Source organism: Xenopus tropicalis, chromosome 6, assembly GCF_000004195.4.
Source record: "Xenopus tropicalis strain Nigerian chromosome 6, UCB_Xtro_10.0, whole genome shotgun sequence".
In the NCBI taxonomy this organism is placed as follows: Eukaryota; Metazoa; Chordata; class Amphibia; order Anura; family Pipidae; genus Xenopus; species Xenopus tropicalis.
Window position 1 is genome coordinate 64,962,133 of NC_030682.2, and position 59,632 is coordinate 65,021,764.

The following is a 59,632-nucleotide window of genomic DNA, read 5'->3' on the forward strand; positions in this document are numbered from 1 at the left end:
CTGGCATAGTCAGTCTCTATAGGTGCCTAGTTCCCACTTGGTCCAGATAGACCACAACCCTTTTTGTCAGTTCAGTCCAAACCCCAAGAACTCCTAAGTCCCCCCCCAGGTAGCGCTACCTGCCCCAGAGTACCTTCTTCTGTGGAAAGATGGCTACTCCCACGTAGCAGGCAAACAAACAATACCTGTTCTCACCAGGGGACACACACAGAGATTCCACAGAGGACTTTGTACTCCCTGGCAGCCCAGCAGACTCTTATCCTTTCAATCTGAATGCACAACACTTTGTACTGGCTGCTCACTCTGGATCTCTCCTTTAACACTGGCAAACAACAGCAGGTGCTCCCTTTATCAACTGCTGGGCCTGCCCCTAGATTTTTTGCTCTAAGCCCTTAAGCACACCTCCTCCCAGAGGTGCACTGCTGCATCCAGCCAATCGGGTCCCTCCCCAGTCTGCAGCTAGGCTGGATGATATCACAGACTGAGAAACAGTGGACAGGGTTCTCTGATCCCCTACACCTTCTATAGCCTTATTTGCATATGCACATATGGATTTGGTTTGGTATTCAGCCAAATCTTTCACAAAGAATTTGGGGTTTGGCTGAATCCTAAAAAAGTGGATTCAGTGCATCCATAATATTTTGTGATCCAAACAATTTGAGCAAAAATAGTGGATTCAGTGTATCCCTTATATTTTGTAATCCAAACAATTTAAGCACTTTTGCAATTTTTCTTTATTCATTTATTTCATGAAAACGAAAAAGTGCACCCCCTGTCCATCTGGTGAGTCAAGGGATAAGTTACTGATAGTTCCTTCACCAGCTCAGCATCAGTCAACATTTGTATGTAATCTTTATTTTTTAATGTTTCTATTGGCTAAACTTTGCCAGGGATGGGCTGCAGCTGATTGTGCACCTGTTTTGGGGAGAGAATGGCTAGAGGAGACAGAGCAGCGAGATTTGATTTGGACATAGTAAGGAAAAATGGAGGTGTAGATTTTGATGTGGGTATCACTAAAAACATGGAGGACCAGAAGTTATATTTACAAACTGGTATCTGTATTAACCCTTTAAAGGACAATGAAAGGTTAATATAAATTAAAAGTAAGGCATTCTTTTTAAGTACTTACTGCATATCTAAATTCCCAGATCCCTGCTTGCTTCTCTGAGATATGGTGCTGGCAGCCTACAGCAGTGTGAAGACTACAGTGACATCACTGAAATCTCTCTCCCCTTCCTGTAGGCTGCCAGCGACAGCCTTCTTATTCTCTGAGCATGTGTGTAACTTGATCCTGTCTCCTGTTCTGAGCTACACATGCCCACCAGCCAATCAGAAGCGGATCTGGCAGAGGGGAGGGGGGGAGGGAATGAAACACGTGCAGTATGAAACAAGGAGGGAAAGGAAGGGAGAATACCTTTTTAGAGATGGCTGCCTGTTCTAGAAAATGTGAAGTAAGTGTGACTGAGTAAATATTTGATTAGGTGAGCCAAAAGTGTGGTGTTTTTACTAAACAATAGGAGGACTATTGGGCAGTAAGCTTTTTAAATATTGACTTGCATTGTCCTTTAAGTGCAACGTAGAATCTACATTCTGTGGATAAAAGTACCTAAGTGCCACAGAGCACTTCCAGGTCTACACTTTTGTTTGGGAGTCTCTGTATGCCACATAGTTTGGTAAATGTATGCATATATAATTGGGCATCTAACTGTTAGTAGACCCCTGGTGTTCATATTTAGGATGTTTTATGTGAATAAGTTACAAAAAGTGGGGCATATAATTGGGTAACTTGCAAGCTTTGACACAATTTTCAGAAATTACTTAAAAAGATTTACATTTAGCTTAGCTTTGTTGTTTGATGCTTTGTCATACAGACATATTTACCCATTTTTGATTCAACAAAATGCATATTATTTACTAGCCACTTTTACCATACATACAGTAAATCAGGCACTATATGTTTTGGTAGTAGAAATACAGTATGTGCAATGATATATGCATGCATAAACTTCCTTTTTTGGGTGTCTAAACGCCAGATACTTTTGTAATCTTATGCACAATGGGCATCAAACTGTTCAATGGACCCTTGGCATTCATATTTAGGATATTTTTACTTCGTACCTAATTGCTATGTGGGAGATGCTAACTTGCAAAGTGAAAGTTTGAAGTGATTTTTTCAGAATTTCCCCGCAATTTTATAGAAACCGTTCAGAAAAGCCTTGATGATTGGTAATTAGGAGTGGAAAGACATAGTTGCTCATTTTAGATTTAGCAGAATTTAGAACTTTTCAAAAAAATGTATGGTTTTCTGGGGTAAACCTACTGTTCCAGGATTTTGAGCTTTGGAATGTAAAGTATGCTATAGTCTGCTGTAGTGGTTTATAAATTCGGCGATTTACTGCTTTGAGTTTTTTTATTTCTAGAAGTCAGAAATCATCATAAAACTATACATATCTTACCAAATCAATTTATTTTTTGTGTATAAAAAAAAAACATTTTTTTAATAATACCCTTCATCATAAGTACAGTTGCAATATTTCTTTTTTTGATATCTAGAGCTCTAAATCTTGTTCCAGAAGTGGAAATACACAAATACACAAAAAGGCAGATTTAGAAAGCTCAGGCTTTCCTGAAATAAAACAATGTATAGGTTTTCCAAAGCCTTATTGGTCATGTTTTTCACAGAAAGGATTAGGCTAATAAATTGTAAGGGTATGCAATAGGCCCCTCCAAGTTAGTAAGAAGGAAGAGGCTCTGCCCCTGCTGGAAAAAAAAGGCTGTTAATTTGGGGTAAGTCTAAATAATTGATAATTTCATGTATGCAGATATTGACTAAAGCAACTGCCAAGACAGTAAATGGGAAACTTGTTGAATGACAAATTTATGTCTCAGGTTGTTAAAAGCCAATCACAATTCTTTTTATACTGGATCTAGCAATCTCTATCAACACAGAACATAGAGAAAATGTCCAAATACCAAAACTCTTGGGTAAAAAGGTCCATAATATTCTAATTTAAGGTCTGTTGCAAAAAAGCAAACAAAATTGGTGAACAGGAGCTTGGACAGTGCAAATGCAGTGGATGTGATTAACTTGGATGTTGCCAAAGATTTTGATTCAGTGCAGCATAAACCACTGCTGCCTGAACAGAGGTCTGTTGGTATTGGTGTCCAAGTCTTACTTCAAAAAGCAATTCAGTTTGACATGACCTATCCTTCAAAAAAAAACCATGGTTACCACTACTTATGCTATTTTCCAGAAACCCAATTGGTTCTTGAAACAGTCTGCTCTATTGCATATACTGAAAAAAGAACCAATTAAACACATTTAATTTTCCTTATTTACAGGAGTGTGTTAATATGATTAATTTGAATGTGTTTATATGATTTTCCTTGTGCTTTAATTGTAATCTCGCATAGGCAGAGCCCACTTGAATTGGTTGTTCTTGTATGTTTAATGTATACACCCCATTTATTGTAAAAAGCTGCAAAATGTTGTTTTTTTCTAACTACATAATAGCAATAGCGTAATCCAAACATCAAACATGCAGCAACATCTCAGCGCATTGCATGCTAAAAACAGCACTAGCAGAAAGTAACTTTTTCAAGTTTAATCCTTGCTTAGCCTTTAAGTTAATTTCAATGTGGTAAGAATTGTCTTTGCCCATTCAAAATATATTTTAAAAACACTTTTGTGGAGTACTAAATTAACTTGTGGAGTTCATAACTTTGTAAAAGAAATGTGTTATTTATTGTGCAGGCTTCTACTTAACAGCATTCATTAAATATTACACATAAGTAGACAGCATAGTTTATTGAAAGGTTGACAAAATGAATGAACAAGAAGTCTTACAACCTGTTAATGGAGATATGAAGTCAGAAAGAAAGCACTTGTGTTAGTTCTAAACTATGTATCTTCTCAGTACATTGGTTCTGATCCTCTTGAGTGACAATACTGCTCCTGTCTATCGTGCGAAGCAGCAGCCAATGGTTAATGAGCAGAGTAGCAAAACAAAGCACACTTTTCTCTTGACTTTTGATTCCTTTCACATTATGCAGACTAACTTATAATGCAGTTTTTTTTTTTATATCCTTATTCTCTGCAGAATAATTCAGATAAAACATTTGGTCCAAATCCTGATGGTAGTATTTCAGAGCGGAGAGGATAGAATCTAAGACCGTGTGTATTTGCCCCAAATATGCAGCATAAAGACAGATGCAATAAAAAGTAGACTCATCACCAGCACTGGAACTGGCCCGCTGAAAATAGAGAAGAAAATATATTACTTTAAGCATCTCTTCTGGGACAGACAGTGGATAGAAAAACAAATGATTTTTTAACCTTTTCATGAAATAAACTACTGCAAAAGTAACACTCACTGGTATACAACAAGTTAACTGGTGGCAACACTACCTTAAAATTGAATCTGTGTAGGAGATAAATACCTGCCGTCTTGTATATAATTATGAAGAGACCTAGTCCAGTAGGACAAAGTTTTGACCAAAACTGGATATAGACTAACCCCCCCCCCCCCCGCCAAAAAAGTAAAATGTCATCCGTTTGTTAGAAAATAACAAGTCTATAATAAATATAGACTACCTCCCCGCCATAAAAGCAAGAAGAGTCATCCGTTTGTTAGAAAATAAAAAGAGAAAAAGAGACAATGGGGGGGGGGTAGTCTATATCCAGTTTTGGTCAAAAGATTACACAAGTTCACCGTTGCTCTATGAAGCACAAAAAACTATTTGTTCCTATTTTTTAGAATTATTTAGTATTTATCAGTGGGTGAAAGTTCACGCTTTAATAAATACACTTAAAATTCCCATAAAACTGAATAAAAACTGGGTGAATTTTTCTGTGGTGCCCTTATTCCACTAGCTGTCTGGGAATATTTGAGAAGAAAGTGGCAGATGAGAATTGATGTTAATAAACCTAAGGTATTAATTTTTAGTTTTATAATGCAAACATTCATCATTTATTCAGAGAAGAGCACAGAGGACAATAACATTTGCATTCATAATGAACTTGTACATTTACAAAGCAGATAAAAATATTTTTGAATACAAAATGTTTTACACTTTAAAACTTACACTTTAAGACCCGGTGAATCCTCAGTGTAAAATCGCCACATGCCTCCTGTGCCTGCTGATGTGGTACGACCTGCACTTCTTGTGCTGCTGCTTGCATTTTTTCTTATTTAAAATAAACAAAGGCACAAATGAATAAGTAAAAAAAAAAAAATATTTATTCAAGGCAAATATATCTGAATTAGAATATGTTCATTTTCTCCTTACTCAATGCCTTAGCAAAGCACGACTGCATTTACAATTTTCACTGAGCTACTTGCTCAATCTAAACTGTATCTCTCAAAGTAGATTTTTCAATAAACCTTTTTTTTTCACCCATAATCTGGCTATCGTACTTTCTGAGGCATGAGCTGTGGTTTATGCTCTTTATGGAGTGGGGAGGAGGGGATAAACTTTTAACTTTGCTTTTTATATGTGCCAGTGGGTCTTTCCCAGGCAGAGGGGGTGGGGGAAGTTAAACAAAAACAACTTTTCCTTAAGAGAAAATAAACATTTGTCATAACAGAATAACATTTCAGTACAAAACTGCACACATCTAATCCAACTGAACAATACTTAACACAAACACATATTTTCACCCTCAGCTATTATGTAACTTTTGCGGACATCCCTTCTAGAGGAAGGAGAAAAGCTCATTTAAACTTTTTGCAAGTTATATTAGAAAAGTAAAAGACAGGGATGGAACTTTTACAATGCTTTTCATTTTGAATAACCCTGCGTGGAAAACCGGCAACTACATGCCAAAAATTCCCCTTCTATATATTTCAATTTAAAATTATTTCAGCTGATAAATTAGATCAATGATATAACAGAAAGCAAGCAAATATTTTTTTCTCAATAGTCCTATAGATACCTTTGTCTGACGGTAGAACCTGCAGTTCTGGGTGCAACAGCTTTACTTGGTGATCGCGAAGATGCACCGACATTGGTAGCGCTTGCTGCTGGTCCAGGCTAAAAACAAAAACAACGTACTGATAAAGAACATGGTTAAACACAGAACCCTGCTACACAGACACCCATATATATATCATTTAGAATCATACTTTTCTGTTATTAAGGATAGTTAACTAACGCACATTAAATAGAAAGTGGATTGTACATCTGCCTCTTACCAAAAGAGGATAAATACGATATAATGTAGCAGAGTTGTTACTGCAGTTTCATATTAGGTATAAGCCATTTCAAAGCGGCAGTTTTGTCAAGAGTTATTACAAGAGAGAAGAGAATGACAAATGCAACGTTCATATTATTAATACTTCATTAATATTAAGTGTTCTTTTTAATACATGTTGAGAAATAGGATTTTATGATCTATACATATTATTTAATTAGCAATCCTCCCTGCCCATATATTTGATAAAATATTTTCTCCCCTCGCATATCAGAATTGGTGCACACGCCTTTAACATTTTATATGACCATGTAATAGCGGACCACATATGAAGAAGATCACAGATACTCAATAATGAATTAAGCAGCACTGCCACATACATTTATATAAAAAGCATTATAGGAAATATAACACGGCAAAACCCCCCATCCTTTACGCAGAGCATAAATTGCTCCTTTAAATCAACCTGAAGTCGTTTACTTACCATTGTGATCTATGTGCACCTTTACAGCAACTCTGTACTACAACTGGTCTTACTAAACGCCAGGCTGAAAGAGCTCAGGGTTTAGAAGCCAAGATCGACGTAGCATTAGGCGCTGGCCAATCATGTAGCACGTTTCAGAACATAGTCATCATTTCCGCTTGAGAGCCTTTCCCCTTGATAGTGTAGGACACGTCATCAAGGTGTCTCAAAAACTGCCTGATTAAAATTTCTGGCAAATGTTTGACTTTCTATATAAATGTTTTTAGTGCTTAAGGTCTACGTGTGTAATCCAAAATGTAAACACGAGCTGATAAAATATTAGTCTAGCCTGTCCCGGGATATAAGACTTACATACAGACAAGCGCTGAGAACAGCTAAAAGTGGCCATTTTGCTGACGTGTCCTTCGCTCACCGGCCCGGAAGTATGTGTGATTGTGAACGCGGATGTTAAAAAAAAGAAAAAAAAATATCGTACAGGTTACATTACATTGTGTGACATATATGTTTATTTTATCTATTGGCCTGTGTGAGTTTGTACGTATCGAGAGCTGTGTAATAATTGCGCCTTCCCCACTGCCTTTAGATTCCCTAACCATGATTCAACTAATAGGAGTGTCTGTTATTGCTTGACTTGATGCTGAACAAACTGCGTTTGGCTGTGCGCAGTGTACGCTGAGAGATTATGGGCCCTTCGGTTCTGTTTGTTCACCCAGACCTCGGCATTGGGGGCGCTGAAAGGCTGGTGGTGGATGCGGCTTTGGCATTGAAGTCCCGTGGCTGTCATGTTCAGGTGTGGACAAGTCATTACGACCCTGATCACTGCTTCTCGGAGACTCGTGATTCCGGTATTCCTATAAGATGTTGTGGAGACTGGCTTCCCCGGAGCTTGCTGGGCAGATGCCATGCACTTTGCGCCTACATACGCATGATCTTCCTCACTCTCTACATAGTATTTCTTAGTGGGGAGCAATTCGATGTAGTATTTTGTGATCAGGTGAGTAGTTTACATGGCCGAAAGGCCACAATGTACCTGAAACAATAAACCTAAAGTTTGTTTTCATACAGGTATATATAGTGAATAATTTACCCCCTGTTGTAAAATATAAGGATATTTTAAGTTATTAAAGGAAAATAATATAGATCTCTATAAAAATATATTGCATAAACCTCTTATGTAAAACACCTAAATAAACAATTTTTATAAAAATATACCTTTTTAGTATTATGTAGTATTGGGTACTCCTAAATAGAAAATTGCCACTTTAAGAATTAAGTTCTGCCTCCTGGGATCATAGGATTCACAGTGCACACATACAAGCTAAGGCACACATACATGCTATGGCACATCAGCCAATTAATGGGTAAAGTTCTGTCTTTTGCTTCCACACTTTTTCCTGTTAAAAAAAAAAGCTGCATTATTTTTGGTCATGTGATCTCTGAGGGAGCACACAGCCCATCACTAAATTGTGGATCATGGGAAAGTATGTAAAAGGGCAATATTTACTGATATATATATTCCACTTTGGTGGGATTCTTTAATAGGTCACTTCAAATTAATATAAAATATCTGTTGGTTAAGTATTTATTCTGGGGGTATAGTTTTCCTTTAAGGAGTTCCATGACCATATAAAATCACATGTCCATAGGCTGAGTGCTGTTTTACAACAGGGGTACATTATTATAATACACAAGATTCAGTTATATGACAGTAATTACTTAACTAAGTACTGATTAATTAAGTAATAATAAGAGTTAAAACTTCCTAAATATGAATGCATGGTGACTTTTGAACAGTGTGATATCCAATGTCCATATATTTACCTAATTAAATGCATCTAGGGACCCTCGTAAATAAACTTTGGAAGTAACTCATTGCTGGTGCAAAACCTGCCTCCCCAAAATGAAAATTAGTGCACATGTATTTTATTGCCTGGCAATTCAGTTCCTGTAAACAAAGTACCCTACCTGCATATTACATATTATGTGTATGTATTAATCAATCTAAAAAATGTGTAAATATGCCTCTAAATGCACACCATGAAAAGTACAGTACAATTTCCCTGAGATCTGTTACTAAGAGCATTTATCAGGAAAATTAAAAATAAATTGACACAGAACAGAAGCAGCTAGCTATGTTGGTAGCTGAAGCCACCCACTTTCAGACAGCTTCTATGAGATGAGTGCATGCCTCTTCACTGCTTTTCCACTTCCAGCTTAATTTTATGTATGACATGCTGTGTTTCCAAGCAAGACAAGTGTTGCTTCGTATGGCAACACGGTCTTGTTTGAGTAGTGCTTGTGGAGAATTAAAGCAAAGGGGCAAGGATTCTTACCCGAACCTGCTCTAATTTGGTTAATATTGACTTACAGGGCTGTTTGGAGCCCCGGCATTTTGAATCTCTTTGGGCAGGGGACAAAATACTTGAATTCATTGTTTTAGCAACAAAAAGGCTAAACAAGTAAGCTTTGTGCTCCAATACAAATTTTGAGGCCAGCTCATAACTAACTGTGGTGCACACAAAGAATTTCTTGTACTAAAAAACTAAATTAGGTAGGAAAGAATCACTAATAAAAAAATCACATTCTTCTAAAAAGAAAATCTATTTACTCACTAGTGCTCTTCTTTCCTATGGATAAAAGTACTGTAATGTATGTTATTTTCTGCCTATAAAGTAATTAAAGGAGAAGGAAAGGCTAAGTCATTGGGGGTGCCAAAATGTTAGGCACCCCTAAGTGACTTAAATCGCTTACCTTTTACCCCAGGCTGGTGCCCCTGTTAGGAGTGAACAGCACCAGCCCGGGGTACCTGTAGCGCTTCCTTCTTCCGCGTTGGCACGCTGCGCATTAGAGTGAAAAGCCGAACTTTAACAAGAAAGTTGGCATGTGCCAGCCCAGGGAATTTGCCACGGAAGAAGAAAGCGCTCGCTACAGGTACTCTGGGCTGGTGTGGTTTTCTCCTAACAGGGGCACCAGCCCGGGGTACAAGGAAAGCGATTAAAGTCACTTGGGGGTGCCCGAGTGACTTAGCCTTTCCTTCTCCTTTAAGGATACAGGAGCCATGAGTGTGACTGTGCTTCATGGGGAGGTTGCGGTGGCTGCTGAGTAGACAAGGATTACTAATGACGTTAGATGCATATTGTTAAGGTGCCCATACACTATAAGATCCGCTCGCTTGGCGATGTCGCCAAGTGAGCGGATCTTCACCCGATATCCCCACCTACGGGTGGGCGATATCGGGTAGCAAGTACTTAAAAAAAAAAAAATAATCAGATCGTTTGGCCCTGGGGCCAAACGATCGGATTACATTTGTGGTTATGGGGCAGTCGGTTCGGGAACCGCATCAACGAGCCGATGCGGTCCCCGATCTGACCAGATTTTCTAACCTGGCTGATCGAGATCTGGCCAATTTCAGGCCAGATATCGGTCGGCCAGGCAGCTCTGTTTGGCCCATACACGGGCCGATTAGCTGCCGAATCGGTCCAAGGGACCGATATCGGCAGCTATAGTCGGCGCGTGTATGGGGGACCTTTAGGCCTCTTACACAAGCCTGTACTTTTTAATGTTGTACATCACTATAATGCAGGTGGACCGAATTTCATTCAGCACTTCCCTGTGGCAGAGAGAGTATTGAAAAAGTATAGGCTGTGTATTTCACGTGTTTTTTTGCACTGGAATGTATGAAAGATCCACAGTAAGGGACTGCATAAAGATACGCCTGAGTGTAGGAGGCTTTGGAGTCATAGATAGACAGAAGTGTGGTTTTGGGCAGTAAAGTGGGAAAAGGTACTGTATAAACGGGCAGGATAACCCCTTTTCAATGTTAGTTCACTGAACCATGGCAATATTTAAAATGAAAAAGTCATATTCTACTTTCCAGTTTGTACAAACACAGTTAAAACAAATTAGCTGTCCACTGAGAGCCCCTTAGTGTAAATAACCCCCCCCCAACTGCAGCCTGTAACATAAGGAGCAGCACATTATACCGTAGGCTTCTCCATGGACTGGTGCTTTGTTTTAATTGTGCTTGTATGCGCAGAAAGGAGAATGTACTTTCAGTAATAGAATTTATTACCCTTACCCTGTTTAATACAATAAATAAAAACATCCATACATAATTCTCTGTTAAAAAATTAGGCAATTGGATTAATAGGATCATATTGATGGGATGCAGGCCATTGGGATGAGGATTGCATCAACATGCTAATGTGTTCCTTATCCTTACTGGATTTTGAAACCTGCCAGATAACGGTGGGGCAGGCCTGTCTGAGGGCCCCATACAGGTGTCAGTAAGCTGCTAACTAACCAACAAATGTCATTTAAAGACTAATAATACATGGTATTAATGATAATAATGTTTAACTAAATGGGTAATGTTTTGTTTTATCCTAGGTGTCGGCTTGCATTCCTTTTTTTAAACTGGCCAGAGATTCAAAGAAAGTACTTTTTTATTGCCATTTTCCCGACCAGCTTCTGACTCAGAGGCTATCATTGGTAAAAAGGATGTACAGAGCCCCAATTGATTGGCTGGAAGAAAAAACTACTGGTATGGCAGACTGCATTCTTGTCAACAGCTATTTCACTTCTGCAATTTTCAAAGAAACATTTGCTTCATTAGCTCACATAGAGCCAACTGTTCTCTATCCATCACTAAATGTGAGCAACTTTGAATCAACAGTGTTTGAAGATGTAAGTGACCTTTTTCCTGCAAAAAGACAAAATATATTTCTCTCAATCAATCGATTTGAAAGAAAGAAAAATCTTCATCTTGCTTTGGAATCGATGTGTAAGCTTCGCAAGAGGCTTAGCTTGTTGGAATGGGAACGTGTTCATCTCATATTGGCTGGAGGGTATGATGAGAGAGTATTGGAAAATGTTGAACATTATGTTGAACTCAAAGAAAGTGCTGTCAAATATGACATTAGTAACCATGTTACATTTTTAAGATCCTTTTCAGATGAACAAAAACGTAATCTACTCCATAATGCCATATGTGTTCTTTATACACCAAGCAATGAACATTTTGGAATAGTTCCTATAGAGGCTATGTACATGCGCTGCCCAGTCATAGCTGTTAATTCGGGTGGTCCTTTGGAATCTGTTGAAAATAACGTAACAGGATTTTTGTGCAGTCCTAACCCGGAGCAATTTGCTGATGCAATGGAAAAGTTTGTTAAAAATCCTGATCTTAAAAATAGAATGGGTGAATCTGGACATATAAGAGTTAAGAGCAAGTTCTCCACTGAAGCATTTTCAGACCAAATTTATGCTCACGTTTGCAAATTAATTCATTAAAATGTCATGTAATACCTAGACAAATCTGAGTAACAATTTCATAAATGTATCCGTATTCCTATCAGCCTTATATGTCAAACTACTTCCTGTTCTAGCATTTCAAACAGTCTCATCTTGTTAGTTGAGGAAAATAAACTTCACTTGTACTGTATAAATTATTTAAATAATGGCATTTTGTGGATATATTTTGTATAACCCCAAAATCTTTTGTATTCAGTATCTTGGTGACATCTGGAAAATGCTAAATGGAAAGTGAAAGTAATGGTAGTTAAAATCTAAGCTGTCAATCATATATTGCCTTATGTGTGTCTATGCCTCAGGCATAGACATAGAGCAGGTAATCTATGATTGTCAGATCAGAATTTTAAATACATTTAATACAGGTATGGATGACTTAATTTGTTTAATTTGAGGAGACTGCCTCATACAGATACAAATAAACAAAAGGAATTCTGGGAGTGAATTCCAAACAAACAGGGTTTTCTAAACAACTTAGGTAGCACTACACTGATGAGCCTCAAGAAAGGCGAAACCGGCGGTCTGTAGTTGGGAATCTGATCAGCTATTATCCTGGCTGCTGCTTTAAAACCCAGTGGGTGAGCTTTAGCCTATAGGATAACCCCATGGGATTTTTTTTTTTAGAAGTATGTTTGGAATTCACTCCCAGAATTCGCTTTGTTTATGTTTAATTTGCAAAGGCCTTTTATTTTATAGCTTTTTTTTTATGTGTTGGTGACAGGTCCCCTTTAAAATATGATATGGCGAGGTAGACCACTGTAAGTTACTAGTTGGATGGCAAAGAAAGGCTTGCCATTTGCTGCTCCCTTTTATTTTCAGTGTTTTGACTGAAAAACATGGGTCTAGTTGAGTGGATGCTGAGAGGTCCTGGTTGTATTTGCACTGATAATGTGAAACATAAATTGGGATTAGGGCAAATATACTCCCTCCAGATTAAGCATAGGTGCACTAAAATATAATGATCATGTGAATTATCATGTTCCTTAGCTTTAACAATTTTGTACAAATTCATCTTTATTATCCTATATTTTTTCTAATGACTTATTGAAAAAGAGTTTACTTTTATATCAAGTTCTAGTATGAAGACACCTGTTCTAATAAACTTTTCAGTTGGTCTTTGAATTTTGGCATTCCAATTTAGTCTGCTAGTCTTAATGCAATCCATTTTTCATCTACTGATCTTCCAGTCTGACTTCCAAATTGCTACATGTAGCTAGTGTAACTTTGCTCTAGCAACAAGGTAGCAGTTGAAAATCTAAGGTAAAGAAAAAACAAAAACATAACGCCACATTCATTATAATGCTTTAATATTATAAACCATAAGACTTAAAAACATTTTATTTTAAAGGGATACTGTAATGATTTTTATGGTGACTTTTTATTATGTTGGGTTGAAAAACCCAACATACTGTTCTTTAACTTCAACTTATTCTTCCGCTTTTTCTTCTTCTTCTTAGCGCCCCCCATTTTCTAAACACTATTCCTCCTACAGTTTTAGGGGTACAACACCCAAACTTGCAGCTCAGCAGTAAAGTGTGACTGAAGTTTATCAGAGCACAGGTCACATGGATGTGGCACAATGTTTTCCCATGACAGTATTCCTTAAAATAAATATAATTAAAAGTATATATTTTATTTAATTTTTTAAGTATAGCTGGTGAAAGTCTGTTTCTTAATGACATCTAATAAGAAAAAGCAATGTGATTTTATTTATTTTTATTTCCAATAAATGAAAAAAAAATTAGTGTAATATGACAATATAGGTTTCTATTTTTAATCTAGTGGGGTGCTCTAAATACACACTGACCAAGATGGTTGGCCAATTTGATGAGTTTGAAATAAAAATTCTATACAACCCTCACATATTCTATATGTATGTATATGACCTATTTTTCAGAAGTCAGTCAACCAGATCCCAGGTTGAATGTTACATTGTTAAATATACATATTTGGTAAAAACAGAAAAAAATGCATATCCATAAGTTGGAAACTTTCTTTGAAGAAAATGGCACTTCTCTTTTATGCAAAGGAATGTGAAAAAGAAAAACAGTTGATACAGTCTCCATTAGCCACATATGGTAAAAAAATATATATAAACCCAACTTCACAACAAAAAATTCAGATTATACATATTTAATAGTTAACTGTATTATATAATTTACAAAACAGTGATAATCTTACAGTTTCATAAAAAAAAAAAAGAATATTTTAATGTTCCCTGTGGGCAAACTAGCTGCACTGATAAAATTGTAATTGACTCCATGTCTTATCAAGAGGTAGAGATAGTTACCCCTCTGTAAAGTTTTACTTAGTTTACTTTAGTATTCAACAGTTTCTATTTGTTCCAGTGTGGAAAAAAAATCCAAATCCTTACTCCAGCATGTGATTTGCATCAGGCATTTTGGCAGGTGATAGCACTCGGTCCTTCTGCTTCTGGTTGGACTGCTCAAAGCAGTTGAACACATTCTGACAAACTGGCACCATTTTCAGGTATTCATTAGTTAAAAGCAGTTAGGGATGTTTTGATAAATTGAGAAAATATCAATCTCCGATTCTCCAGTTTGATATTTCATAGGTCAGCCCAAAGTATTATAGCAGTCCTGTAACCTTGTGTCAATCTCTTAATTCCACTGGTAAATCTGTGACCCCTGTTTGTTAATATACTGTAAGATCCCTGCAAATAAAGGGCTGTCTCGGGTTGATGGTAACAGTGGACCCAGCTGAAACATGTCATATGTTCTCAAACTATTATACAACAGTCCTATGTAATCTGAATGCACATTTATATCATCTTTAGTGAACATTAGAGTCTAAACAAGTGATCTTAAAAGCTATTATGTTAGCCTATGCCTTTACCTGTATTATTTCTTAAAATAAAGCAAAATATTATGCTGCAAAATATATAAGTAAATATTAGTAAATAAACATGAAAATAAAACAAATTAAACAAAACAGTTAAAGGCCAGCACAGCGCCTTTTTAATGCCACCCACTTGGGCCATCTTCCTGAAATGAAACAAATTAATGCTATGTGGCTATCAGTATGATGCCAGATCTCAAAATATTCAGCATATGGTTTGATCAATTTGTTAATAAGCAGATTGTGTAGATGAGAGCATTCTATACACTAATAGTGCAGTTTTCATCTTTGGTGCACACTAAAGCAGCCAGTGAGTTTAGTGACCCAGTCAGTGTAAGTTAAAGGTTATCCTAAACTCCACCCTGAGGGCAAATTTACTAAAACTAACATTTCTCATTTTTCTTTTTAAAAACTTAAACACATTTCCACAAATGTCTGACATATACTAAAAAGTATGAACTGAAAAAGTCGCAAAATCAGAATTTTCGCTACAACAAAACCTCTACTATTTCGACAAAAAACAGCGTAAAAAAAAAATCGGAAACCTCTAACGCTCCGTTGACTTCTACATAATCTCGACAAGTTTTAGCTAGCGAATTATTGCCTCCTTAGTCTAGTGTAATGAAACAAGGTAATCCCCACAGGTAATAAAAGCCACTCATTTTGTCCATTAGCAGTAACACATAGCAACCAATAGGGTGTTTTCTTTTAAACAGGTGACCAGTAAATTCTACCATATGGGTTACTGCTCTTAGGTGTATTTTTTTAACACTGGAGACAAACATTACTGGTGATGATGCCAATAGCAACCAATTAGATCTTTGCTCTTGTTTTCTAACTTGTAGGTGACCATTAGAATCTAATTGCCAATTAGTTTCTATGGACAACATCATTGGTGATGTTTGTTTTCAATGTTAATAAATACACCCCATGTGTGTATTTAACTAATTAACTCCTTAAATGTTTTTTTTGTTGTGATATGGGAACAAAGTAGGCTTGTCATATAGTTTAGGCCCAGGTTCAAATGATGCATTTATTAATATAGTCCCTTGGGTTTGAAAGTAGGCTTGCTAGTTCCTGTCTGGGTCACAATAGTATGCATCCTGCAATTTGTAAATGTGTAAAATGTAGATTCTGTACTAGCAGCTTCTTTAGAAAACACCGTATAATACAAGGTCCAGAACAAATGTATCAAGTTCAAAGAAAGCTTTTACCCACCATAAGCAAGACCTTCTTCTTATATTAAATGGGGGAAAATATAAAGCCATCTGCAAAGTAATTACCAAGAAGATACATTATGGTCATACAGGAAGAGGGAGAGATTATCCGACGGTTCTGATAAGTTCCCAAATACAGGTTGACTTATGGGTGTACATCACTGGTGATGTTGGTCTCCAATGTTACTAAATATGCCCCTTAGTCTGTTTTGTTAATGATGCTTGATAAATACAAAGTTTGTGTGGAGTGGGCATAGGAGCTTGTACAGGTATGGTCTGCAGAATCTCACATTGGACACTAGTGCCAGGAACAAAGGTGGCCACTAAAACAAGGCTCACAGGATTATACCTTCACCAGCTGAAGTCTGTAGCTCTTCAGGAAACTACACTTAATCAGAATTCATCCTGTTAAAACTTAAATTAGTCTATGTGACAATTATATTTTGTACAAATCCTTTATATAATAAGTCAATGGTTCCTAATCCCAATCCCAAACCTGAACCCTAAACCTCAAAAGTATGCTATTTAAATAAACATAACCAGCTGGGTGAGTTACCATTATCCAAAATACTGCGGTGTCCCAGGTGGTTATATATGTGAAAGAAAAAAAACAGCTAAAATCAAGAGGTGGTGGGTTACTGTTTTAAATTCCTGTTAAGTGATGTATGTTGGACAAACACATAAAATCAAAGTAAGATTAAATGAACATAAAAGTGCTATAAAAATCACATGAAAAATACAGAAAAAAAGTAATTTTTTTGTGTATTGCATACTTCTATTGAGTAAGTTTAGGAAACAATGGGTTCAGAAAATGAACAAAGATCGTTAAACAAATGTCTCTTTACCTGATTTGGCCATAAGCCAAATTCGAATGGTCCAATTGGTTGGTCCCTAGACCATAATGAGGGCCTTCAGAGCCCTTAAGGGAAAAGACCAACTCACTGTGCTGATGTCTAATGAAGACTCCATACATAGCCAGGTAAGCTACTGAGTTGGCAGCTTTTATCAGTTGTGTATGGCCAGCTTAATTCAATTATTAACAGGGTGAACATTCATGGACACTGAATTAAGTTTTTAAAATGTGTAATTAATACACACCTCTATAAAGGACTAGTTAAGGGGGAAGTTTGAGGATTGCTTGGTAATCTGATGAAGGGGGTTGCAGAAATGTTGTTCTAGCAAATGTGCATCATTACAGCAATTGTACTAAGGGCAGGAGCACAGTATGGATCATCCACTTTCCTCTGCATGCATTTTGTACAGAGGGGAAGGAAAGCAGATCCACAGTCATCCGCTCTTTCCTGCAGCCACATTGACTGCCGTGGCATCCTGATTTTAGTGGAGCTACATTGAGCAGACACCAGTGCAAAAATGCGAAGGTTCCCATTTTAGAGTCAACATTCCCTCAGCGTAGCTCCACACAGGCTGACACCTTTTCTGTCAATGGGGCTGGAAGAAAGAACTGATGTCAATGGATCTGCTTTCCTTCCCCTCTGTACAAAACTCAGGCAGAGGAAAGTGGATGATCCACTCAGTGTGCCCCTGTCCATAGGCTTTTTTTTTTTTCTGCTTGCATAACTGGCAGATTGGCCCACTTTTATTCATTACCATGCCATTCACATCAATAATAATACATTACATAAATGTGCAATCTAAAAACTCAACTGTACATAAATATATTTGTATTCTAAAATTACACTATCCAAGCATGTCACTTTGGCAGTTCAACAGAAGACTCTTTTCTTATTCTTAGTTATGACAGATTATGATTCTCTAAGTATTTTAAATGACAATTATGACAAAACAAATGTCCTTCTAGAGGATAACATCGGTGGTCATCTTCATTATTCAATTCCAAAGCACAACTCTGTCAAAATATTAAAAAAAATATATATATATATTAAATATATATAATGTGTATGTTTGTCACACAACCTACTGAATTTAACTAAAAGGAAACTCTCGCAAATTAAACAAGTATAAGAACACATACTAATGGAAGACATGTATAGGGAAAGACTTGGCTCAAATGTATGCACCTCTGTTTTTAAATTATTGCCAGTTGTGTTTCATACTCTTTGCTGTTTTTCATACATTTTATGATGTGTACCACAGGTGACAGTTGTAGATTGAGTGAGTGCTTATGTGTATTAATTTGCTGGTTAAAGGCATTGACAACAACTTCCTGCCATTTGTTGAGTAATGAAGCAGTGGCGTTACTTTACTCATCCACGGATGAATCATATCTTGCTAATACAGGCAGGAAGGAGGGTGCAGTTTCTCATCATGTCCCTTTTTTCTCCACCCACACCCCCACATGTATGCAAAGTTAAGGTGGCTATGTACAGGCAGATTTAAAGGAGAAGGAAAGGTAAAAACTAAGTAAGCTTTATCAGAAAGGTCTATGTAAATACAGCCATTAGCACTCACAGAAAAGCTGCACTGAGTTCTCTATCAAAAGAAACAGGATTTCTTGTCTCTTTTTGTGAACATGTTCGGTATCAGACTTCCTCCTTCAGGTTTGGGACACGAGTCTGCTCAGTTCTCTCCTCTCCCCATCCCCTCTCCTGCTCCCCCCCCCATAAGAATGCATAAAAACTCACTCCCCCCCTCCCTTAGGAATGTGTGATCTGAGCTTCCTACGGCTATAACTGCAGCAGGAAGCTACCGAGACCAAGCTAAAATGGCAACTTCTATTGGAGGGAACTTCTACGGCTCTTTACTCAGGTATAGTAAGGCTTTATAATGAAAAAAAATAGTGTTCTAGGTGGCACTAATGTGGCGAATCTATTGGCAGTAAAATGCCAAAACAACTTTCCAAGCTACCAATTCAGCCCCTTCAGACTGATTCAGCAGCTTATCAGCCAGTGTATGGGGCGCTCTGATGGAATTTCTAAACTTGCCCAGTTGATATTTGACTGAAAGTTGATATCTGGCCGTCGGGATGAGGACCACATGTGGTCCTTGCCCCAACAGCCTGCATTCCTGCTGTAGTGGCTCAGCTTAATATTGCCCTCCTCAAGGTGGTGTATTGAAGAAAGAGACCATGTATGACCAGCATTATACCACTGGAATGGTTGGTTAGACATCAGATTACAATGGTACAAAGGTTATAAGTACCTCACAACGGTAACAGTCTATGTGGTAATCTTTATCCATGGACACTACACGGATAGTTTCATCTGTGCCCTTATGAATACAGATAGTAAAAAAAAAATGTATTAAATTGAAATTATCATTGTCATTTGACACAGACTCTCTAGAAAGTTAATATTAAGAAGTCCAATAGAAAATACAACAATAAGAATACAACTTTTGCTTCTGTGCCACAAACTATTACTAAAATAAGTTATACATTATTACACACATACCTAGAATTATGTAAAAATTATGTTTAAAAAAAAAAATAGCTTTTTGGAGCCCCTACCATTTTACAAAGCAACTTACAGGATGTCAGGACAAGTTTATTGATATATGGCTTCTGTGGGTACTGAACCCAGACACTAATAGCTCACATGTGCTATAATGACAGAAACACTCAGACTGTGAACTGAAGTGAGCTGTATTTGTTTAATCTTCCCCTTTCTTTCTTCTTGAAAGAATTACCTTTCGGGAAATGTGATAAGCAGATAACAGCAGATAAAAATGCAAAACTCATTACCTCCGATGGCAGAATTGGAAGGCTGCATGCTGCACATTTTGGAGCTAAAATCCTGTATAGATGCAGAAAACATAGGTCAAGTCTAATACAATTCCAAATCAGAAAAGTCAGTTGACCCAGATGACACATTAAACTTCAGGATGCTTATTTTATAGATACAGCATATGGATGAAATAGTGAATTATACAGTGAAAGAGGGGTGAAATACAGGGAAATAGTTTATTTGGAGAAAAGAGATATCAAATGGAAATGCTTTTGTAGATATTTTGGCCCTTCAAAATGTCTTCAGACAAATCCTCTGTAAGCACATATAAATGAAAGAAAATTGAATTGGTGACCAACAATATGTTTAGGTGTGTTAAAGGAGAATAACAAAAAGTGCATACACCATAGGGCCCCTGCAGAGGATCCCCATCAGAATATGCACCATCAGGAATCTAGCCACACTCCCCAGTACCTGAACACAAAACCTGTACAGTGCACAGTTCAAGCCAGTACCACATTTGTTTCTAGAGTGCACATTACTATTCTGTGATTAACACCAGGGAACCATGGACTGGAACAGAAACAGCCAGACTTGAAGGCCACCAATAATGCAACTTTTGTCAGGTACAGGATCTGTTATCCAGAAAGCTCCACATTACAGGAAGTCCCATAGACTCTATTTTAATCAAATAATTCAAATTTTTAAAAGTTATTTAGTTTTTGTCGCTGTAATAATAGAACAGTGCCTTGTACTTGATCCAAACTAAGATATAATTAATCCTGTTTAGAAGCAAAACAATCCTGTTAGGTTTATTTGATGTTCAAATAATTTTTTAGTTCACATAAAATATGGAGATCCAAATTATGGAAAGATCCTATCCAGAAAAGCATTGAGCATTCTGGATAACAGGTTACATACCTCTTCCAGCAAGTGGGGCTGTATTCTAAAGTGTGGGTGGAGTAGTCTGATGGGGCGGGGGATGATAATTTGGAGTGCACACATGGTCTGAAATTATGTTTCGTACAATTTTGTAGGTGTGTGTATGGCCAGCTTAAGGTGAGAAAAAAGAGAAACCACTAGGTAACTGTTGAAGCTGTGTTAACCATTCTTTTGTTTTATTTAATGTCATACAACTCATATTTTTTTTTAATTGGACTTGAAAGGCATTTACCCCTAATTATTAGAGCCACCTAATACCTTTTATTGCTTGTTCATTTTGGCTTTCCCCTGATTGTGATGACAACTTACACAAACACTCACAAAAGTAGACTAAGATCTACAGTGAACCACAGCATACAAAAACTCCAAAGGACTGCTGACACAACATCACCAGAGCAGGTATGAATGGAAACATCAAGGTTAACACTCTACATGGGGGTGAAAAACAAAAGGAATTAGTTATTCTTACTTGTGGTAATCTTTGACGCAGTAGATCTTGTTCTCCATGTCCACAGTGAAGGGCACACCATCTAAACATTCATTACAAACCGCACAGCGGAAGCACCCAGGATGAAATGATTTACCTAGCGCTTGTAAAATCTGAAAAGGAATTGTACATCATAAAATATTTTTTATTACAACGTTAGTTAAGGAATAGCATATTTTACGGATTTCATCAGTCATCATATAAATATACATGATAAATAAATTATATGCACTGTAGGTACCCATTTTTTATTCAGATCTATTTAGCCTTTATCATACTCTACACAAGACCTTCCTAATACCAGTTCACCTCTATAATATGGGACCGAGGCCCAGCAGGATCTGCTTTAGGTGTCGATATGCCAGGTGCACTGCTCAAACCCCTATCCAGCAAGGGCATGTACAAAATATATTTAATATAATGGGTTATATTCATGAGTATTTCTTTCTGTGCAGGAAGAAACGCATCCTATTCTTTTTAATGGGCTGTACTAATACAGGCACATGTAAGTGCTGAATACAGGTGGAACACAGCATGTCAGCCCCATTAGAAAGAATGGGATGCCACTGCAGAGGAGCACAGAAAGAAACCCTCGTGAGTATGAGCCTTTAGGCAGGTCTATTTGTGCTTGACAAGAAAAGTATTAACATTGGTCAAAACAATGTAAATGCATTGTAAAGAGGCAACTAACCTGTTGACAACCAATTTTTATGATGCTTACACTTGGAGGAGGTGTAAAAACACTCAGAGAAAGATGAAACACATTCAAATATTCAGGTATTGATACTATATACAGTCTATGTAAATACAGCCATAAGCACTCACAGAAATGCTGCACTGAGTTCTCTGTCAAAAAAGGATTTGTTGTCTCTTTGTTTTCCTGTGCCAGAGACATGCAGCTCTCCCCCCCCCCAAGAATGATAAGAACTCCCTCCCCCCCTTAAGTGTGATCTGAGCCAATCAGCAGGAAGCTTCCTCATAGTCTTACACACTGAGCATGTAGACCGGTCTTGGTGTACTTTTGCAATTTATATTTTTTTTATTTTTAACTGTTTCTTATATGTTAAAATTTTTTGACTGCTAATACCAGGCTGTTGGCTTAACCGGGGTGAACTGAATCCAAGGAATCCAAATACATAGTCATTGATAATCCTGGCCTTCAAATAATGCTGTTGAGCTAAAGCCTGCCTAGCACTAAAAATCTGTCTAAAACTTAAAATATCTCAGAAACCATTTTAAACAGAAAATGAATGTAAACTCTAAAGTGCTCAAAAGAACACTCTGAATAAGTTTACACCAATTTATATTTTGAACTTTAATGTGATTAGACTTTGAAATACTGTAATATATGGGGCAGTGATCCTCTATAACAGCTAGCTGAATATTTTATATCAGTAACCATACATAATAACAAAGGGATGTTCGCTGGTATGTCCCACAATAAAGCTGACTCAGTTGCCCACAATGGATGAAGTCCAAATACCCCAGCTGACATATGTATAATCCTTTTTGTTCACATGTTATCTCTTGCAGGCAGCAGAATCATGATTAAATAGATGGATTCATTTCTCTGATATGAGTATCAGCAGTCAGAGGTGGTTACATTGTGCCAGTATTAATGCTACACATGAGCATTTTCAGTTCTAATTGCTGGATACAGGTACTATTTAATTTATGGCCTGCCATCTCTTTCCTTATGTGATATACTACGCAAAGATATATAAGCCCTTTCTTAGTACAGTCTTTAAAAAACAAGTTGAGGTTGTGGGTGTTTTATTTGGAAGCTGCCATTCATACAATGGAAAGATGCTTCTTCATATTATTACTGGTATTCTATCCCTGCATATTGGGTAACAATACTGTTCAGAAGACTTCTTGAATTTATGATGTTTTGTCTTTGTATCCAACAACAGATGGGAGATAAAATGCTGTAAAATTCAAGTTAATTTACACAAACACAAACTTTAGCAAACATTTAAGAGACATAATTACCCATTTTTGACTACTTAAAAATATATATATATATATGTTTATTTGGGATCAATTTATTGTTAGGGGATTTTACTACCCATAAAAAAGCAGGCAGCGTTTTGCCTCAGACATGAACATTCACTTTTTTTTTTATACTTTGTGGTCTACACATGCCACATACTTGGTCTATGCATATCAAGCATCCAACTGTTCAGAAGACCCCTGGCATGTATGTGATGTTGTATTCTTGTACCCAAAAACAAAAAGATGCTGCAAGATGAAGTGCAAGCTTGGATCGGTTTTTAGAACATTGATAAAAAGGACATATTTTCACAGTGATTTGAAAGGATATCTTTACCCATTTTGATTTTGTCAGAATTTGTAATTTAAAAAAATAAAATAAATAATGTGTGTGTGTTTTCAGTAGGCAAAGTGTCAACCAACAAAGTTCATATACACTATATTATCTTAATTTAGATTTCTCTACCCCATAAAATGATTTAGGAGTAGAAAGACATATTTACCTATTTTACATTTGTCTGAATGTGTACTTTTTATAAATATATCATTTTCTGTGGCCAATTTACTCTGTACATTTGGGGCTTTTTCAATACAATCAGTTAGAATTTAACATAAATTAAGTTGAAAGGGCTAAACAATACTATACTACATATGTCTTAAATATGGTTGATTGAAACAAAATTGTATTTTTAATTTTAAAGCTTACCATATCCATGATCCAATGTCCACACACAAAGCACCTGTCTGCTGATTGATGGAATCCAGAATACTGAAACCAAAAGGCAATTGTTTCTTAAGAAAGTTATTGTGATAAAAATGTTGTTTATTTAAGGGCCCAGTTAGTACTAAGGAGCAATATTAAATACTAAAAAGGTGCAGAGGACAGCTCACATAGGTGCAAGGGAGCCACTTAACGCTCTACCCCCTTCTAGTCCGTTCCCTTCCCAACTAACTTATTCTAAATGATCTGCAAGTTTGGGCCATTCCATCTGCTGCCCACTTCCTATCCCTACTATATGCATATGTATTTGTTTATTGCACTAAATTGCAAGCTTTGAGACAAATTTCAGGCATTTTATTTGTAAACTTTAGTGTAGATGTGCGGTTTGAAGTAGAAAGAGTAATTAATTTGCCAGAAAGCATATGTTTCAAAAATATATGATATACAAGGGTAAACTTTCGAAGTCATATAGGGTCATAAGTTATAAGTGCAATTTTTGTCAGTTTTAAATGCAATCTTCTATTCTAGTGGCTTCTGAATGCACATCAAGAGCAAGAAAATGCAGCACTCATGAGTACTACCAGGCAGAATATATTGGAATCCATTAAGTAATGCATTTAGGTGCATTTAAACTAGGGATGCACCGAACCCCCGAACCCACCCTGATGGATTCTGCAGAATCCCGAACCGAATCCTAAGTAGCATATGCTAATTAGGATCGGGAAGCGTTAAAAGTTAAAATCCCCCCCCCAAAATTTGAACCCTTTCTGAATGCTAATTAGCATATGCTAATTTATGCTTATTAGGGTTCAGATTCGGTTCGGCCGGGACCGTGCATTCGTCCGAAACCGAATCCATCAAAAAAAAGCCTGGATTTGGCCCGAATCCCGTACCGTATCCGGGATTCGGTGCATCCCTAATTTACACTTGCGTTGTCAATCACACAAAAAAAAACCTGTCTGAAAGAGCCCTTAACTCTTTTACTGCCAATGACGTATGGGATACGTCGTGGCAGTAAAAGGGCTTAACTGCCAACGACGTGTCCCATACGTCGTTGGCATTTAAGCACTGCTCTCTGCAGCGGCGGCACATGCTTCTAACAATGACAGCCCCCCTGGGCAATGTGCCAGGGGGGCTGTCATGAGGGTCCTGCGAGCCGATCGCTCGCAGGACCCTCCAGGAAGCAGCAGACGCGATCGCATCGCGTCTGCTGCTTCCTCCTTCCCCCCCAGCGCCGGCCCAACTGAAGAGGAGCGATCGGGTCTTCAGGACAGGTAAGGACTTTTTTTTTATTTTTGCATTTATACACTTATACACACATTTACATACATTTATACACACTTACATACATTTACACACACTTACAGCACACATTTTAGCATTTTTTTTTTCATTTTTCACACTTTTATACACTTATTTACACTCATATACACACTTACACACTATCACACAACTTTTACACATGTACACACATGTATACACCACTTAGTTTTTAGGTAAAAGAAACTAAAAACTGTTTATTTTGACAGCGTGACTATTGGATCAGATATTCTGACCACTAATTACACTGTCATGTGACTTATTTTGTTGTTTCACTGATTTGCACAATTTTTGTGGTTTTATCACATTTTATCCCTGTATAAGTGTTCCTGATCTGTTTTTAGCGTAGCTTTGCCAGGTGTAACTTTGGTGTACAAAAATAACTTTACCTATTTTGAATTCATCAGAATGTGTACTTTCCAAAAATATATGGTTTTCTGGGGGTCTCGGTATAGTTAGGGGGGTTACTGCACATAATACACTGACAGGGGTCTCTGTGTGCAAAAGCTGAGTTGGCAGGCGAGAAATCCTTATGCGCTATTTTTGTTTTGGGTTCATTACATACCGCAGACTTTGGTATATCTATGCATATTGGGCATCAAACTATTCAGTAGGCCTCTGGTATTCCTATTTGGGGTGACTTGTCTTTGTACGCAAGAAATTGTGTGAGATAAATGCGGCAAATTGCAACATTTTTAGGCGATTTTCTGAAATGTCATAAAAACCAATAACTTTAGGAAAGCTCTGCAGATTGGTACTTTGGTGTAGAAAGAACTCTTTACCCTTGTTGGATTTGTCAGAATGTGTACTTTCCAAAAATATATGGTTTTGTAGGGGTCACTGTATAGTTAAGGGAAGTTTTGGCACATAATACACTGACAGGGGGCTTTGTGTGCAAAAGCTGAGCTGGCCGGCGAGAAATCCTTATGCGCTATTTTCATTTTGGGTTCAGTACATACTGCAGACTTTGGTATATCTATGCATATTGGGCATCAAACTGTTCAGTAGACCATAGGAGTTCCTATTTGGGGTGATTTGTCTTTATCTGATCTTTATCAAGAAATTAGGCCCCTAAAGTGAAACAGTGCAAAATGTTCAAAAACTGTCTGGCAATACAAGTTCCGCTTTGACCAAAACAGCTGGCAGTAAAAGGGTTAAACACAAAATGAAAACATATTGTCTTCAAAAGTCTACTTAACAAATATACCTGTCATTACATTCCCCTTAAAGAAATACAGACAAAAAAATGTTAAAAAAGATAAAAAGGTTAGCTTTGAAATTAGGGAGAAAAAAAAGTAAAAAAATAAAGCAAAAATGGGTGGGACCCTTGGGACAGATTTATTAATATTCACCCATTTGTGCTCAGACAAATATTACTAAAAAAAAAATCAATTTCTCAGGATTGCTGCTGAATGACAAACAATAAAAAGATTTTTATTTTTGTCAAGTACCCACTTGTGGAAAGAAAAATCCTTTTCTTTAACTGTCATTCAGCAACAAGCCAGAGCAACCGGTTGGTGAAAAACCAAGTGAGTTCAGGAGTTATTATTTTTTTGTAACCTTTTGCCTGAGAAGATTTTAGGGCTCTGGCACACGGGGAGATTAGTCGCCCGCGACAAAACTCCCTGTTCGCGGGCAACTAATCTCCCCGTGTGCCAGAGCCCTTAGAGGTGGTACATTGGAAGATTTGGAAGATCAATTCCATGGAATTGGCTAAAATAAATACATTTTGCTGCTGCTAATTTTATGATTATTGATTAGCATGATCATGATCACTGGAACAACAAGCACAACTACACTTACCAAAAAGTCTTCTTCACAGTACACTTTACCATTGACAAAATAAAATGCTTTTCCTCTAAGTTTTCTACCTGTAAATTTTGAAAAGCAGATATAATTCTTCAACAATGCAACATACTTTTCTCAATGTAACAATGTTATGTATTCAGCAAAAGCTCATTTATAATATTCCACCCTTTAATGAAATTAGTATTTTGTAAAAAAAAAAAAAAAATTTATATATATATATATATATATATATATATATATATATATATATATATTCTGTCAAAGCGTCATTGTCACTTAGCGATGATACTTAAAGGACATAAAAAAAGTAGGTATGCACTAAATTCACTATTTTGGGATTCAGCTGAACCCCAAATCCTTTATGAAAGATTTGGTCAAATACCAAACCAAATCCTAATTTGCATGTGCAGAACAACAGAAGGGTTAAAGAGAACCACAAGGTGAAAATTCAACTTCCATGTTTGTGTGACAAAAAGTCATGTGATTTTAAGGATTCGAATTTGATTCGGCAAGGCACAAGGATTCGGACGAATCCAAATTCTGAAAAATGCACAATCTTGTCTGAATCCCAAACTGAATCATGGATTTGGTGCATCCCTATTAAAAAGTCTGGGGGGGGGTGCCAAAATATTAGGTGCACGGCGCGGTGCCACCATCTCCTTACATTTTTTCTTATTCTTATTGCTTGGCTTTCTGCACATGCACAGTAGTAAAACTACTGCACATGCACGAACAGGAATTTGCACAGGGGATGACTGGGACGCCAGAAGAAAGGTAAGTAAAATGGTGGCGCAGCGTTTAGGCAGTTTTTTTCCCAAAACCTGGGGTTTAAACTTAGCGTTTTATTTTACTGGGGTGGGTACCTAACATTTTCGGCACCCCCCAATAAAACAGACATTACATGTCCTTTAAAATGGCAAATCTACCAAGATTACGTCAAGGGTCTGCTTTCAAAATCAGATTTGTTTCAATTTTTCAATTTTGGACTAAATGTAATATAAAGTATTTAAATTTAATATCTAGAATTTGTCAGAATAATGAAGGTTTTACTTACTACAGGCACTGCAGATAAAACAACCATTGTGGTACAGGTTTCCCATTGCTTGGCAAGCTTGATTTGCACCATAAACTCCTTTGCTGCATTTAACACAAGTTCCTAAAAAAGACATATATTCAACATATTCATATAGTCCATATAGTAGTAAAAAAGGTTGCACAGTAAGTTTATGCAGGCACATTGGAAAAACATGAGTACAAATTTGAACCTTAATATAAGTGCTGCACATAGGATTCCAGGGCAGGTAGGAATACCCCTTTTATCGTTTTGTGAGTGGCTATCATAAAGTATAAAACTTACATCTGGTGCATAATTACACACTGCAATATATAAACTAACTAAAATATTAGAATACACTTTAAGTAATAAACAATAGTGCCAAATCTTTTCACATAAAAATAGATCAAAGTCTACTTAGGAAGAGATCTGCAGAATGTTCATTATTCCTTTTAAAGGGATTTTGAAATCTCCCAGTGATTTTACATTTTCTTGTCCTTTAAATAGTGCCTTGCAAAATATTTAGACCCCTTCCCCATGCTCTCATTTTACTAAATCAACATTTAAAATTACATTTAATGTTTTTCTAGGTGATTTTTTGTTAGAAAAGCTTTTAAAGGAAAAAAAATAAAACCAGAATATACATTTTGTTTGTTTAAGAAATAATTCCTCACATTTTTCTGTCATTTGGACCACCATACCTTACCTCTACCAAAAATAGTTTAAAACATTAAAAGGAAATACTTTTAAAAAATAAAAATTTGCTAAAAATGGACTCAGAGATGGCCTTGCATAATTTGGAGCATTCTGAATAAGGGGTTTCCAAACAAGGTACCCTATACCTGTAATCAATATATAACCTGCATTTGTAAAACTAGTGTTTGCTTTAGAAACAATTGTAAAGTTTATATAAAAAAGCTGCTGTGTAGCCATGGTAGTGCCACGCGGGGATACACACAGGCCAAGAATCCACCTTTGTTTATCCGAAGGCTGAAAATATCATTTGGCACTAGCCTTAGACTCCTGTGCAGTAACTAAACCCATTGCATTCTACAGAGCTAATCTGTTAGATGATATGTAACCTGTTCCATTTAGCCCTATTTGAACTTGAATGGTTGCCCCCCATGGCTACACGGCAGCTTGTGTATATAAACTATAGTAGTGTTTCTAAAACAAACACACCAGTTTTAAAAAATGGCCCGTGTGCCATTAGCCTTAAGGTGGCCATACACAAGTAGATTTTAGCTGACAATTGGGGTCCTTCAGACCAATTTGGCAACATATCTCCCTTATCTCCCAACTGATATTTGGGAGAAAATCCGACAGATGTTGATTGGACAGGCTTAATTTTTCTCTGTCAGATTGAGGACTGAATTGGCTCGTTGATGCAGCACATATTCCTAGGGTCGGACTGGGGGGTGCAGGGCCCGCCTGGGCTGCCGCCCCAAGGGCCCCATAATCCCCTAGGGTGCCCTGGCTGTGTACCCGCCACCCCCCCAACCCACCTGTCCGAAATCCTCCCCTGAGCGCGCGTAAGTGACGTGTTAGGGTAGGGACACTGGCGGCCTGGGAAGCACCATCAGGGATCGGGTCAGGGCTGCTGGGGCCCTCAAGAACTGGGACCCACCACATTTTTTCCCAGTGCCCTGGCATCCCAGTCTGACCCTGCATATTCCCTTCACTGTATCGCAATTGTTTGACCCCTGAGCCAAACTAACTTATTAAACAGTATTGCCCATCTTAGGTGGGCATATCAGGGACAGGATTCACTCTGTTGGTGGCTTCACCAAACAGGCAGATCTTATAGTGTATGGCCACCTTTAGAGTGACTCCATGCAATTTTCGGTCCCGCTTTTGATCCATCCACAAAAAAAACTTCCAGTCCATAGGATTGGTTGCTCAATGTAGACAATCCCATTTTACCCTATGACAGGTTTAAAGATTTTTTTTATTTTTAGTTTGAGCTATCAGGAAGCCATTGTCTTCCTTTTCCATGAACCCCCAGCTTTCTGAAATGTGTTGTGATGTCAAATCAGTGCTCCAGGTATATGTAGGAACAGATGTAGCATGCTGCCCTGAAAAACATGCCGCCCTAGGCCCAGGCCTTTGTGGCCTACCCACAAATCCAGGCCTGAAAACAAAATAACATTTCTACTCAACAATTTTCCATAAGACATGCACTGCCATTAAAGCCAAAACCAAACACAGAGAACTGCCCTGCGTGACACTAACCTCAGACTCTTCAAATCAGCTTGTACAGCAAATGGCATATGCTTAGAAATAATGGCAGAACGATTTCAGAAACAATGGGATATCCTGCAGTCAGCTCTCCAGTTAAAACTCTTAGCATCCCCTGACAGTCAAAACTATTTAGAGTTATAGTTTAACATACCGCCCAACTGTCCCGCTTTCCGCGGGACAGTCCCGGTTTTGGTAGCGCGTCCCGCTGTCCCGGATAGTTCCAAGAATGTCCCGCATTTCCATAATAAAAGGGCCTGGCTCAGACGAACAAGGAGCCGCATATAGAGAGGGGACGCTGAAGAAGAAGCTGCAGCATGTATGGAGGCACTGTATGGGGGGCACCTGTGTATGGGGGGCTAATGTGTATGGGGGACACTGTGGGGGGGGGGGCTAATGTGTATGGGGGGGCACCTGTGTATGGGGGGGCTAATGTGTATGGGAGGGCTAATGTGTATGGGGGGCTAATGTGTATGGGGGGGCTAATGTGTATGGGGGACACTGTGTGGGGGGGGGCTACTGTGTATGGGGGACACTGTGGGAGGGGCTACTCTGTATGGTGGGGCATCTGTGTATGGGGGGGCTACTGTGTATGGGGGGGCACCTGTGTATGGGGGGCTACTGTGCATGGGGGGGCAAAACTGGTACATAGTTATAACTCACTTATAACTGACTGCCTTCTCTCTATATTTGTATTTTATATGTAGGAGTTGCTATTTTGTTTTCCTTAGGTAGTACAGTATGAGGGTATAGCACATTTGCATCTGATCCCGCCATTTCATCTATATAAAAGTATTTTTTTTTAAAATGGGGAGTGGCAATTGGGGCATGGCCACACAAAGCGGGCGTGGTCAAAAAATTTGGCGCGCTGTGCGCGCCAAATCTTTTTGTCCCTCTTTTCATTTTTCAAATGTTGGGAGGTATGGTTTAAGGCTGAGGGCACACAGGCATATGGGCCACTTCTCTTCACCTGTGTTTTGTGGTGGAGAGAAGTGGATCTGCTCCTGTTCACTCCTGTGTGTATCTCCACTGACACAGTGTTAACTTATGTGCAGCTACATGGAGCAGAGATTGTAACAAAAAACATAAAAGCACACACTCCTGGTCAATCTTTGCTCTGTGTAGTTGCAGCCAGGCCGAAACTGTGCCTGTCACTGGAAATTTACATGGGAGCAGGTAGCAGCGAACAAAATGCAGGCTTAGAGAAGTAGACTATACATCCTGTGTCCACTTAGCCTCAGAAAATCTATAATGACAAACCCTGTGCTACGTACACAGTGGCCCAAACAGTATATGACGCAGTGGAAGCTGTGCAAGCAATTTAGGACACACATAAAGGCCGCAGTTTTACGATCACAGTAATACACAATACTAACCACCTTTTACTCATAGCCCTGAGTAAACTGAACAACAATTCCCAAGACATTTTTAGAATAGAACATTTCAGCAGCAGCCGGAATGACACAACCCTGTTCTATGTACGGAAGCAGAATTTCAGTGCAGTGGGGTGTCAGTAGGACAGAGAAGACAGGAAGAATTATTTCTAGTGGCTGGGGATTAGAAGGGGAAGGAAGAGCAATGTGGCTAGTGTAGCTAAGATCAGAATGTGTTTCGTTCTGGTATCAGAAGGAACAGGCAGGAAAGGACAGAAATTATGGTCTGGGAGATCAAAAGGACATGGGTAAGCTAGCAAATAGTTTTTTGTACTGAGGAATAAAAAACACTAGTCAGGGGAAGACGGGAAGTGTTCAGTGCGACTGGGAACAGAAGAATGTGAGGAATGCATTCAGCACAAGGCAGGGAGAAGCATTCGCTTCAGCTGGGAGCGGTGGTACTAAGGCAGGGAAAGGTTTCTTTGTGTGGGGGAATCATAAGGACCGGGCAGGTTAAGACAAATTAAATCTTCATTCAGACGGAGGGGACTTGCTTGTGTTTAAGATACAGAAAATGCTGGGGCCTTTAATACAGCAAATCCAGTTTTGTTATTTCTTGCACAAAACAGTACAACGTCTTAAAATGTAACTAAACTCACATTTGAATTCCTGACTTGTATTGGAGCAATCAAAACAAATCCAAAAGTACTCCACTGAAAAGCTCTGTGTAACAAAACCCCTCCCTTCACCTAGCTGCAGCCTTTCGGATGCAGAGCAGCTAAATATACAGAGGCCTTTTCAGTGGACTGATGGTTTGTTTTGATTGTGTTCAGATAAGTCAGGAAGTAAATTTGACTTTCAGTGTGACTTTTCCAATATCAAATTTGCCTTGTTTAGCAAAAAACGTTTCCTAACTATAACAAAAGGCACAAACTTGTTTAGCACAAACTCTATTAATTGAATAAATGTTGAACAAAAGCATATATTGCCCCTTGCACTTTTTCCATTTTGCTTTGAGAAAACTTACTTTTAGCATTGTAGCTGTTTTAGTCATTCAATGTATATAAATATTCAAACATGACATTTTAACAGGGAGATACTTACCAAAATAATCAGCCCTGGTATGGGCATCCATTTCCTGCTCTAAATGTCTTGTTATAGCTTCAAGCTTTTTTTCAGCTCTAGATGACCCTTGTTTTGAACTCTGAGAGAGAGTCTGACAGGGTAGCTTTATTTTCATCAGCGTAGAGCTATCCTGCACTATATCAATATGGTCAGAATCTAGGGTGGAGGCTGGTGGTTCTGCTGAGGAGTCTGTACAAGAAAAAGGAATCTCCTGTGGCTGTTCATCTGCAGAGCTGTGTCCAGAATTAAAAGTATAACAAGGAGCTTGCATCTGTTTTATCTGATCACTGGAATTTTCATTATATCCTACACAATATGAACTTAAAGCACTTAATTTGACATCATTTGAGCTTCCAGAATTTAGAGAATTAGTACTACAGAAACCTCTCTGCTCCCCATTAAACTCTTTTGCAGCTTTTGTTTCAGACAGACATACATGATCAGAAGTTTTCTGCAAATTGATGGAGCTGGGAGATGACAAGTTAAAAAATTTCTGCTGTGGAATGTGTGTATTAGTTTCTTCTCCAAAAATAACTGATGATGATATTAAAGGTGAACATTTATTATGTGGTGTATTTTTTTCCATTGGCTTGCAGTTTATCATTGATGATAAATTTAGATCACTATGCATATTTTCTGAGCCAATTCTTTCTCTTTCCAAGCTTTCATTACTTGGACTGATAGCTTTCTTACAAGTAAACTGTTGACTGGGAATAGCATGGCCAACTTTACTAACTGGACTAAGTAACATGGTTTCATGTTCATGTCGAATCACAGGCTCTTCAGAACTATCAGCAGAATCAATCTCAGGTTTAACTTTATAAGACTCTCTGTATGTTTTGTAATCAGACTGACCTACTGAAGAACTAGATTGACCATTATAGGTGACTGGAACTTCTTCTACACTCTTAGGCATTGAATAAGTGTACTGGAGATTTGAACCATTTCCTTCACTTGTGCCAGTGTCTGGAATGTTTTTCTGCTGATTCTGAAGATGGATTTTTGCCATCTTGGCAGCAAATATTCTTTTGGTCTCTTCAAATTCAGGGTTGTTACTAGCTCCCTTATCCACACGAAAAAGTCCATCTTTAGAAGCTTCATATAAAGTCAGATCTTGTATGAATTTGCTAGCTTCCAGGCTTAGTTCCTCATATGTATCCATATTTAAAATCAAAACTAGTGTTAAACTGTTAAAAGGACTGTTAATGGCAAAATAACTCTGTAGCCAGTAACCAAATGAAAGTCATTAGTTAATTTTTGTCAAGTAACTTTTACTGTTCAATCCAAGAATATTATAGCTTTGAACATCTGCTCGAATGAATCCGATTTCTTGATATGCATGACAATAAATCTTGCGCTACCATACAAAAATGAAATTCATTTGTAGAATTCTTTTACAGCATCTGAAAAACAAGAATTTAAGAATGTGATATTGCAGGTGCTCCTTTTTTAACAAATGTTGATGGTATTTTAATATTAGCACATAGCAACTGATTGTAAATCCTAAATCTAGTCTTACAGAGGAAATGTCTTTTCCACATACAGACATAAACATATGCCTTATAAATCTATATATAGTATAACATAGCACATGATGTAACTTCTACAGAAAATAGTCACTAAAAAGCTCTGTGATCATTTAAACTTGGCAATAAAGCCCAAGACTACTCATGAGATGAAAGTTAAATTATATTTTCTATTTTCATTATTCCAAAAATAGTTTTTAGGTAGGGATTCCCTTTAAACAAGGAAAACTGCACTTGTAGTATTTACCCACTTTATTGAAATTTTCTCATATGAACCTGATAAAAATGGACATTCCTCATAAATATTTAAAAAGCTGGAAGAACTTTGATGGTGGTATATTTGCTACACAGAGAAATAATTACCAGTAACCCTGCAATAATCACACATATTTTATAAGATTATTACACTTTAATGCAATTTTGATTATGTGCTATGAGCTACCCTAGTGACAATGAATGTACCTATTAGAGAACAAACTTCCTCATTCACAATATTATGAATAATGGAATGGTTCTGTGTGACACTACTGTGCCATGTTAATAAAGAATAATTTGAGCTCCTGAAATCTACACCCACACTTGGTCAAAATTGTGATGTTGTTCCATCCATTACTGCAATAATGTTAAATGTTTATATTAATATGCAATAGCAGCTTAGCACTAGGTGGAGTAATGAGAAAGGTTTTGTTATGTGAAGAGAGTCTATTAAAGTTAATTTTGAGTTTCACATGAAATCTTTTGTGCACATCAAGTATTGTAGTAATGTAGTGCATTGAGGGGAAAATGTCATAAAAGCCATTATACGCATATGTTTTTAACAATATATGTTGGCAGTGGCAGTGAACCAATCAGTATAGAGTTGGGAGCATGTTATGAAGTCTTCATAACTTTTGCTTCCAAAACATCTATGCAGGGACTATAAATAGATGGGCAATAGTGGCATCTGCCCAGGGCCCACCAGCAGACACTTTATCTGGTATAACTTTTGACAAAAGCAACCCCAGATATGGGAAACCCCTAATTTTAACCCTTTTATTGCCAGCCATTTTGGTCAAAGTGGAACGTGTATTGCCAGACAGTTTTTGAACATTTTGCACTCTTTCAATTCAGGGGCCTTTCCTTGGGGGGACTTTAGTTTACCCAGGAAAACTATATATTGTTTTTTTCAGGACAACCTAAGTTTTCAAAATATGGTAGAATGTTTCTCTAATTCCAATTCTGTAACGAGATATAGGCTTTTAAATGTCTAAAAAATGAAATCAAATTTTCCATAATATAAACACATATACCAGAAACAAAAATAATTTAAAGGAGACATATCCTATAAAAATGATGAATGTACCAGGGAATTATACTCCTCTAGATATAGAAGGATTGTGCTTAAAAAGTTGTGTTTCTGACTGATTTTTTGAGAAATTCCACAAAACCCCCACTAGCCCCGCCCATCTGTGCCACTTCCTGCTGGCTGAATTCTCTGGATGAGCTGGGGAGCCGGCGGCCCTCCATACCCTGCACTGTAGGATAGGAACCAATCAGCAGCTAGGCTGACCTGATAGGGAACTGAAGCCTCTCTGTGCTTGTGTGAGTGCAGGGCTGTGATTGGCTCTCCCCCTCCTACTGTGCTTCTGGCAGGGACCGTTAGGACACGCCCACTCTCCATTTCACACTGGAGGGAGAAGTGAGAGGATCTATAGGGAGCTCCAATAAAGGGGCCATTTTTACAGAGAGAATTTATTTTTAGCACAAAGTGAAACCAGCACCGTATATTATTCATAATTGCCTACAAAATTAGCGTTGCTCCCCATTTATCCAATATGTCTCCTTTAATGCACGAAAATACAACTGATTTGGAAAGTACTATGTCTTCTGATCGTGCCAATACCAAACACATATAGGGGCACATTTACTAATCCACGAACGCTCCGAAGGCGTCCGAATGCATTTTTTCCGTAATGACCGGTATTTTGTGATTTTTTCGTAAATTGTCGCGACTTTTTCGTACCCGTTATGACTTTTTCGTAAATTGACGCTACTTTTTCGTAGCCATTACGATTTGCGCAAATTGTCGCGCCTTTTCCTAGCCGTCACGTACGAAAGTTTCGGATTCATTCAAGCTTCAGTATCGTGACTTTCCTTGGGCCAGGTTGGAGCTGCAGAGTGCCATTGAGTCCTATGGGAGGCTTCCAAAATCATGCAAAGTCTGAAAGGTTTGCCCGCCGTTTACGAGCGCTCAATACGAAAAAGTCGCGACAATATACAAGCAAATTGTAACGGCTCTGAAAAAGTCGCGACAATTCGCGCAAGTCGTAATGGTTACGAAAAAAACGCAAAAAATATGAAATGTTCGTTTTCCAATCCAAATTTTTCCCATTCGGATTCGTGGATTAGTAAATGTGCCCCATAGTGTTATGGAGAATTCTCACTTGTATAGGTCAAAAACTCCCAGCAGTACACTACCAAATTTCTAAAACACTGCTCCAGAAAGCTGCATACTTTAGATTTCAAGGCCAAAACTTCCACTAACAGAAGGTTTATCCCTCTCTGTCTACTCCAAACTACCAAGTTGCAAAACTTTCCTAAAGTTATTGGTTTTTATCAAAATTTGTGAATTTTTTGAAAAATCGCTTTAAAGCTTCCAGTCTATAGTATCTTATCTCCTACAGGTCATAAAGTAACCACATAAAACACCATAAATTTGAACGCCAGGGGTCCACTGAACAGTTTGAGATCCAATATGTATAGGTTTACCTAAGTATGTGGCATGTAGGGGCCCCAATGTGAACATATCCCCATATGATTTATCATTTCTGTCATTTCAGCTTCTGCAAAATCAACACATTTACATAATTTCATGTGGGATAAAGCTACAAAAAAGTATGCTCACCCCAGAAAGCCATATATTTTTGGAAAGTACACATTCCCCCGAATCTAATATGGTTACCCATATCTTTCTACTCCAAAGTACCAAGCCGCAAAGCTTTCCTAAATTTGGTGATTTTGATGACATTTCCCAAAATCCCCTCAAAGCTTCCACTTTGCAGCATCTTATCTCCCACATAGCATTAGGTACAGAGATAAAACGCCCTAAATTTGAACACCAGGAGTCCACTGAACAGTTTGATACACAATATGTATTGGTTTACCTAAGTATGTGTCATGTAGGGGCCCCAATGTGAACATACCCCATGCAAGCTATCATTTCTGTCATGACATTTCTGAAAAATGCCTAAAATTGTTGCAATTTGCCACATATATCTTACAACATTTCTTACATACAATGACACATCACCCTAAATATGAATGCCAGAGGTCTAATGAACAGTTTGATGCCCAATATGCAAAGATATGTGGTGTACAGAGGCACCCAAATGAAAATAGTGCATATGAATTTTTTCAGCTGTCAAAATAAGTCCAATGACTATGTATTATGTGTCGTAACGCCCCCCCAACTATACAGAAAAACTCAGAAAACCATATATATTTGGAAAGCACACATTCTGACAAATCCAGCATGGTAAAGAGTCCATTCTACACCAAAGTACCAATCAGCAAAGCTTTCCTAAAGTTAGTGGCTTTTATGACATTTCAGAAAATCGCCTAAAAATGTTGCAATTTGCCTCTTTTATATCACAAAATTTCTTGCATACAAATCAACCCAAATAGCAACACCAGAGGTCTACTGAACAGTTTGATACCCAATATGTATGTATGTATATTTTTATTTATAAAGCGCTACTTATGTACGCAGTGCTGTACAGTAGAATACATTAATACAAACAGGGGGTTAATAAGAAACAGCAGTAGTAGTGGGGGGCGCAACCAAGCGATTGCTCTGCAAGGAACGAAGGAGTCGGCCAGGAACGTATGGTGACACAAGGGAAGAGATGTAGTGAGGAGCAGAGGAATGGAGGGCTTTGAAGGTTAGGAAGTCACAATAAGGACTTTAGGGGAAGGGCCTAAACTCTCCTGGATGTACCAAATTCTGTGGTGTGTACTGAACCCAAAATGAAAATAGCACATTTGGATTTCTCGCCTGCCAACTCAGCTTTTGCACAGAGAGCCCCCTGTCAGCGTATTATGTGCCGTAACACCCCCTAACTATACAGAGACTCCCAGAAAACCCAGTGTGCAATGGAATAATACACCATCGCTCCAGTGACAACTAAACCTTCCTGTAGGTCTCAGAAGGGTGTTTGCAGGAGGTTTCAGCAAAGGTTTTTCATGCCTTAAAGGACATGTAAAGCCTACATTTGCCTACAATGTATATCAGTTGGTCATGTCTCCCCCACCCAAATGGCACCATTAGTACTGCATATATCCCCTCCACTTGCTAGCACCATCACATTTTCCTAAAGCAAATAGTAGCTTTCACCCGGTGGCCATTTTTCCTCTGATACATAATCAGATACATTTAAATCAGGGGTCTCAAACTCGCGGCCCGCGGGCCATTTGCGGCCCTCGGTACAATATTTTGTGGCCCGCACCAACGCCTTCTCAAAAGCAATGAATGGATCGCGATTTTTATTGCGATTCAAGGGATAATGCAAGGCACTGCGGGCGGGAGCTGCTGATTGCGGAAATGACGTTATGCCATCATAACAGTTATTATGGGAAGGCGTTCTGTGTGCACAATTAGCTGCTAAGGAGCTAATTGTGCACACAGAACGTCTTCCCATAATAACTGTTATGATGGCATAACGTCATTTCCGCAATCAGCAGCTCCCGCCCGCAGTGCCTTGCATTATCCCTTGAAAGCCAATTTTTTGTGAAATCCCTTATGCGGCCCAGCCTCATCCTGACTTTGCCTCCTGCGGCCCCCAGGTAAATTGAGTTTGAGCCCCCTGATTTAAATCTACAAACAGTATACACACACAAAGACTCAGCATACATTTCATCAAGAATACAGGCTCACACAGGGCCGGATTTCTCTCCGGTGCGCCCCAAGGCCGCCCCTGTGGGAGTCCTCCATGCGCATGCGCGAACGCGCACCCCGGTGCGCATGCGCGAACGCGCCCCCACTGCGCATGCGCAAAGCGCCAGCTCCCCATTGCGCATGCGCGAACGCTCTTTTTAACTCCCATACGGAGCAGTGGGGAGAGGTCCCGACTGCTCCGTATGGGAGCAAAATTAAAAAATGTTCTTGCGGCGGGGCGGCATGCCGCCCCTAAACTTCTGCCGCCCTAGGCCCGGGCCTTTGTGGCCTCTCCACAAATCTGGGCCTGGGCTCACACAGGCAGAACTGTCTCTGATAAAAGTTCTGCTTTGCTTGAGCACTGAATGGTAAAGCTGAGCTCAGGAAAAAAAAAACTGAAGCGGACAGCTAGAGCTGAGTTTCTATGGGAACCAGCAATGCCATCTCTTCACTGGCTGCTAGACTGGAGGGCGTGTTTAGTAATCTGAGCTTAGAACAACTGAGCATGTCTGGCAAGCCGTGAATCAAAGCAAATTCCCGAGGGAGGGGGCCGAGTGGGTTACAGGAGGAGAAGGAAATCTAAGTGTTTAAGGAAATGTTGCAGCCTTACTATTAACCTCTGGACAACCAGAGTGGCAGGTATTGGAAGATTTCAAGGAGACTGTTCTCTGATTCAATTTTTGTGTGTGGGGTTTAAATGTCCTTTAAAGGGGTGGTTCCTTTAAGGAACCACTTAGTAGCTCGTGAGCAACATGTTGCTCACCAGTCCCAGTGTCCCCAAAGCAGGTGTTGCCTTTAAAGTGGTTGTTCACCTTTGAGTTAACTTTTAGTATGATGTAGGGAATAATATTCTGAGACAATTTGCAATTGGCCTTTATTTTTTTATTAGTTGTGGTTTTGTAATTATTTCACTTTTTGTTCAGCAACTCTCCAGTTTGGAATTTCAAAATCTGATTGCTAGGGTACAAATTACCAATCAGGCATTGGTGTGAATGAGAGACTGATATATTTATAGGAGAGGGAATAAACAGAAAGAAAAGTAATAAAAAGTAACAAAAACAGTCAAATTGTAGCTTTACAGAGCATTAGTTTTTGGCTGCTGGGGTCAGTGAACCACATTTAAAAGAGTCAGAAGAAGAGGGCAAATAATTTAAAAACTATAAAAAATAATGAATACCAATTGAAAAGTTGCTTAAAATTTGCCATTCTATGACATACTGAAAGGTGAACCACCCTTTTAAAGGACAATCAAATGCTTAACTTGCATCAGAAATAGCTCTAAATCTTTTTTTTAATCAAAAATGTATTGCATCGCTCCTTCAAGACTTGGCGACTTGTTACTGCAGGCGGCGCATGCGCACAGGGCAGGAGCGACCGGTTGCCATGGTGACGCAGCGTCACCGAACTCTGTGACAAGCAGGTGGGGGAAGCGGGGGGCAGGTGCTGCGAGCGGCGGAGGGTTTGTGGCAGGAGCGGGGAGCTGCAGAATCTTTGTGACAGGAGTGGGGAGCTGGCTTGTGCTTTTCAGCCCATACAGATACGCTGTACAAGATGGTGACGCGGTTCACTAAAACAAACATGTAAGTTCTAGTATGTGTATCTCTGTAAATCTTTCATTAGGCAAGCCAGGAATATAGCGTTTTTACACAGCAATAGTAGTACTATTTAACAGGGCTGTGGAGTCGGTAGATAAATTCTCCGACTCCTCAGTTTCTGATACTTCCGACTCCACTGTTTTTAATATGCTAATGTATTTTATACATTCATACAGTCAATGAAAAGCATCCTTCATGGTCACTCAACGTGTTCCTTTATGCACTGCGTGCATTGGGCTTTATTCTTGTAGCAGAGAAGTAATTAATTATGACTGTTTGTGAATTGGGACATTTAAACTTGCTTTATTTATTTATTTTTTATTCCCATTTAAATTTAGTAGGAGTCGGAGTCGGTTCATTTTTTGCCGACTCCAGTACCCAAAATTGCCTCCGACTCCACAGCCCTGCTATTTAATAGTGTGCTTAATAGATTTTGACTTTCTTTCTCCTCTAATGTTTAAATAAGTTGTACGTAGACTTAAACTATGGTGATCCAAATAATGTTAAGACTCCTTATCCAGAAAACCACATACCAATACTAAGAGGTCCCAAACCTATATAAACTAAGAGGGATGCCATTCCAGTCAGTGCTACCAGAGGGTATTTTGGAGTGCCTTAGCATTTGCTTTGGGATACTGCCAGACACTGCTCCAGGGGTGCTGACACGCAGAGCAGATTTTGGCACAGAAACACATGAGTATGCACAAAAGTTGACTCCATGTGTCTGCACCCAGGCTAAGGTAGTGCCTCCCAGGGCAGAAACAGGAGGGGGCAGAGTCCAGCGGATGGCACCAAGGCTGATGCAGTACATCTCAGCGCTGACACACAAAAACACATATGCACACATTTTCACATCAAAATCCACTCCATGTGTCTGTGCCCAGGCCAACAGTGCCTCTAAGTTCAGGCAGAGATGGGAGCAGAGGCCAGCTGATTTCAAACTGTATATTAGCCCATTTTGGCAATAGCTTGTAAACTAAGGAACCCTGGTAAACAGACACATTTCTCCTGGTCTTAGCGGACAGTATTAACACTTAAAAAAGTCAATGCAGCAAATTGAGAAAGGCTGCTACAGCCAAAATGTTGTTCTCCATTGGCAATAAAAGTCTCCTTATCATCATCATAAGACCTGTGTGAGCAGCTTCCAATTTTTCCTTGTTCGCTACCACTTGAAGACTGCACCCAGGCATAACAAGCTTCCTTAAACGTGAGTGCCGGTGGCTCCTGTTTCTATATTATATATATATATACAGAACAAAATTGGATTGCATCACACAGGACTTAAAACAAAAAAACGTGATTTATTAAGTGAATAACAACAGACATGACATTTCAGCCATTCCTGCTACCTTTCTCAAAGTTGACACAGAAGCAATAAAGCTAAACTTAAATACTCCATGTGGCGGGAAAACACAGATAGTGACGTGCACCATTCGGTGATGTTCATGAACAAACATAACAATGTGAAAAGAAATATCAAAAACAAACTAAAATAGAAGATATAATAAATGAGTATTGTAGTAAATATGTGTAAACAATAAAGACTCACTTTGACAATTTCAGTGTGTCACGATCCTTTCTATAAGGCGTGGGTTTAAATTATATAAGCTATTACAGAATGGCTCAAATTACCTTTACCAAAATATACATTTATATATTCGATCAAACTTAACATACCTACTAAGTAGGGGTAGCGATTCTTATGTAAGAATATAATGTCGTGACAATACATCTGAATGCACAGGGTGCTATAACTTCAAAGAATTCCTTAATTCACCCAACTGATAAAAAGCAAAATGAAATACAGAAACAAAGAGCAGAAAAAAGAAAAAGAGCAAATATCGAATACACATATCGAGATGACCAGTGTATCCGATATTTGCTCTTTTTCTTTTTTCTTTATTATATCTTCTATTTTAGTTCATTTTTGATATTTCTTTTCATATTGTTATGTTTGTTTATGAACATCACCGAATAGTACACGTCATACATGCACGTCACTATCTGTGTTTTCCTGCCACATGGAGTATTTAAGTTTAGCTTTATTACTTCTATGTCAACTTTGAGAAAGGCTGCAGGAGTGGCCGAAACGTTAGTTCTGTTGTTATTCACTTAATAAATCACAGCTTTTTGTTTTAAGTCCTGTGTGATGCGATCAAATTTTGTTCTGTATCTATGCTGATGAGGCTGCACCCAGGCATCTTTTTCGCGAGTGCCGACTGGTTATGGGGTCTGTTATCCAGAAATTTTTCATTTCATTTTTTCTGGTAAATAAAACGGTAGCTGCTACTTGATCCCAATTACAATAGCATTAATCCTTATTAGAGACAAAACAATTCTACTTTTTTTTTTAGTACACTTAAGGTACGGCAATCCAAATTACAGAAAGACCCAAGTGTATATACTTTTAAAAACAAGGGTTTTTGTTTGTTTTTTACAAAGTCACCAAACCACATCAATTAAAACTCCCTGACCCTATGCGGGTCAAAAAAAACCCGCAACCAACCCTAACCTGCAAAACACTAACCCACACACAACTGAAAAATGTTGCATTTGGAGGACCTGAATCTAAACTTTACCTGAATCTTTCCACTCTGTGCATGCCTTCCAGCATGTTGCATTCCACCTGCATTCAACACTTACATGTGCCTGTGTTAGTACAGCCCCAAAAGGGAGAATAGGATGAATTTATTCCTGTGCTCCCCTGCGGTGGAACAGAGGAAAATGCTGCCGCAGGGGAGTACAGAAAGAAACGCTCCTAAGTATAATCCCCTAAATATAACATTCCTTGTTCTTTAGTCTATGGGAAACTGTTAGTTCCCCCAATTATTTTAAAAACAGGAATACTTTCTACCATTGTATTACTATATACTTTTACAAGATTAAACCCAGTTTTGTCTTTACATATTTAATAATAACATAAGCCAGCAAACTATAGCTTTGCTCTCTTACTTTTCAAGTACACATCATACATTTTATGTTCAGGTCAAAAAGATCCTTGAAATCAGAGTTGAAGTGGTTAAGTTCTGGTTACTGCACACAACCAGTTTTGAATGTGTTGGCATAGTAGGCAACTGTGCAGTGTAATACGCTGTCTTATGAAACAAAGAGAATCTATAGTTAATACCTTAGAACAAAACACAACTTTAACACACGGCATTATTAAGCACATTTTTGCATTAAAGCTTAATTTCACAGAACAAAAGTAACAAAAACTTTTAAGTATACTCACGTGTCTTAGGACGAACGTCAGAGCTCAGAGACAGGCCACATTACCTCGCCTATGAAGGAGGTGCCTTTTCTAGCTGCCAGTTTTAACAGCTAAGTAAACAGGAAGTAACAGCAGCTGATACACAAATCAGAAATATTTCACTGCAAACCAAGTGGAAACCACTGAGAGGGAGGATGAATGTTCTTTGTTGCTAGTTGCACGGATTCATTGTTATAATGCAACACTGCCATCTTGTGCTAGTCTCAAATATACTTATGAATGCAGTATTTCCTTTTGATGTGTATTCAATTACATATCATGTGGCCTATTTATCTTGCCGTGTAAAATTATTTACACTGGAAAAATGGTGAAAAAGTTGTGTAAAATAAATGGTGAATTTATAAAGCGGTATTTTATGCTTAAGCACTTAATCTACGCTATTATTTATGGCATAGTCCATTTAAAGGAACAGTAACACCAAAAAATGAAAGTGTATAAAAGTAATAACAATATAATGTACTGTTGCCCTGCATTTCTACAACTGGTGTGTTTGCCTCAAAAAGACTATTATAGTTTATATAAGTAAGCTGCTGTGTAGCCATGGGGGCAGCCATTCAAAGGAGAAAAGGCACAGGTTACTTAGCAGATAACAGATAAACCCCCATTATATGGGGCTTATCTACTAGTTATCTGCTATGTAACCTGTGCCTTTTCTCCTTTTTTCCAGCTTGAATGGCTGCCCCCATGGCTACACAGCAGCTTATTTATATAGTAGCTTTTCTATAGCAAAAACACCAGTTTTTTGCAGAGCAACAACACATTATATTTTAATTACTTTAATACACTTTAATTTTTTGATGTTACTGTTCCTTTAAGTGAATGGAAAAAATTAAAGCAGGAAGTAAATTTCTGCTGTAAAAAACACTAAGAAAATAACAGTTTGCTGTTTTCTCCACAGCACTTCAAGGAGCTTTTTACCGTAAAATTTTACACAGAAACTTGTTACACAAAAAAGTATATGCACAGCTAATAAATTTGATAAATACTTTGTGTTTTACATAGAGAAGCCTGGTGATTGGGTTGTTATTGTTTTACACAGCATGATAAATAGGCACCTACGTGTCATATACATGAATATGAAACCTGAGATTTTTCTAAATAACTTAACTAAGAGAGCTTTCTTAACACAAAGAGAAGGCTTTTCATTCACTTTTCTGTGAATGTTCTGTAAAGAAAGCATTTTACACAGTTGGGGAAAGCAATATGTTGGAAGCTGAAACAGCATTTTTGCAGTTCTCAGGTTCCTGCAATTATGCTGCTGTCAGACAGGGATCTGGAAATTCCACAATTTCCTGTGTAAGTGCAAGTTGGTTGACGGTTACAATTTCAAAGCATGTAGAGCCTGAGGTACAGCAATAGGAATATCCTATAATTGATTCAGGGAGAAAAAAAGGGACATTTACAAAATAGCCAGACTAGTGTTTCCACCGGTTTTGACCCGGACAGCCTGGTTTTTCATAGGGCTGTCCGGGTCAAAACTACCTGCCCGGTTTTCACAATTTGGAAAACCATGCAGGATTCTCTAAGACTGACAAAGCAATCTGAGATTGGCCCCGTCTCCATAATGGCACGGCCCACCTCATGACATCACACCCCACCTTCCTGCCCGGAGTTCCTGGGCAGAAGAGTTGGCAACCCTAACCCAGACACAAGTGTTAGAGCATTAAGGAAAGCAAAATTAACGATTAACGATTTGTCTGTCTTTGCCCTTAGTCAATACTACAAACACTCAATTAACTCATAAGAAAACACCTTTTAAATATTCCAGTGCAGCCCAATCTGCCTTCTCTAAAGTTAAGGCACTATTTACTTTGCACTTATCTTAGTTCATACTGATCATCAGCTACCCTTTATTGTAGAGACCGATACGTCAAATGTAGCAATTGGAGCAGTTCAAGGATATTAGAGGCTTCTGTACCGCTGTGACTTTTGTACCTATAAGCTTAGCCAGGCTAAAAGGAATTGTGATATTGGCAACAAGGAACTTTTTGCTATAAAGGTAGCCTATCATCCTATTACTATTCTAGCTGACCATAAAAACCTAGAGTTCCTAAAAGCGGTGGTTCATCTTCGATGACTGCTAATAATGTTCCCCCAGGCATAATAAGCTATTGGTGTGGATATATATATCAAAAAAGACTTATCCGACTGTTTAAGATAAACCTAAATATGCTCAATCTACTGGAAGGTGCAGTATTTTTTCTCCATGTAGTGTGGGTCCATGGAGTGTCGGAGTGTTGATGACATCACCAAGTTAGCTTTGCCTTATTCTACTTTTACTGGCTATCAGAAGCATTGTTGGTTTTGGCTGCACTGCACAAACATGAATTGCAGCTTTTTTACATGCTCACAAACAGCCAAAGAGCTGGGAATTTATGAGTTTGTTTCGCCAATTTAATAACTATGAAGGCACTCCCTCCCCAAGCATAGTGCAGAAAAGCTGTTCAGTTACACAAATTGTTTGTACCTGCTTCCCCCTCACTCCCTCCCCCAGCAAAAAAACATTACTCTCTCACCATTACCAATGTTTTGAACATTCGCCCCCTTGCCTCTCTCAGCATGTATCACAGCAGTTACACGTGTATCGGATCACATTAGAGGGAAGTTATACATATGTCCATATTAAAGATAACATTTAATTACCAAAACATGTAATTACTTAAAGCTACAGAAATAGGTTGCTAGCATCAATACACTGATCTCTACAGAGCTGGCAGTCTGGGAGGGGAGGAGCCTGTTACTTCCTATAAAGTTAATTAACCAATTGGAGGAAAGACATGCGCAGTAGATTTTGAAACTCCTACTGCCTGTATTCCACTGCCAGTACATTAGGTTTCAGCACACTGGCGTGAAGGCAACTTCCCCTGATTAAGCTGGATTGTTGCGAGTAATATGATTTATTTGCCGCTATGTTATCCTATGGCAAGAAATTTTCTGGAGAATTGTCACCCATGGTAGTGCGGATTTAACCACTGCCGACAAAGCTTACCGTGTCTTTGCCTTAAAGCTGCTGCTCTCTACTGAAAGGCATTCATAAGTTCTAAAGCTAACAGAAGTATCAGGTTACCGTGGTCCCTTTTCCCCCTCTCTTTTATGCCCACGTTTTTAAAATTAACCCTTCAGTCAGGCAGGGCAGTTTTCTTTTTCATTTATGGAAAATCATTGATAATAATTGTCAATATTGTATCCTAAAATGTGTCAAATATAAAAACACCAACCAAAATATGGAAAGTGGAATAAACCCCAAAATATGGCAAAGTTAATAAGAGTTTCAAGCAGAACGTTGTACAAGTAAACTTGATGAAAATGAAAAGTATAGTGGAACTATAACCAGAAATCAATATCAAAATCAATAGCTAAATAATATATATTTTAAAATTGAGTTTCCAGAAAGTTCTATATAGACCTCATTTTAATTAAGTAATTCTATTTTGTTTAATTATTTCTTTTCTCTGCAATAATAAAATAATTGCAGTGAAAAGACATATTAGAGGCAATACAATCTTATTAGATTTAATATTTAAAGGAGAAGTAAAGCTTAATTAAAAAGTAGAGCAGAAATGTTGTAGATTATGTTTTGAGCTACTATTCCAGCCCAAGACAACCACACCCATTTTCTTCTCTGCTGATTCACTGCACATGCTCTGTGCTGCTCTCAGTTACTGAGCTTAGGGACCGACTCACAATATACTGTATATATACAGAACTATAAACGTCATAATATAAGGCTGATTAGTAAAAAAGACAGATTATTAGTACATTGCATTTAGTATCAGAATTTAACAAGCTTGACAGTGACAGTTCTTTCACGTGTTACGGTCAATAGTCACTCATGAAATGCTGGTAGAAGCGCAAGAACCTTAGCTTGCCATGATTATTAAACACAAGGATCGCTGTTATCATCCTCCCACAGATAACGTTCAGTCCAGTACCAGAAGGCAAAATACAGCGGGGAGGCAGCGCCACTTCCTCCTTCAGTGTGAGTCAGTGGGAAGGCAGTAGGGATTTCCGGTGCATTGTGACTAAGGGGATGTAGAGGTTCACAGCGGCGTTACACGTGCGATGGAGATGTAACACGCGCACCCCCCCATGGACGGAGGTGAGCAAGTGCGAGCACAGGACCAATTGCTTGTAACTGCGCTGGACATGTAACGCGCAAACCCCCCCCGTGGACGGAGACGAGCGAGTGCGCGCACAGCACCAATAGCTGTGTAACGCGCGCACCCCCCCCGTGGCTTGAGGTGAGCGAGGGGGGGGGTGCGAGCGCGTTACTTTTTGAGCACATTTTTTGTGCTGAAAAACTTGGCTTATACTCGAGTATATACGGTACATCTGTAAACAGCACATGCGTGTGAAGTCCATGCAATGAAGAATGCAGGCTTACACAGGCAGAACTTACATTAATAAAAAGCACAGCATGGATTGTGCCCTGTAATGGTTAAAGGAGAGATAAAGATACAATCACTGTACAATCACTGCTGCTCATTTGCAGCTATCCCGGGCTGGTGCAGTTTTCTCCTAAGAGCACCAACCCAGCAGGTCAGGACAGAAGGTTAGAAGAAATGACATGTTTCTCCAGCAGACTGAACAGGTAGAGTTTCTATGAAAACCAGCAGTGCCATCTCTTTATTGGCTGCTAGACTGGAGGGAGTGTTGGGTAACCTGAGTTGAGAAGAACTGAGCATGCTCAGTTAGCCAAAAGCCAAAGTCAGTTCCTAAAGGAGGGGGCCGAGTAGGTTAAATCCAAATGCCTCCTCCTCCCCTGTGTATAGCACAGCAACCCCCAGCATATAATTACACACCTTATGGACCATATAATGATTATTTTCCAAACCCCTGCCAAGTTCACCTCCCACATGCAGCATAGGCCCGACACAATAAGGCACATAGGCAGCATAGGACAGGCAGGGTATGGCACACACATGCAGCATAAGTAAGGCAGAGTATGGCACACACAGGCATCACAGGGCAGGTAGAGTACTGTTTGTGTGTGCCATACTCTGCCTGCCCTACCCTGCTTTTTGTGCCATACTATGCCTGCCCTATCTCAGGAGCTTTTGTTGGAAGAGGACGGTCGCCCTCTTCAGATATCTCAGGCAGACGTGTGTAAACACTTCAGAAAAGTAAACACACGGAAAGCTCCTGGATCAGATAACATCCCAGGTCGTGTTTTCAAAGCTTGCACCCACGAGCTAGCAGATGTCTTCACAGACATTTTTAACCTTTCCCTGCTCCAGTCTGCTGTCCCAACATGTTTTAAGAGGACCACCATCATCCCTGTCTCTAAGAAAATGAATGTGAGCTGCCTAAATAACTATCGCCCAGTAGCACTCACCTCCATTGCCATGAAGTGCTTTGAGCGTATAGTCCAGGCTCACATCACATCTTTACTCCCTGCTTCACTTGATCCACTCCAGTTTGCCTACAGGTCAAATAGATCTACAGACGATGCCATAGCAATTGCATTTCACACTGCCCTCTCCCACCTGGACCAGAGAAACACATACGTGCGGATGCTGTTCATTGACTACAGCTCTGCTTTCAACACCATCGTACCATCCAGACTTGTCATGAAACTCCATGACCTGAACATCGGTTCCTCCCTGTGCAGCTGGATCCTGGACTTCCTGACAAACAGACCTCAGGTGGTTCGGATCGGCAACATCACCTCATCCACACTGGCACTTAGCACGGGTGCCCCCCAGGGATTTGTGCTCAGCCCCCTGCTGTGTTCACCCACGACTGTACAGCAACACACAGCTCCAATACTATCATATAATTTGCAGACAACACCACACCATCATCGGCTGCATTTCTAATGGAGATGAGTCGGCATACAGGGCAGAGGTGAGAGCCCTGACATCATGGTGCCGGGACAACAACCTGCTGCTCAACGTCAGCAAAACTAAGGAGCTCATTGTGGATTACAGGAGACTGCAGGGAGGAGGCCATACCCCCATTCACATTGAGGGATCAGAGGTGGAGAGAGTCAGCTGCTTCAGATTCCTTGGCATCAATATCAGTGAGGATCTGAGTTGGTCTCACCACGTTGGTATGATCACAAAAGCTACAAGACAGCGGCTTTTCTTTCTGCGGCGACTAAGGAGGTTCGGCATGGACTCCAGAATACTCACAAACTTCTATCGATGCACCATTGAGAGTATTCTGTCCGGCTGTATCACCACCTGGTTTGGCAGCTGTAATTCTTTGGACCGCAAAGCTCTGCAGAGGTTGGTGAGATCAGCACAGCGCATCACCAGGACTGAACTGCCGGCCATGCAGGACCTGTACAGACAGCGCTGTAGGAGGAAGATGCAGTGGATCCTCTCTGACCCCAGCCACCCCAGCCACCAGGGCCGGAACTAGGGGTAGGCAGAGTAGGCGCCTGCCTAGGGCGAAATCACTTGGGGGCGCATTTTAAAGGGGGGAAAAAAAAAATTTTTTTTTTTTTTTTTTGTAACAGTATTTATTACCACCTAGTTGGCCATTATTAACCCGCCGCCCAAACCCCCCTCTGGCATAATTATCTTTTCTTTAAGGTCCCTCCCAGCCAGGAACCGAGCGCCCTTCCTTCCCTCCCTTCCCTATACTGGCGGCGCTTATCTCCGTGCGCCTGTATGACACGCATGCGTATTGGGCACGCCCCCCCCTACGCATGCGTGTCATTGAAACACAAGGCGCCAGAAGGCACAGAAGGTGCTTGGGTGCGGCGGCCGTCGGTTGTGGTGTGAGCAGGACTGCTGGGCGCTGGCCTTGGCTGACTGGGACTGGGATTTCGAGGCATTGCTGGTACAGGTACAGATGCTGGGGCCTTGCTGGGGGCGCAATATAAGGGGGGCTTGGCTGCTGGCACAGTACAGATGGGGGGCTTGGCTGCTGACACAGGTACAGATGCTGGGGCCTGGGGGGGGGCAATATGAGGGGGCCTTTGCTGCTGGCACAGTACAGATGGGGGGGAATACGAGGGGGGCTTGGCTGCTGGCACAGTACAGATGGGGGCAATATGAGGGGGGCTTGGCTGCTGGCACAGTACAGATGGGGGCAATATGAGGGGGGCTTGGCTGCTGGCACAGTACAGATGGGGGGCTTGGCTGCTGGCACAGTACAGATGGGGGGCTTGGCTGCTGGCACAGTACAGATGGGGGGCTTGGCTGCTGACACAGGTACAGATGCTGGGGCCTGGGGGGGGGCAATATGAGGGGGCCTTTGCTGCTGGCACAGTACAGATGGGGGGGAATATGAGGGGGGCTTGGCTGCTGGCACAGTACAGATGGGGGGGAATATGAGGGGGGCTTGGCTGCTGGCACAGTACAGATGGGGGGCTTGGCTGCTGACACAGGTACAGATGCTGGGGCCTGGGGGGGGCAATATGAGGGGGCCTTTGCTGCTGGCACAGTACAGATGGGGGGGAATATGAGGGGGGCTTGGCTGCTGGCACAGTACAGATGGGGAATATGAGGGGGGCTTGGCTGCTGGCACAGTACAGATGGGGGGCAATATGAGGGGGGCTTGGCTGCTGGCACAGTACAGATGGGGGCAATATGAGGGGGGCTTGGCTGCTGGCACAGTACAGATGGGGGGCAATATGAGGGGGGCTTGGCTGCTGGCACAGTACAGATGGGGGCAATATGAGGGGGGCTTGGCTGCTGGCACAGTACAGATGGGGGCAATATGAGGGGGGCTTGGCTGCTGGCACAGTACAGATGGGGGCAATATGAGGGGGGCTTGGCTGCTGGCACAGTACAGATGGGGGCAATATGAGGGGGGCTTGGCTGCTGGCACAGTACAGATGGGGGCAATATGAGGGGGGCTTGGCTGCTGGCACAGTACAGATGGGGGCAATATGAGGGGGGCTTGGCTGCTGGCACAGTACAGATGGGGGCAATATGAGGGGGGCTTGGCTGCTGGCACAGTACAGATGGGGGCAATATGAGGGGGGCTTGGCTGCTGGCACAGTACAGATGGGGGCAATATGAGGGGGGCTTGGCTGCTGGCACAGTACAGATGGGGGCAATATGAGGGGGGCTTGGCTGCTGGCACAGTACAGATGGGGGCAATATGAGGGGGGCTTGGCTGCTGGCACAGTACAGATGGGGGCAATATGAGGGGGGCTTGGCTGCTGGCACAGTACAGATGGGGGCAATATGAGGGGGGCTTGGCTGCTGGCACAATACAGATGGAGGGCAATATGAGGGGGGGCTTGGCTGCTGGCACAGGTACAGATGCTGGGGCCTGGGGGCGCAATATGAGGGGGCTTGGCTGCTGGCACAGTACAAATGGGGGGCAATATGAGGGGTGGCTTGGCTGCTGGCACAGTACAGATGGGGGCAATATGAGGGGTGTTGGTACTGGTACATGGGGGCAATTGGGGGCTTTTTTTATGTGGCATGATAATGGCAGCTACCCATTTTTTAGTTCTATCTACTTGGGCCGTGGCTGGGCTTCGGGTGGGGCAATACATGTGACTATGCTGTGACTGGGGGTGGTTGCTGCTGTGCTGGAACTGATTAGGTTTATGTGTGCTGTGACTAGGGGGTAGGGGCTTTTGTTTTAGCACTGATAAGGGTTATGCATGTTGTGACTAGGGGTGGGGTGGTGTTTCATGTGTGCTCTGATTATTTGGTTTTAAGTTTGGGCTGATGTGCTGCCTGTGACTGTTTTGTGTGATTTATTATAAAAAATTTGCCAAGATTTAATAAGAAGCTTTTTGATGTTTTTAATGTATGGAGCTAAATATTTTTTCACTAAATGGGCTGTTAATAAGAATTTAGTGTGCCTTAACTGTAAATCATCAGGCCATTCGTGTAACATTGACTATTTGTCCTAGGGCTGGGCTTCAGATCTCACTGTTTTGTTGCTTATCAATATGATGTTTGTGCCTTTATAATGTTGATGATGCCTCGTGGCTCTGGGTAACATTTTTATGCCTGTCCTGCTCTGTGTTGTGTCTACCATTCTGTGATGTAGATAGTGACAATTTGCAGTTGGTCTTGATTTTCTTTGTGATTTTTTCAATTATGTAGATTTTTATTTAGCAGCTCTCCAAACATTTCCAGCAGCTATATGGGTGCTAGGGACCACTTTAAAGGAACAGTAACACCAAAAAATGAAAGAGCTTTAAAGTAATAAAAATATAATGCACTGTTGCCCTGCACTGGTAAAACTGGTGTGTTTGCTACAGTAACACTACTATAATTTATATAATAAGCTGCTGTGTAGCCACGGGACAGCCATTCAAGCTGGAAAAAAGGAGAAAAGGCACAGGTTACATAGCAGATAACAGATAAGTTCTGTAGAATACAAAAGTGTTTTATCTGCTATGTGCCTGTGCCTGTTCTCCTTTGAATGGCTGCCCCCATGGCTACATAGCAGCTTATTTATATAAATTATCAAAACAAAAATCAAAAACACTAATGGACACCTCAGTGGATTTTGAGTTTCTTTCTTGCCCTGCCCTTGTGACATTTGAGTTGTCACAATTACAGAAAGCTGCATCTGATCTTGCTTTAAAATACAACAAGGATTTGGATGCTTCTGAATTGTGCTCAGAGATTGAGAGCTTTAGACATCAAGTGGAAGCTATATTGCCAGATGCAAAGTCTGCAACACCTTTAGACCTGTGTCAGATGATACAGGACTATTCACTTGCAGATTGTTATCCAAACATCGATACTGCATTTCGCATATTCCTGACTTTGCCTGTAACTGTAGCATCATGCGAAAGAAGTTTTAGTAAGCTGAAACTTATTAAAAATTATTTACGTTCATCTATGGGACAAGAGAGGCTTTCAAACCTCAGCATCCTTTCAATTGAGCATGAGATGGCAAGGAAAATAGACTTCGATGATGTTATAGATCATTTTGCTGCCATGAAAGCAAGAAAAATTGCACTTTAAGTTCTTTATGTTCTACTGTACTTATTACCTTTTTTACTTGAATGTTGAATGTGTTTACAACTGTAGGTTAAATGTCTTTGTGTTTTTGCCACAGCGACATGACCATTTTTCATATTTGCACAATTCAGTGTATAAATAGTGACAGAAGGATTTGCTGAAATATCTGCAGCTTTCACTTCCAGCATGCCTATTTTGAGCTAGCTTAATATGTTATATTGCACTCTTTTTATAGGTGTTGTCTTAAAAGTTAAATTTTGTAGACATTCCAGCATTGATGTTAACTAAACCCTTTATTTGCACTTGTTTATTGTTATTTATTTACATTTATTTATTTGAAAAATTGTTTAACAGGATAGAATTATTGGTTTTTCTGACATTTTTTAGTGTACCTTATTTTTGTTTGTTAACATTACATATTTATATAAATTAAAAGTTTCTTTCATAAATGTGTTGTAAGTTTTCTTTATTAAAAAAAATGAAACCATTCATTGTATTGCTACCAATTAAATTATCTAAAATGCTGGAAAAAAAAAGAGTTAAAAAAAAAATTTGAAACCATATAATGGTAAGGTGTGAAATTGTAATGGGGGGGCGGGGCGCTGATTGAAGCCCTTGCCTAGGGTGCCAAAATACCTTGGCCCGGCCCTGCCAGCCACAGACTTTTCACGCTCCTACCATCAGGCAGGCGGTACAGGAGCATCCAGACCCGCACCAGCAGGTACAGAGACAGTTTCTACCCACAAGCCATCAGGCTTCTGAACTGCTGACATTCTGCACAAACCAACACACATTCCCCATAACTACTGGACTCTTCGCAGTGTCACTTTAAGCAAAGCCACTTTAAATCCTCACTGCACAATTTAAAATATTTCATTGCATTTTTTTTATTGTAAATACTTGTACCTTTATTGCACACTTTTATTATATTTAATATTTGTATTTTTTTTTTGTCTATGTAAAGTTGGGAGGAACATGGGTCAAAAACATTTCATTACAGTAATGATGCTTCATTGTTATTTGTATATGACAATAAACTTGAAACTTAATCTCAGTACAGACCTCATTTCAATCTTACATAAAGGTAAGCAGTCACAGCAGCCAGACAGGTGGGGGGCCACACAGAGAGGAGCAGCCCAAAGGTTGCCAGTTGGACAGCCCTGGTCTATGGGAAACTGTCCTGGCAGTACTGTTCAACATCTGTGGTGGGCAAGTTATTTGTAAATTTGTTAAGAGATCACATTCAAGATTATGCTCTGGAAAAGGGCATAAGTAATAATCAGCATTGCTTTATGAAGAAAAGTCATAGACTAATAGGGAAGAGCATACACAGATCTGGTTAGCAGAGAGAGATTCCCAGTTCTGCAAGGCTGGTGATATGCAGGAGAGGCTTCACCAACTGCAAATTCCTCCTAGTGTGCCAGTCAGTCAGGGAATGATTTCGCTCTCCTTGCACTTTAAGAACAGTTTCCTGTTCCAAAAGGTTTTCACTGTAGCTGTTGCAGATCTAGGGCCCAGTTAGGGACTTAGGGAATCACTTCATAAGAACCTGAAGGAACACAGTATACACAACAACTTTTATATAATACTTGTTTTTAAAGGGGTGGTTCACTTTTTGAGTATGTCATAAAATTGCATATTCTTAGCAACTTTTCAATTTTCTTTTTTAATTTGAATTATTTTCCTTCCTGTTCTGACTCTTTCACTGACCCCGGCAGCCCAAATTTTTTTTCTCTGTGAGGCTACAGCTATTATTGTTATAGTTACTTTTTATTACTTATGTTTCTATTTAGGCCCTCCTCTATTCATATTCCTGTCTCTGTTTCAAACTGCTGCCTTGTTATTAGTTTAAACTGGACCCTGGCAACCAGAGAGCTGTTGAAATTCCTGGAGACCTGCTGAACAAAACACCTAAGTAATTAAAAAACTGTAAACAATAAAAAATGATGACCAGTTGCAAATTGTACCTTGTATTTAATTTCATCTAAGACAGTGCTGTCCAACTTCTGCGGTGCCGAGGGCCGGAATTTCTCGCACATACATGGTGGAGGGCCGCTAATGGAAGCCACTCCCCCTTTTAAACCACACCCACTTCAAACCACACCCATTTTATCACAATGGTGGTAGTGCAGCAAAAACCCAAATGCTTGGTCCTCACTGCAGGGATATCAACCATCATTCATATGTGAAAGAATTATATTATGTCATATTAAGACACACCCTAAAATCCATATGACTTCTCCTCCCCTGTGGATAGTACAGCAAACCCCAGCAAATAATTACACACCTTAGGGACCATTTACTGGCTATTTCCAACTGCTAACAAACTCCCAGAACAAACCCCTGCCAGGTTCACCTCCCACAGGCAGCATAGGGTAGCACTCTGCCTGCCCTACGCTACCTGTGTGTGCCATACTCTACCTGCCCCATGATGCCTGTGTCTGCTATATGCTGCCTGTGTGTGCCATACTCTGCCTGCCCTATGATGCCTGTGTCTGCCATATGCTGCCTGTGTGTGCCATACTCTACCCTACCCTGCCTGTGTGTGTCATACTCGGCCTGCCATATGCTGCCTGTGTGTGCCATACTCTGTCCTACCCTGCCTCTGTGTCATACTGTACCTGCCATATGCTGCCTGTGTGTGCCATACTCTGCCCTACCCTGCCTGTGTGTGCCATACTCGGCCCTACCCTGCCTGTGTGTGCCATACTCGGCCCTACCCTACCTGTGTGTTCAATACCCTCCCTGTCCTATGCTGCCTGTTTGTGCCATACCCTCCCTGCCCCATGTTGCCTATGTGCCATACTCTGCCTACCCTATGCTGCCTGTGTGTGCCATACCCTCCCTGCCCTATGCTGCCTATGTGCCATACTCTGCCTACCCTATACTGCCTACACACAGGCCTGAGGTGTGAACAGGAGAACAATATGGGTGATTACAGCCTGAGCCTGAGGTGTGAACACTGCAGGGGGTAAACAATGCAGAGATAAAAAGGTGTGAACAGTACAGGGGATTACATGTTTAAACAATACAGAAGGATTACAGCCTGAATCTGAGGTGAGAACCATGCAGGGGGGCAGTTAATCTCAGTACTGATACCATTTAAAGTTTATACAAGGGTAAACCATCAAAGCAGCCAGACAGGTGGGGGGCCACACAGAGGGGGGTCATGCGGCCCGCGGGCCGCCAGTTGGACAGCACTGATCTAAGATATTATTTTCTGCTGGTGGCAAAACAACCCTATTGGGTGTAGTTACTGTTTTCTTTTGTTTAGTAGACTTTAGGCTTGAAGATCCATTCAATTATGGAAAGGACCCTTATCTCCTTATCTGGAAAACCCCAGGGCCGGAGCTGGATAACAGGGGTCAAATGACAATAATTTATTAACTTATATTGCTTTAATTGGTTTGGCACACAATTCTGTATTTTATTCTTTCACCACTTAAGGATATTTAAACTTTCATTTTAATCTCTTCATCTGTTTAATATGACACAAGCTAAGCGCATCTGTTTTCCATTTCTATTCATGTTCACATATTCAAGAAGTAGTTAATCATTGCGCTCATGTTTTATTCATCACTTTTGACTTTTGCCCGAGTCATTTGAACTGTGTCTAGGGCTGTACCATAAAGAGATAGAGACACCAGAAATTAAAACTTGTTTTACAACTAATATAACATTGCCTTTGCATGAGTTTATAATCATATATGATCTGAACTATAGCTTTTCATAATATAACTTTTCCTGACTTTTTTTCTGCTTTCCCCTGGTTAGCTAGTGGTTAGAACAAAGCAGAAATAGAGACTGCACTCAAACAAAATTCAACTGGGGAGCTTACCCCATTTATTATGCCAATGTACCAGAAAAAATCAACATTTTGGGAGGTACTCCCTCCCTTCGCCCCCCTGAAACGTCTATTTTATGTGGTACATTGGCATAATAAATGGGGTAAGCTCTCCAGCTGAATTTTGTTTGAGTGCAGTCTCTATTTCTGCTTTGTTCTATAAAAACTTTGCATCACAGACAATTGCCTAAGGTAAGTGCAGCTGTGAATTTTTTTGTTAGCTAGTGGTTAGGCATGTTAATCCAGGCATTCAAACGTTATTGGACTTTTTTTTTCCATTTGTTTTTTGTGGTGTAAAAGGTTTATTGGCTCTTGCAATACCTGTTGCAGACCCTAGGAACTGTGGCATAACTATAGGGGAGTTTCCTGGATTAATTTCCAGAACATTTACAATTAGAAACTGGGTGGTTTGTAGCATACTTCTCATAAGGCAGGGGTGGCCAAGACGTCGATCACGGTCCACCAGTCGATCCCCCGTGGATTTCTAGTGGACCGCGTCTAAGCCTCGGATGCGGAAGTGTGGACAAAGTCTGGGCACCTCTTCCATAGGGAATTCAGCAGTGTTATCCTTGGTCATTTCTTAAGTGTATACTTTCAAATCACTTGCATTTGTGTTTGCAAGCAGGTAGCTGAGATTATTACTTTCTGGTCTGATATTTGTATTTTTTATTAAGAGTTAGTTCTGTGGTTACTTTTAGACATGTCTCTTTGTAAAAGTGGGATTTCCTTATTTCTTCCATTTAAAGGATTAGTAACACCACTATTCACTATTTGATATGAATATACTTCAGTGACATAATGGACTATCTTTGGAATCCTGCTAAACATTTTTTGGGCCTCATCACAATCACATTTCCATGCTACTCCTAATCTTCCCCTTTCTGTGCAGGGAAGTAATAGTGACATAGATGTTACATCATTACTTGCTAACATTTTTGTGCCAGCTGGGGGTTGGGAGATCTGTAATCTGTAAGTTTTTTTTATTGAAATAAATCTTTATGTTTTACTGAATTGGTATAATTGATTCTTGTTCTTAATAGAGGTAAATTTGCTAAAATCTATGCAAGACTGAAAGTTTCCAACTTGTGCCGTTAAAAGATTTAAATTTGCCTATGTGATCTTCTATTAGGTATGTCTGTAATTATAAGTTGCCATAATTTTAATGGGATACATACTGCATAGAGACCACTGCAGTCTGGAGCATGCGTTGTGGCTGTGCTAATCTGGTTTTAAGGAAAATCCCAAAGTAAGTTCTGGATTCAGTGTATCCCTAATAATGAATTTGTTTTCTACTACTGTTGCATTAGGTTAAAAATAATTAAATATTATATTGCAGTAGGTGTTAGGGGAATTTCTATTTCTTTTATAAATTAAATTCTCTTTCCTGGAGCGCTCCAGTTAGGATAAAACCTGGCAAATGTGTAAGAATAAATATTCAGTTAAGAAAATAGCAATTACTATTGACAGAAGCAATAAATCAAAGCGCTGTGATATAACAATGTTTAAAGCTGTTACCATGACAAAGAGAAACATTACATATTACATGTGACAAAAGGAATACCATTCATAAAGTGATTAAAATGTAATAGGACATTTCTAAAAGTATATCATTAACTGTGTTTAAAGTGTCAAAGATCTTTTACAACCCATGGCCCTCTCCAATACAGTAAGGGCTCTGGCACACGGGGAGATTAGTCGCCCGCGGCAAAACTCCCTGTTCGCGGGCGACTAATCTCCCCGAGTTGCCTTCCCCTGCTATCCCATCGCGAGTCTTTTTCGGCGATTTCCTGAAATCGTCCCGCCGGCGACTTACATGTTCGCCG

At 39.6% G+C, this 59,632-nt stretch overlaps 4 protein-coding genes across 7 annotated transcripts; 2 read left to right on the top strand and 2 right to left on the bottom strand.

Moving 5' to 3' along the window:
- Positions 1-3,793: 3,793 nt before the first annotated feature.
- sec61b (Sec61 translocon beta subunit) lies at positions 3,794-6,768 on the bottom strand. The gene is made up of 4 exons (NM_001110044.1): positions 6,678-6,768; positions 5,936-6,033; positions 5,086-5,187; positions 3,794-4,254 (listed from the first exon to the last, which is right to left on the bottom strand). Exons 1-4 carry the CDS (start codon positions 6,678-6,680, stop codon positions 4,167-4,169), a joined length of 291 nt encoding a protein of 96 aa, NP_001103514.1. The 5' UTR covers positions 6,681-6,768; the 3' UTR covers positions 3,794-4,166.
- A 348-nt stretch (positions 6,769-7,116) lies between these two features.
- On the top strand, positions 7,117-12,120 carry alg2 (ALG2, alpha-1,3/1,6-mannosyltransferase). The gene is given in 2 exon segments (NM_001030489.1): positions 7,117-7,671; positions 11,067-12,120. Coding segments are annotated over 2 exon segments (1,215 nt in total). The 5' UTR covers positions 7,117-7,359; the 3' UTR covers positions 11,970-12,120.
- A 1,984-nt stretch (positions 12,121-14,104) lies between these two features.
- On the bottom strand, positions 14,105-47,071 carry limd1 (LIM domains containing 1). 4 transcript variants are annotated; one of them, XM_012964709.3, is made up of 9 exons: positions 46,595-46,759; positions 32,748-34,171; positions 28,033-28,134; positions 26,973-27,040; positions 23,835-23,897; positions 21,119-21,249; positions 19,725-19,776; positions 19,184-19,252; positions 14,105-17,930 (listed from the first exon to the last, which is right to left on the bottom strand). In XM_012964709.3, the coding sequence occupies exons 2-9, from the start codon at positions 33,928-33,930 to the stop codon at positions 17,817-17,819; spliced, it is 1,782 nt and encodes a 593-aa protein (XP_012820163.2). In that variant the 5' UTR covers positions 33,931-34,171; positions 46,595-46,759; the 3' UTR covers positions 14,105-17,816.
- A 6,346-nt stretch (positions 47,072-53,417) lies between these two features.
- On the top strand, positions 53,418-54,102 carry LOC105947577 (zinc finger MYM-type protein 1-like). The gene has a single exon (XM_012965111.3). The coding sequence runs from the start codon at positions 53,486-53,488 to the stop codon at positions 53,966-53,968; it is 483 nt and encodes a 160-aa protein (XP_012820565.1). The 5' UTR covers positions 53,418-53,485; the 3' UTR covers positions 53,969-54,102.
- Positions 54,103-59,632: the final 5,530 nt, after the last annotated feature.

Coding starts and splice junctions, on each gene's coding strand:
- sec61b (NM_001110044.1), bottom strand. Junction 5,188..5,935: donor GGTTCTACCGTCAGACAAAG/GTATCTATAGGA, acceptor ATTTTAAATAAG/AAAAAATGCAAGCAGCAGCA. Junction 4,255..5,085: donor GATTCACCGGGTCTTAAAGT/GTAAGTTTTAAA, acceptor CTCTATTTTCAG/CGGGCCAGTTCCAGTGCTGG.
- limd1 (XM_012964709.3), bottom strand. CDS start 33,930: ATGGATACATATGAGGAACTAAGCCTGGAAGCTAGCAAATTCATACAA. Junction 23,898..26,972: donor ACTGTGAAGAAGACTTTTTG/GTAAGTGTAGTT, acceptor TTTTGGTTTCAG/TATTCTGGATTCCATCAATC. Junction 17,931..19,183: donor TAGACTGTTACCGTTGTGAG/GTACTTATAACC, acceptor ATATTTTGACAG/AGTTGTGCTTTGGAATTGAA.
- LOC105947577 (XM_012965111.3), top strand. CDS start 53,486: ATGGACACCTCAGTGGATTTTGAGTTTCTTTCTTGCCCTGCCCTTGTG.